The following is a 71,468-nucleotide window of genomic DNA, read 5'->3' on the forward strand; positions in this document are numbered from 1 at the left end:
CACAAATTACTATAGTATTTTTTATGGTGTTTTGGCACGTACTTTAGAAAATTAGGCTACTATAGTGGTACTACAGAGTTGGTTAGTAGATAAATTATGCTATAGTATTTTATATAGTCACTATAGTGTTTCCTGTAGTAAAACAGCACGGAAACAGCTCTCCTCAGAGTTAGCTCTCCCCAGCTCTCCTCAAAGACTCCTCAGAGTCTTTAATGACCATTGTTCTCAGTGTTCATGTCGCCCATGACTGTGTTAAGCTGAATTTCAAATAAAGCCTTCTTCTTCTTCTCTATAGACTAGGCTAAAGTAATCTTATAGAAATTATAGTTATAGGCCTACTATAGTTTTATATAGTAACACTATAGTGTTTGGGTTATAGGCATATCGCCTGTTTATGGTTAATAGATCTATTTGTTAGTCATCCCTATCTCACTCTCTTTCTCTCTCTAAAACTTTACTTCTTCCACAAAATGGTTAACTCAAAAACTTAATCTGTTACAACAGGTTTTACAAGGGCAAAACCAGGTATCTTCTATAAATCAAACATAATATCTTGGGAGTCTTCTAAGACAGCACAACAACACTACTCTCCTGCTTTTTCCTCCCACCTCTCTCTTTGTCCCCCTCCCCTGGGCAGAGGTAGGCCTCCCATCAAATAACTGAAGACCCACAGGTGTGTTACCCTGCCCCCCCCTCTAGGGAGTTGACCGTCCACAGCCACCAGATGGAGACAGAGTGGTCACTAACCCGGTAGTATTGGCGTCAGTCTGCAGCCACCGGAGGGGGATGTACCGTCCCTCCATAACCCAACCTCTTGTGGTGTCACAACACACACACACACACACACACGGACGGACGTACACACACACACACAAACTAATAAGCTATTCAGATTCGGACAGTTGAGGGATATTTTGATATCCTGTTTGTGCACTTTGTTGTGCGTGGCTGTAAGCCAGTGCACCATAGATAGCGTTTGCTGGGTTGTCACTCCCTCCCTCCCTTACTCCATTGGATGTTGACCTGCATTTCTCTATTGGCACCACAAGAGGCAGTAGTCCCAGCACACCAAAATAAAGGAGGACACCAAAATCAACCCACCAATCTCCAGTGCACAAGTACAGTCACAATGGAAGCATTGGAATCGCACCCGGGAGATTGGGGTTCAAGGCCCCGGTGGGAATGCTTTTGGGAAACCATACCCACACCCTCTGCTAGCCTGTGGGTTTATTCACACTTTTACTTTCAGCCTTTCCATCCCTCTCCCTCCCTCCATTCTCCTTTCCCTTTTTTTTGGAAGTACGCAAGAGATTCCATAGGAACAAAAACACTGATATCCTGCACTTTCAAGTTCCTTGGTAGTGTAGTGGATCAAGCATCTGACTCCCATGCAGGAGATGAGGGGTTCAATCCCCTATTGAAGATGAACCTGTTTGATTCCTAACTTTAGCCACAACCTTTCTTCCTCTCCTCTCTGCCCCCTTTTTTCAGACAGACGGGATCGGGATCCCATGGGAACAATTTTTTTATAAATAAAAAAATAAATGTACAGTCTGTTTTGCAGATGAATTAACTGTGTCAAACTGATTGCAGAAACTGGGTGACCAATTAAGTGACCAATTACAAGTCCCACTGATTTAGCCTACTAGACTTGTGCTGTTATGTTTCTGTGTACGCAACTCTGTGTTTTGCTTTCTGCTCCTCCTGTTCTCGGGTCCCACTCCCAGATTCCTGAGTGGATCCAGTTATAATTAATGTAATTCAAAGCATTTTAATAAATATGAGCATTGTGATTTGTCATTTGTGTTTGTCACTGGATGTTATATATTCCGCCAGAGGTCCGCCAACTCGTCCATCGGGGACCCGCTGTAGGTCCGCTAGCCTTGTGTTATCTGGGTTTATCCCTTACCTTTGTCCAGAAACAGTACAGGAATAATCAGTGTATCTGCTTTAGCCACTGACCTCTACCATTAATGTTATGGAAGCTGCTGCTAGTTGTTGTGAGCTCATGAGCTAACTGGCTATCCTGCTCTTATTGTGCTGGCATTGGAAGCATTGAAACTGATGTGTCCAGGCGACAAGACCTATCTTCATTTATCAGACATTATGTCATTTCAATTCACAGCTATTTCAGTGGCATGACCAGCTTCCTTCCTACTAGTCCTAAAGACAAGCCAGCCACGCACATAAGCCAGGCTGGACCTGACCTGTTTTTATTTTTATTTTTTATTTTTTATATATATATTTTTTAACATTTTCTTTTACAAACCCATAGCCTACATTTCATGTTGATATAGCATATCCACAAGCAGGCGAATAGTTCAAACTGCCCGAAAAGGCAGTAGTGGGGAGTCACGAGTTGACACACTGACGTAATTCGAAGAATTGAATGCGTTATTAGTTGTAGGCTATGTGGTCTACCCGCCAATCCAGCAATCCCTGCAGGAGTGAGATCACGTCAAGTGTAGACAGCTGTCAAGACGGACGCGCGGCTCCCAGCTCATCCTCTATCAGTGCCGTGATGAATGCAGGGAAGCGAGCGGACAGCAACCGGAGCGACACAGATATACGGGACGCGGCTGCTATGAGGCAACAGAGAAGGTTAAAGCAAACAATTCAGTTTCTTCATAAGGACTCGGCCGATTTACTACCTTTGGATGGACTTAAAAAACTGGGGACGTCCAATGAGGGGGTAAGATTATGATAGATTAAGTCTTTCATTTGCCAACTCTATAATTTATTGCCGCCTATCTTGATGCAATCAATGATCATAATGCACATCCAATAACATGTTAGGGTTTGGATTTTGGATTTTGGGATATTCATCTTTTTTTCTCTGACACCTGGACTACACATAGCCTACTGTATTAGTATTCGTTATCACATTAATCTGATACAGTTCAGGGTTTATTGTCCTTGCTGTGACCTTAGCTGTAATTGGATGCTTCCTCTTATGCACAGTGACCTATTTACGTGTGTGTAAAAGAAATAGAGAGAGAGAGAGTGAGGGAAGGGGTGTTAAAGGGTTAAGAGTGACTTTTCACGAGAGAGAGACGGAGTGTGTGTGTGTGCGCGTCTGTGTGTGCGTACATGTATGCTGGTGAATACTACTGTATAGTAGCTTCTTACTCAAGCCATCCACATACCACCTTGAAACCCACATACAATATTAATTTAGAATGAATTAATTCAACCTTGGCAGTACAATCCTCATCCAGGGGTATATGGGATCCCCTAACATTCTCCTTGTGTTGTGATCTTTGGCAGCAGCCACACCACATCCTTCAGCGGCGTCTGCTGGAGGCCAACTTGTCCTGCGGCCGCTTGAACAACCGTGAAGTGAAACCTCCCAACAACAACGGTGTGGTGCTGAGTCGGGATCTTCTCCTGGGGTCAGTGGGGGACGAGGAAGAGGAGGACGACGTGGACCTCATATATGTGCCATGCAAGGTGAGAAACCGACCATAATAATCCACATCGTCATGGACCAAATTCATATCAACTCACTAGTGATACCTTTGCTCTCTTGGTCACATTTGACAGTGAGTGTGGCCCATGGCTCGCCAACACTAGCCTGACACTCAGACTGAATTGCATTTCGTTTCGCTTCATTATTCAGTCTGAACAGGCTCCTGTTACAGCTGTTTTCCGAGATAAGAGGGAGTCCTCAGCGAATTCATCCCTTAACCAATCAGAACATTTGAAATTGCATTCAAAGGATGCTGATTGGCCTGGTTGGAATTCCAGCCAGAGATATTGCTCTGTACGAGACCCTTTCCAGACCCCAAATCACATTTCGAAAATTTGAAAATTCAACTTCAGGGGCTGGAACCAGGCTACACCAATAAATAATTTGTGAAATATCTCTACAAGACATATCTACTGTACATCTCACAAGACTGCTGACATCAGTTGCCATTCATCCACAAGTAGGATCTTATGAAACGGTCACCACTATTGCATAGTACATAGTGATTGTATCTGTGAGGTTTTGTATTGATCATTATTGACTTATTGTACTTCTCGCCCTGTCGTCCTCCTCTCCCTGTCTTGTGTGTCTCCAGTGTTCAGGACAGGAGCTGACGGTGTTGATTGACACAGCCTGCAGACTGAACCTCATGTCCTCCTGCAGTGTGGAGAGACTAGGGTGTGGTGACATCAGCATACATATCCACACACATGCATTTACACGCACACACACGCGCACGCACACCTTCATTATCTCTTCTACTAATAATGTATGAGTCAACCGGAGGTGACCAGCTCTGCTCAACTTCACAGCATCATTCTGACCACTCCCCTTCTCTCCACAGCCTGAAGGAAAAGATCAACATAAACAAAATGGAGGTAGACGTCCTTCCATTTCAACGCAAGTGCCAGACTATGGGGCACATTGACAAACTTAACCTCGTGATTGGACGAGAAGTGAAAACAGAGTGCTCGTTCACCATTGTGGGTAAGGAGAAATAAATAAAGAATGCAATAGTGGTGACAGTTTGATAAGATTCTTCTTGAATGGTCTGCTGGATGGCTGACTGAATGGTATTTGAAGTCACCAATCATGTGCCTGACCTGACCTATCATGTTCGTTATGAATGATTATATAACGAGTGGCAATATTTGCTTTGCAGTGAGCGACAAGCCTTTGGTATCTCTTGGCAACAGGACATTAAAGTCACTCAAGGTAATTTGTCCTTTATCTTCCCACTCTAGATACTTGTTAATATTATGTGTAGCTTCATGTAAACTTAAAGGAATGAAAAAAATAATAAAAAAATAAATAATTGGGATGTGTTGTCATCCTGTTGCAGTGTGTCATTGATATTGAGAAGCAGATACTGGTCCTTGGAAAATCATTGAGGGAGCAGGTGCAGTTTGTGGCTGTTCAATGAGAGGTAAGAGGGTGTATGATTATGATACATTGTGGATCCATGATTTCTAACACCAAATATTCTTTCAGTAACAACATGCTATGTGTGTTTGAGATGATCAAGCAGCTGTGACGTCAGAAACTTCGTCAGAATTTTCATTAATGTCTAAACTCTATCAACTTCAAGGTTAGTTCAGAGTTTTGGACATAGAGCCTCATTTACGACTTACGCACTTACCCCATAATGTTGTTTATTGATGGAGAACATTTTCAGCTAATTCTGGTCTGGGCGTTAGTGGCATGCTAATGCTAGCGCAATTGAACCGAAATGACTAGCATTGAAAGAAAACTCATTTATAAACACTCCAAACAAGGATCGACAGATAAACAAAACATCAAATCCTCATCAAAGTCAGACATATGCATTTTGAACATGGCCATTGCAACTTGATGTTATGTTGATAATAAGAGAATAATCCACTCTTCTGTTCCGTGTTGTTGTAAAGACCATAGGGCCCACGAGTTACGTATTTCTCCGCCTCCTTATTTACAGGGAGAGCCTTATAGATCCGAACAAACAAATGGGTTGAATGATAGTTGGACTTCAAAGATTATGGTATAAAAACTCACATGAGCCACCGACAGACTGTCCTCATGTTTGATTTGAGTGCACTGTGGAGTGTTTATAATTAAGTTTTTTTTTAATGCTAGCCGTTTCTACTGTATTGCGCTAGCATTAGAGACAGTCTAATGGATGGAATCAGCTGAAAATGTTCTCCATCAATCAACAACATTATGGGTAAGTCGTAAATGAATTCTGTCCAAAAGTCCAAAATTCTGAACTATCCCTTTAACTTCACCTCTCACCCTCTGTTCCCTTCTCACAGCAGTCCCTCAGAAGTCAGAGACCTATCATCTCCGCACTCTAGAATCTTCCACCGACACCCAGAGCAATAGAACGGTTTCTCCTGTGACCCGATGCCTCAATAGGAAACCACACACCGCCTCACCCTGTAGCTTCTCTCCCTCTGTTGCTCACTGCAGCCAGGAGCCAGATATTCCACAGTGACTTCATTGAATTATACATAAAGGGCAGAGATCTATTCAGTAGCAAAGCACAGTCACACACACACACACACACACACACACACACACACACACACACACACACACACTACCTCACACAGGGAGACGCCGCTGCTTGTAAAGCACAGTTTAAGATCACATTCACAAACTGATGATGAGGAGGAGGAAGAGGATGATGAAGATGATGATTAAGATCTCTATCTGGTGATGGTTTTGTCTTATACACACTGTAGAGCTATGTCATACAGTGGAGACAGAAGTTATAGTACTGTAGACTTACAAGACAAGTATTTGCGATATATATTTCTTGTATTCCTCTCAGACCGTTATAGATTTTGTATTGTTCTGTGGCAATGTTCTCTTTTTAACTGTGGTTAGAATTCAGACTAGCAACGCAGGAAATTAGCATTTGTGTTATTAGAAAGAGCACAGAGTTCTTAGGCTATGTATGCTACTGTACTGTATGGTTTCAATGGGAATAATTTCACTACAGAATGTCCTTTTCACTGAATATACCTTCTATGTTTATAAAGGCAACTGTGTAAGTTGATTTACAGAGCATTATAAACCACAGCCTCTTTCACATTTTATAGCATTGTATTTTCTAGGAATTTACTACAGAATTTATGTATCTTTGTTTTTGGCTTCATAGAAGATGAGAGCTGTTTATTCTGTATCAAGTAATGGTACTGTGTTTTGTCACCTGAATGTAGCAAAATGCAGCTCTTAAAATAAAAATAAAATCTTTATTGACAAACGTTTTCATCTTTTACACAATATCTATTAGAAGGCATTGTGTGAGTCAATTAAATGTCCTAATCAAGTAGGAGGAAACTCCTACTAACACCCAGGAGCTCACAACCTATTAATGCCAGAATAACTGAATAATAATAATAATCGTCATCATAATCATAATCATAATAGAATAATCATTCAACTAAAACAAACATCTATGAACCATATATGAAGTCCTTCATCTGCAAAATTAATGATGAAGTTAACCTATGAGTAAGAAACAAGTATGGAATGGTTGTGTTAGGTAAGCCTTGACCTCCACTGCTAGAATGACGGGTTAACAACCCACAGTGGCCTTGCTAACACTCGCCCGCACCTCTCCATGGCAACCGACATAAACAGTGGAGGAAGGTGGCTCTCCGGCTGCAGAGAGGAGACACAGACACGGATACTCTTGGGGATTCATAAACTAGAGGTAATGTACCATTGTAGTGTTTATGAACAATCAGCTGAATGCTTAATTAATTTATCCATGCATTTAAATTAAAGGAATAGTTCAACATTTTCAACATTTACATTTTTGTTTCAATCATCCAGATTACTAGGCTACTGATCCGTCCACATCATTTTAAAATTCACCTTATGTTGGATAAAAATAAGAGATACAGTATAAAACATCATAGGATGCTGTTGGTATCTCACTTCATGGTCTATTGCTACACCAGCTACTACACCAAGTTCCCTCTATTTCAGTGATAACTGATGGTCTCTGGGGCTCGATGGAGTCTGTCTCCCAGTCTCATCCTGAGCTCATCCCCCTGTTCCTGGGTCAGAGGAGCAGGAACATCTCCTTTGTCCTGGATACCTCAGAGGACATGGGAACTGTTCTAGGATCAGTGAAGCGCCTGCTCATCCAGACCTTGCTGACCAAGGCCTCACTCCGAGACTCCCTCTTTAACATCATAGGCTTCTCTTACAAGGTAACCCAAACCCAAACCCTAACCCTCCCTAGGCATGTTTGGAATGGAAATATTCAATCTTCATGAACCAGTATGCCTCAGAACCCTGTACTCAACTCTCTCAGCCCCAAAGTAATTAAGTACTGAAATGCATTGACAGCTCAGGTGCTACACACTGTGTGGGCGGGGTGTCAAATGTGAAGTTGGCTGTTTCCCTACTTCTAGGTAGCCCGCTGGTCTGACCACATGCTGCCCTGTGCCCCTGACACAGTGTACGAAGCCCTGCCCTGGATCCATTCTCTGGGCTGTAGCCCCGGCAGAGACCTCCAGGCTGCCCTGAGCGTGGCCCTCAGTGACCCCGCCTGCCACGCTGTCCACCTGGTCACCAGGGGCCTCCCGGACCACCCGGAGGCCCTGCTACGGACCCTGCCCACCATGATGGGGGGGAGGCCAATGGCAGTGTTCTATCTGTCGGATCCCGGGAGCCCGTTGGACAGCGGGACTCAGGATTTCCTGCAGTGCCTGGCTCACACCACTGGAGGGAGTTGTTGCGTCCTCCCTGTGGGGGCAGATGGGGTGTTAGAGCAGGTGATCGGTCAGAGAGGTGATATAGCATGGTATTAGGGCCATTGTGGGTTTAACTTAAGACCAATACAATCAAATACGGTTCCATGATGATGAATACCAAGATTAGGAACACAATTCTCCTACAACCTATTTAACAAATATATGATCATTATCATACGTATAACGGATTAGCCTATGTGACAAATAAAACTGAAACTAATAAACTATGCCTCCTTCTCACAGGCGATTCCATTGTACACTACTCAGAGCAAATCGTCAGTTCCGGTCCTGTCTACAGCGAACTGCTGCGGTCATTCTTCCTCTGTCGTCCCGCTGTGGCCTGACCGCCTCCCTGCCCTCCTCAGGTGCGTCTCCTTGGCTGCACATTATGGATGTAAAGTAATTTACATGTTTGCACTATAAACCACTGCATTGACATTGATGTTACACAACACCACCATTTGTTGACATCAATGATATATAGTGACATATAGTGATATAGGCAGCCTAGGTCTATCTACATGTACATGCATTATATTCTAGCTAAATCCCAATAGTGTGGCCTTGTGAAAACATTGGTTGTGGTTAAAGAATCTGTGTACCCGTTTACACATGTTTGTCCAGGTGCTCTCTGGGTAATCCCTTCTGTCCAGTCAGTTCCTGTGTGCTGCTATCTGGGAGGGCCTTGTGTACGGCGGAGTTCCTCCCAGGGTGCCGTGTGTTGGCTAGGAGGGAGCTAGATGGCCTCTACCGCCTGGGTACTGTAACACAACAAGTCCAGGTAAACAGGCAATATTATATACACAGGCAAACAGGCAAAACAGGCAATATTGTTATACCAGTATACAGTTAACAAAATAATCTGATACATTTTCACCAATAATGTCATCTTTATGAAAAGGGCATGGGGCCAACTGCTTGTCATTATCAATAATAGATCTATGTTATGTGTGCAATAGATGAACGTGATATTATACAGCGTGTTTGATGTTGGATACTAGAATAGTTATGAATACATAAAAATATACTCTGTATTCGCTTACTGATGAGCAAGATCGCTGATGCTCATTCTCTAACCCTGGCGTGAGTTTCTTTCACCCCTCAGGGCCGGAGAGGGGTGTATGTGGTGGACTTTGACAGGCCAGGATGTCCAGAAGGGGGAGACGCGTACACCAGGGTGTCCCAGCAGCAGCTGGTGTGTTCTCCAGACTTGGTGAACCACACGCAGGCCCACACACACTGTCTGGTACCTGGGGACACCGTCCTGTCACCCTGGGAGCCGGCCCTGAGGAGATATGGGCCTGGAAGAGTTCTCTCTGGGATGGAGCGCAGAGATCTACTGAAAGGTAACAGTCTACAATTCAATCTGGATTATATTTGAAACGAGTTCATGTTCGTGTGAGTTATGTTCATTTCACGTCCTCTCGTGGCCAAAACACAATGTAACACACCACCTAACAGCTAGCTATATGGCCTGGTCGATAAACCTAGAGCTGAAATAGCTAGAAAGCTCCAAGTATATCAAAGTATGTCCTGTGGTCAAAGCACATTCTTTTGACTATTTGACCCTCCAGTTATCAGTGGGTAATTTGAGTAAAGCTCCATCACTACTAGTAAAAATGTACACAACATGCAAGTAAGCTACATCAGCAGGTCAATGAGAGGAAAGATAAAGAGCAGCGGTACCATTGCAGAGGACTGATGTCATATGATGATGTAGATCTGTTCTCTTTATCCATGTCCTTGTAGGGACTGGGATGGGGCTCCAGGTCCTGATGTGGAACGGGAGAGTGACGCAGGTCCCTGGGGATCTAGCCGTGGCGATCCCCGCCTCTCGCCACGAAAGGATCGTCAGAGAGCTCCAGCGGATTTTGACGCCGTCATCCTGTTGCCATGGCGATTTGCTCTGTGCCCACGGCGTTCCCGGGGCTCCTCAGCTGTGCTGCTGCTCTCAGTGCTGTCCGTCGCTGCGCGTTCCATGCCGCTGTCCAATCATTCAGAGGTGGCCCTTGCCGGTCCCACCCACTCATGTGTGTGGTTTGAGAGAGAGGGAGGGGCTAGGCAGGGTAGAGCTAGAGAAGAAGGTGGATCTCCAGTTGGAGGAACTTAAAGATACCAAAGAGACTGAACCTGAGACTTCATCCTCCCCGTCTGAGGATGAGCAGGCCAGGTCTCCCAGCACGGAGCCGCCTTTCTTGAGTAATCTGGGGCCAGACCAGGGCAGACCACCCTGGAGGTACTGGAGGAGAAGCCCCCCGGAGCCACAGCACAGACAGCCAGGTAGGACACACACCCTGGGGACCGGGCCTAGGGCGAGACCAGAGATTACCCCTCGAGTTTTCATGTGTTTCTACAAACGTCAATAGATCAGATCAAATAAAGTTCATACTGTAGATAGATTTGATAAATGAGAGAGAAATGTGGCGTTTCAGCAATTGAAATTACAGCAATGATAGGAAAAAAAACACTATACTCAATAAAGTATTTATCTGTCTAATACACACATTACAAGTTATAATTTGGCTCTCAATCAGTACTTCAGTTTGCTGTACATAATATCAGTACTGTAAGATTAACAGCTATGAGGACATAGACACAAGAATGTAGAAGTATACTGTTTCATGGACAAAATAATGTAGTCAGTGTGGTATGTATGGTCCTACTAGTAGTATAATAGCATGATCATATGATTGTTGATTTTTCAGATAAAGCACCAAAGAGCGGTTTCCAGCCTCCAAAATTCAGCCACTGGGGTCCACAAATCAGTACCATAGCCAATCAGAGTTCACTCTTTCAACCACTTCCTGGTTCTGCTAGGAGAGTGACCATGAGAGATGTGATTGGCCAGACCAACCCCAGACCTCAACCACCTATAGGACTTCAGTCAGTGTGTATCTCTGGCAACAGGGTTACAGCGATTTATACCTCTTAACTCTTGAATTTGAAACATTTGGCTATCAGCCACAAATCTAGGTATTGTGTATTTGTGATTGTATTGTATTGTGTAAATGTGATTTGAAAGACAGTGCCAGAAATGAGTTACTTATGTATATTTACTGATAAAAAATATTCTTTATTATGATACACTGATATGGTAAAAAATACATGTTGTTTGTGCAATGACTGATGCTTCAGTGCAGACATTTGACATTCATTCTACATAAATTAACACTGCAATAAAATCATGATTAAGATAATCAAATATGGCTTCTCATTCCACAATGAATTACATAACACTGTAAAAACACACAGCTCAGAACTACATGGCACAGAGCAACACCAAGTAATAGAGGAGAGTCCAGACATTTGTTTTGGTCAAACTTGTTATTGGAGAGGAAGGTCTAAGGTGAGGAGGAGGTCAGAGGTGAAAGGTGAGGTTGACGCTCTCCCCTGTGTTGATGGTGACCAGGCGGGTCTGCTGCTGGGAGTCTGGTGTCCCAGCCGTTATGGCGTAAGTCCCTGGCGACACCTCAATGTGGAAATCCTCTGGCGCTGACCGCGCCTAGAGACACACAGGGCTCTCTTGAGTATCCCATTCTCCACTGTACTCAAACCCAAAACATACAAGTAGCTGCTTTGAAGAGACTAACTTTTTGTCTTACATGTTTCCTAGCCCGCGGTGCAGTACCAGGCCTTTGGTGGGACTGTGAGTGGTATCTGCAAACATGGGTCCTCTCGTTGTCACTGGGCTCAGGGGTAGGGTTAGACTCATAAAAGTTCTGGAACATAAAAACACAGTTTTAGCATACAGAGATCCTGGCCTGCATCATCAAACATTCATGGAAAATAAAGACTGGCATGAAATTGCAATGTTAGCTGACCTTGCACTGATGTGTAGTCTGTGACATGAATTCTGCAATGGTTTCAAATGCATTTTCCAGGGTTGCTGTGTGGGTAAAAGTCTCCTGCAGCCAAAGATGATGATTTAAAACTGCACAAAAATATTACGTTTAAAAGGTCCTGTGAGATCTTTTAATAGCCCGCCAGAAATAAGGTCACGTTTGATTTGAAATAAGGAGGCCAAGTTTGTTTTGACCTCCTTATTTCTGGCGGGCTATTCAATTGATATTCAAAGCTCACCTCGTCACTCCCTTGTCCATCTGTTGGGGTCTGAGACGGATTCGAGCCACCCGACCAGTCTACGCTCCGTCTCGAGGCTCGCTCCAGTACTTCCAGCCCGAGTCTGGCGGAGCGGCGCAGGGAGGATTCCAGCCAGGCTTGGCTCCCCATTGCCCGGCCACGGCGAGTCAAAGCTCTGCTACACCCGGCTGCAGCCGAGAAAACTTTCCAGGAAACATCCGGCAACATTGAAACACCACCAACTTGACAACTCTGACATCACAATTGTCCCCGTGCATGCAACGGGTCGAACAAGACTACAGACTAGCCAAAAATGATGATTGAAAATTAAAACGGCAAATTAAAATGATATTCGCCCACAGCAAATGGCTGCGACGGGACACAACGGCACACAGCCACGCACACCTTATATTTCAACTTACCAAAGAAGTTGTTACTTTTGCGCACAATTCAAAGTACCCCATATAACAACCTCTGACATGCCCAGTTCCGCCCAAAAATGTTCATTCTCCTCTGCGTGAAATATATTTCCGGTGCTATGCCATTTTTTGCATCCCCGCCATCAAATGCACCCCCTCGTGCGGATTACCAGACTTTGATTTCATGCTTTCTGCAGGGAAATGATCTGATCTGACGTCTATGATATGAACATTTTCAAAAGCCTTTCATTTAAAAATTGGTGATGCCTATATGAGCCCGTGTCGAGAACAAACATAGAAAGTAGGCTACTCGGTCTAGACTCCCATTCATCCTCAATTCAACTTCAGTCGTTTTCCCTGAGACGTGATACTAGCACAATAAGCAAATCATGTCTGAAAGTAGGCTTTGTGATTCGAGAAATAACTCCCAATCTAGAATGGATTCAAAGTCTAGAATTTCTGCGGCAGAACGAATTGCATTCAAAAACAGTTCACCCTTGGAATTGACAGATCGCCTACATCGTAGGCTATCAAGGAAATTAGTCTACTTCTGAGTTTAATAAAACATATATGTTCATATCATAGACGACAGATCATTTCCTCACATTGATGAGCATCCATCCACAAATAATTTTATATCGTTTTCCAACTGCAGGAAGCATGAAATCAATGTCTGATAGTATCCGCTCGCGCTCCCACTATAGGTGCATTTGGTGGTGGGGGTGCAAAAATGGCATAACACCGGCCTGTTAAACACCGCCCTCTACAGGATTTGAATGTGCCATAATTTACACAGCAGATAAGACATAGGTATGCATATAATCCATACATAAATGCACAGGTCTAGCAAAGTTCAGAATTAAATGTATACTTTCATTTGAAGGGACCAAATTAAAGCCCATATCCAACCAGCTGATTCAGTGCATTGACCTATTCCCTTCAGTCAGATCTAAGCTAATCATTAAAATTACAGACATCTCCAATTGTCAATCTCCAGTACCTTGACTAAAGACCAGTTCAGTGTGCAGTCAGTATGTCATAACACATGAAGCTACATCATAATGTTAGCTGAGGGAAGTCAGCACCCCTCGATGACCATTACCCAACATGCATCTGATGTACAGAATTTAGCGTCTTCAACCAAAAGCAGTAGAGATCAGATTTTCAGAACCTTGCTATGCAATTACCAATTACTCATTTTATACGGTTATTAGAGACTTAATTGTGAACCAGTGTGGTTTTATGCCAGAGACCACACGAAAACAAAGAGGTCAGTCCCATTCATACATTTTTATTTTTGCAAAAAAAAAAAAACAATGACAGGAGCTCATGCCATCAGCACACAGGCCCCTCCCACTGCCTTGATCTTCTCCTCAGCCCTTCGGCTGAAGAACTTTGCCTTGACGATCACAGGCTGCTTGGGCAGCTTGCCCTTGCCCAGGACTTTGAAGTAGCCCTGCGGAAAAAGAGCACATTAGTTCAGACCTACACGACACCACCACACCCGAGTTCTCTCACAAACATGAACATCTTATGCATAAATCCCACATCTCCCCAAAGTTTCCAACTCACACCACTCAATGTTTTTTTTTTTTTTAAAGGCTTGAAGCTAGTGACACCAGTGATAAGTAGCCTTTAGGGGGTCCTGAACTGCCCCCCTAACCATCCAAATATGCAGGCATCATCTGTAAGAACTTGCCAGAAACCATCACATCCAACTGTAAGCAACGTTTCTGCAACAGCTCTGAACTGATTGTGCTTTAATGACACTGAAGAAAACTACCAAGAGCCTGTAAAACAATATTCAGCAATGCATTCAAAACCAATCTTGAGGTAGCCTGACCCTAAATCCCAAAACAATGGCTATTTAGTGGCTAATAGCTAGGTTACTACTCAATTCAAAGGGCAGTCACTAGCAATCTACAACCCCAATAACCTGTTCCGCCTGTGTCATGTTCAGAGCACCCTGAAAACGCTTCCAACCAACTGTTGCTAAACAAGGTCGACCACTAATTTCCAACTTCTAAAGCCTCGTTTATACTCCTAAACAGGTTCTGTTTAAAGTAATTCTATTGTCAGCTTGGCAGTTGGGGCTCATTGCGTTGAGGGCGAGCGGACAAGAATGCACGGTCAAAACACGGGACGCACACGGTTGTCTGCGCGGAACTAGTGCATACACCCTCTGATTAGCATTGCACGGTATACGGATACTAGAAAGGTACCGCGATACCCTGGCGGCAAACGGTACAACACTACTACTACAACACTACTACTAATACTTTAAACAGTTCACATTCCTGCTCTGCCTCAGCAGACAGCAAACAGATCAGTAGGCTACGCCTGACATTTAATTATTCCATTAGCCTACTTTTTCTGGGGTTTTAGGTTTTTGCCGTAGTATCGCTTCAGCATCGGGATATTTTTTTAGCAGGCATTGAAGTTATCATTTTGGTATTGTGACAACATTAACTCTGATGACGAAATGTGTCACACGGACCCTCGCATACTCTTAAAGTATAACCAGGCCTTTAGACTTGCTTGTCTTTGCCTACTAACTAATATCCACTGGCCCTTACAGGATATCATTTATCTTGCACAACAACGCCCAGCTACCCGTCAAGTTCAAAAAACCTTCCTTCTTAAGATTTGCCAAATACTACAGAACGTCTACAGCTATATCGCTTGACATTTCAAAAGTTGTAAATCCATCTCTTCAATACTTGGTAGATGCCTGATCGGACTGCACTTCCATTCTCATCTCCCAATGCATTCTCACAGACCCATCAATGAACACAGTCAGGTATTCAGAGACGCCCATCTAGATCCAATACTTACGGCGCGCACAGCATCAATGATGGGAGCGGGTCCCTCTGGCTTCTTGCCGTAGTTGAGCCTGGTCTGCTCGCTCACCAGAGTCCACAGCTTGTCCAGGTTGATGGTGGGGCAGTGGACTGTGTTCTTCTTCAGATGATAGTGTCTCATGCCCACCTTACCAAAGTACCCCGGGTGGCTGTAGAGACACAGAAATGTAGTGTTGGGTTGTTAGATCACCAGTAAAGCTAAATATCACTCAAGGAACACCAGAGTTGGAGATGGCAAGTTTGCTGGAAAACAAGACCAACTGTAGTTAACATGGTTTCATGTGTTGGGATAGCAAATCAAAACATTACAAAACAAGTACTGAGGATTCAATATAGGGGTTTGTGATCAGGGTCAGGAAATACACATATAGCTATATAACACACAAATACAGACGATTTAGCCTACACTTAATGCTTAACATTTTCCGAGAGGAACTAGAAACGGTTTACTCAAGACCAGACTTGTGCATAAGTCAGAGATTACTGAGAAGATGCATAACAATGAACCTCAAATATTTGTAACTGCCCATGTGGGTGACTGGCCTATAAGAAGGCCAGTCGGTGAATAGGACCAGTCTTCAATCTGAGAGGACTCTAGCACACCAAGACAAGTTGTGTCAAGATGAGACTCTGAGCCTCTGGGAAACAACTAACAAACGTAAGTCTGGTACCTTTATAGCTATAGTTATATGCAGTGCTATAAAATGGCAGAGCATCGCAAGTTAGAAATTAGTTGAGGAAAAATGGTGTTGCTACTCACTATTTGTCAAAGTTGATTCTGTGGTGATGCATACCACCAGCATTACCACGACCTCCTGGATGCTTACGGTGCTTCCCTGGATGACGAGAGAATAAAGTTCAATGCAAGACAGACACAGTGAGCACAACCTTATCACTGCATTGCTCTATCAAGCTCTGTACTCACCAATACGACCATGTCCGTGGCTAACGTGCCCTCGGAGTTTCCTTGTCTTGGTCGCCTTGGTGGGCTGCAGAGAGGCAGAGACATGGAGTTAGCCGTGATGTAGTGGAGGGTATACAGGGTATACCCACCTTTTATCAATGGGCCCACCAGTATAGCCACTTTTTTAACACCACTGATGTAAAAACTAACATTTCTGCTACAGTACACCCACTTCTTCAAAGTATACCCACTTCTTTAGTCACCACTACACCCCTTGGAATTAGCAACATTTGCCTAGATGGCTATCATGAGAACAGAATCATGAGCAATCCCATAACACCAATATTTTCAGCGATAGCCCAGAAACGGTCAGATGTACACAGACCGTGCCAACTTTGAAATACGAGTGCTCGCCATTAATACATCCATGGTGCTCGAACAGTAATGATACACTCTCGGCAGCTAGCACTGATTAGCTAGCTTGCTAAGCTAATGGATCCACAAAACGTGGTCTAACGTCATGCACAATACATTTGTCGTTCTACCACAAACCATGTTTACATGAACACTGTCAAACGAATGTACTCAATTTAGGCCAACATCCATACAACGTGAGCACGGGGGTTTGACTGAGCGAGCGAATGGCCTTGCTGAAGCTAGAAAGCACTGTGAGAAGTATTCACCGGTTTCAACTATTTTTGGAGGACTTTTGTCACCAATATGACAAACGAATGGCACACAGTTGTATGTATACTAGAAATAGTGTTCAATTTGGTATTGTTCTGCTCGTACAACACAGGATGGGCATAGATTTAGACCTTTACCGACAACATAGCAATACGTGACAGCACCTACCATCTTGGAGGCTAGTTGAAAGAGGAAAGGGAATTTGAAATCTCACGATTTTGTGCGAGAACACAACATTACAAGAAACCTGCAGCGACTCCACGAGGAGATGAGAGGTAATAAGAAAAGTTGCATAGGGGATATGTCTTTATTAAATGCCCTTGTTTATTTTACCCAACAATTTGTTATGGCTTAATGAGGGCTATTCTACAAGCCACATACTTAAACACTACATTTTCCACAGAGAAAAAATAAATACATGAATAAATAATAGCCTACAATGTGTGCAGACAGTAGAAGTAACGCATTGAAATCTGTGTTGTATCTCCACAAATACAATTGTCTCCTGGTAGGCTGTATGGTAAGCTCATTTTCATAAAATGACGCTATATAATTTTCATTGGGTAGTAATGTTGAGGATGGGAGAGAACAAACTAGGCTATAGGCTACTAGAATTAGCATGTTCGTCTATCTGAGTCTGTGGAAAAGCCCAAGCACCAACAGATTAATTTCGCTCGAACGCGTAGGTTCATTTGTGTTCGATTTAAAAACTTGTCAATATTATTACATCTAGGCTACCACACACTTGTTTGGTGAAGCTTCACGTTATTGCACTTGAAAACATTAGCGCATTATATTACATTTGTTTTTTGTGAATTATCCAGTTATTTGTCATATCAGAACAGCTTGGGCAATACCAATACATGCAGCGTGCATGCCTTATTGGCCATATGACGTAGCCAGGTAGCCTCGTACAGTAGAGTAGTCTATAATGAGATGCAAGGGACTGATGAGCTGGCAGTTGCGTGTCCCTCCTCAAAAAACAAACAGTCAGTCCCTCCTCAAAAACAACCACACCTCCTCGAGCACCGGGGTGCATTGGAAATCTCCTTCTCATTATTCACATCCATTTTCTTCTTCACATCTTTATCTGCAAAGTAGACATTTTGTTATTGTCTTATTGGGACCAGGTAGTCTACAGGTAAGTGGCAAAAGTCAGCTGAACCTGACTTTGACTTCTATCTGTGGATATCAGAATAACGTTAGGCTGTATAATTAATTATCTACTGTAACAGAATTGTTGGTTGCATGCCTAGGCTACATTGTGTAGCTTTCTTACTTGCTGCAATTCTTAGTGATGGTCTTTGATTCGCTCAATAATAATAATAATAATAAGAAGAAGAAGAAGAAGAATAATGACTTTTATTTATATAGCACACTTTAAAATGCAGGACAAATCTCAAGGTGCTTCACAGAGTACAGTAAAAAAAAAAAAATATATACATCAAGGGCAATTGGTAGTGACATATAGGCTCAGTGATGCAATGTTGGGTATTGTTGCTCAATGCTCGCCCACCTGATTCTGCTCGAGTCATATAGATCTCTACTGTTAATTGCTTTAAAGTAACTTCAAAACAGAATAAAAATGTTCCATCCAAAAATATTCGCACAGGCTGGATTTTGGTGGCTATGAAATGGTATTGTTTTGTTGCTGTTAGTTGTCCCGTGGCACCTGGACTCACGGGGCTCTGAGTAAGTCGAGGCTTTGGTCTCCCCCAGAGGTCCACTTCACTGGTGATGGCAGCGTCGGCCCGCAGACGCCATGGTAACTACCCCCAAAGGCGGGCGACTCTGCAACCGCAGGGGTACAGGCGCTCTATGGCCAGGTGGAGAGCAACGGTGGCACTGGAGAATCGTCCCACCGAGACTGGCTCAAACCTGGCAACCGCAACTAGGAAACTGAGCTTCACAACAGAGGAGGTGAAATTGAAAGAGAGCATTAAGGGACAGTATTATAGAAAAAGACAGATGGCACATAAGGAAAATTAGAAAGTGAAATATAATGTACAAGAGAGTCATAGAAATTGGGAGAGAAAACAAAGTAGACTATTGGTCCTCTTTGGGTTTTGCAAGGTGTGGGGGAGACCGGGGCAATTGTAACAAGAGGCAATTGTAACATCTCAAATTACACCAATCGGAAATGAGCTAGAACCATGAAACTCATGCACGTGCTCTGTGATGACCCCTCTCTGCCTGCCAAAGGAGAAATTGATATTAGCAAAGTTTTTCTGCCAATTTTCAGTTTTGAGGTATGAAAGTAAATATTTTCAAAGACATTATTTTCCTCATAGTGTGTTAACCTTTAATAGCTATGAATTTAAATCTGTCTAGTTTTGATGACTATTCTGCTGTCTGTTGAGATTTTATATTTTTGTTAGCTCTATTGTTTCTACTGTAGCTACCAGGGTAGCTTGTGTCATGGGTGGTACAGTTGGGGGCAATTGTAACGCTGTTAGCTAGCTTATGTCATGTGTGGCAACAAAATAGATTGTTTTTTTTTCTAAATAGTCAGAAAAGTGTTGTGTTCAGTTTAAATGTTTATATACAAATTCTGGTAACACTTCACATTAAGTGTGCATTAACTACTATGTAACTACATAGTAGTAAATGCATTTATTACATAGTAGTTACTAGTAATTATGTAAATACTATATATACCATGCAAATACTATAGTGTAACTACACTATACGTCAGCAAGTAAGACTTGTAGTGTAATTACACTATAGTATTTACATGGTATACATAGTATTTACATAGTAATACTAGTAACTGCTATGTAATAAATGCATTTACTACTATGTAGTTACATAGTAGTTAGCCTACATAGTAGTTCATGCACACTTAATGTAAAGTGTTACCCAGATTCTTTTTGACACATTTTACAGTGTAGGCAGTGTAGGAATTAGTTTATTGTGGACCTTGGTATTTATATAAATGTATTGCGTGTGTTGTTACAATTGCCCCCATATGCTGTTACAATCGCCGCTGGACGTGGAGGCAAATGTAACATTTGACTTCTAGTGTTTCAATCAATATTGTGACTCTAGCATTGCTTGTTAAAACATTTGTTGACTGTTAACAAGTAGAACACAGATTTAACTTACCTACATAAAAATTGTATCCAAATAGTTCAAAAGGTTTTTGAGTAATGACATCAAAACCAAAAATTGTTACAATTGCCCCCGGTCTCCCCTGCTGATCAGATCGAGCAAAGCTGAATGGAATGATTCTAATTGACATGTTTAGAGAATCCTTGATACTGATCTGTCTCTTTTTCAATATAGCCTAGCAGTTTCAAGGCCTCTGGGATTGAATTTAAACCACCCTGGACATGTCTGGGAAGAGCCAAGATGGCCGTCTCTCCCCCTAAGCAAAGGCATCTCACTGTCCCGCATACTGAGTTTTCCATCAGCAGGAAAGTGTATAATATGCGTCGCTCCTATGGTATACCGATCCCATACATTAATAAAGAAACCCCAATGCTGGATAATTGAATGATGAACATGTTTAACTGGTATTGTCTACAGCATGTTGCGACTGATGTATCTTCAACTTTTGAAAACAGACTTTCATTAAACTATTATCACTCCATAGAGATAGAACATGATATATCCCTATTAATCACCCACTGATGGAGAATTTAGATTAGACATTTACGGTAGATGTCTAATCTACATTCTTTACGTATGGAACATGATTACAACCTCCATGAATTATTATGCTGAACTTATGCCATGTCCTTTTCCATAGGATTCACCCAGAGGCCCAGAGAATTCTGGGGAGTTCCTGCGTAGCAGTGGTGTGTCTGGAACGATTGAGGTTCCCAATAGACCCCGAAGAGTCAGTTTCCCTGACGATTATGCAGCCGTTGTCGTCTTCTGTAACACCAGCACAATGTCAGCCCCACACAGAGCTGCAGGAGGAGGAGTCTCTGCTAGGGGTCATGACCCAAGAGGTGCATCCTCAACAGGTATGACCCCCCTCCCCTTCCCTCCTCATTGTAAAAAAATAAATAAATCTCCAGGGCCATATTACTGGAACTGGAGCCATGCTATACTACAACAAGGCCATTAGGGCCATATTAGAGTTATTGTTTTTTGAGCCATAAGTAGCATCTGCTCAAACATAATGCCTCATTGGCACCCCCCCCCCCTGTCTGCAGAGCGGGTCTGATCAGGATGTGGAGCTGAGTGCAGAGACTATAGATGAGTCATATGGATCTAACCCAAGGTCCGCAGGGCTGAGTCAGAAAGAATCAATGGAAGTTCTCTGGACAGAACCACACACTGTGGAACGATCTCTACCACCGTTGCCCCCTGCAGGACAAGAGCCAGTGCCAGAGCAGGCATTAAACTATGAATCTGAATTTGATTCTGAGTTCCAGTATGAATGGGACCCGGGCATGAAATTTGATTCATTTGAACCAGTACTAGACCTGGACCCAGAACCAGAAGAGAAATTGGATCCTGGGGAGTCAGAATCGGCGTTAAAACTAATATCTGAATCCGATTTGGAGCCAGAGCAGAATATGGTCCTAGAACTGGATTTTGAGTCAGAACCTGAATCAGAATGTAAACTAGAGTCAGATTCGTGTCCAGTGTGGGAGGGGAACAGTGACGGGGATGAGGATGGTGGGGGAGTGGGGGACAGCGAGGAGGAGGAGGTGGGGGGGAGTGAGGGCGAGGGTGAGTGGCGAGGGGGGGACTGCTCCCCCTCTCAGGGGTCCGGTGATCAGCCGGAAAGAGGAGAAGGAACGGAGGACAGAGAAGAGGTGACAGAGGAGAGGGAAGAGGGGACAGGAGAGGGGATCGAAGAGAGGGAGGAGGTGACGACAGAGGAGAGAGAAGAGGGGACTGTGGAGACAGAAGGAGGGACGGAAGGGAGAGAAGAGGGGAGGGCGGAGATGGAGAGCGAGGATTTCTGTGCCGTGTGCCTGAACGGTGGCGAACTGCTCTGCTGCGATCACTGCCCGAAGGTCTACCACCTGTCCTGTCACATACCCCCTCTCATGTGCTTCCCGCGGTAAGTTCAGCTCTATGCATTATCCCTTACTCATAAGTGTAACGCTTTTTGGCCTAATGCCTTGTAGATCATAACATGCTGCTCTTGCCACTACAAACGAACAGTAGATTTAGCCCATGTGCTCTTCCGCTCCACAGGGGGGACTGGGTGTGTACACTGTGTAGGAGTGGCCAGGAGCCCTCGGGGGGGTACGACTGCGAGAACACACACTCCTCCATGGGATTAGGAACCCCTTACACACTGTCCAGACAGGACCAAACGGTGGGTTCACAGAAGTTGAGAGTTTAGACTCGCATGGCACTTTACAGGACATGCAAAGACACTCTTTATGCAAAGAGTATGCAAAGTAGAGGAGAGAAGTGTGTTTTAGCCCTGTGTGTTTTCCCCTTTGCTCAGAGGTGTGAGAAGCTAACTCTGCTGCTCTCCACTCACGTCTCAAGTGCCCCGTTCCATGAGCCGGTCAGCCCACTGGTGAGTGCCTGTCCAATCATCATCCTCAATGGATCAGCCGAAGAATGGTATTAAACACATCATACAAGTGTGTAGGGTTTCCCATAGACACAGAAACTGAACAAACATATTGAACCAATGTGATATCATACAATTTGAAATGTAGCCAGGTCAGACAGTTGCCATACTACGCCACACTGTGATATACTTTCTGTGTGGAGTTTGCATGTTCTCCCCGTGCCTGCATGGGTTCCCTCCGGGTACTCCGGCTTTCCCCACCATCATAAAGACATGCAACGTATGAATGTTGGTGTTGGTCGGAGGGGCCGTAGGCGCTGATTGGCAGCCACGCTTCTGTCAGTCTGCCCCAGGGCAGCTTACCATGACCGGTATGACTGTGTCTGAATGAATACTGGACTCTGTAAAGCGCTCTGGGTATCATGAAGGGCACTATATAAATCCAACTTGATTGATTGATTGATATGATCTGATATGTTATAATTAAGCAATAAGACACGAGAGGAAGTGCTTTACTGTGGTTTATTAGCTGTGGTGCGGCCGCAGGCACGAAGCGGATTGCTGCTTTTATACAACAGCACTGCACTGTCATTAAATATATTTTTTTAGAGTACGCTACGAGCAATAGGGAGTAAGAATACATTTGGTGATTAACCCAGTGCCTTAACTAGGGTTTTAAGGCACTGCTTGGAATGCGTCTTAGCCAATCACAATGCGCGGTCGGTACTAGCTGTTGTATAATTAAGCAATTGACCACTCGAGGCAGTGGGTTACAGGGGATTTTACCACAGCTACGGGGCGTTGTTAGGCCCGACGCGATAGCGGAGGTTACTACATATATATATTCACCAAAAATTCTCCAAAAATATTCACAAAAAAGACTCAGTAGTAACATTCAATAATTTATTTACCGCTCATTCTTATCATTTTAGTATTTACAAAATCTTCCGCGATAGGCTATAGTTCTGAATTAAATGGTTGCCAGGCAACATAGGCTATCTCGCCTATTTGGGTTGGCCTTGTTCACATAAGCCATAAGGCATAATTCGGGTGGTTCACGTTTATTTGAATATTTCCAGCTATGGTGCAGTTATTAAAAGTTCTCCAGAGCACTCTTGCTCGTAGGAGTGTGGAAGTGTTGGCGTCGGACTGATGAGTGCGTTTTTGTAATAGGATACGTAAAAGGCGAGGTTGCTGCGAGTGGTTGCTACGCCTACCGCTTGATTTTATCAATGGCCTCGTCAATGAGATTGACAGCGCATTAATACTAATTGTTATGCGGTCGCAGCTGTGGGTTACAGAGTATTTTACCACGGCTGCTAGCCAATCAGAATCAAGTATCCCAACTCTCCGTTGTAGAATGTAATATCATGCATCATAATAATGGATTATGATGCTGCCGATGATGATGATGCTGATGGTGATGATGCTGATGGTGATGATGATGGTGATGATGATGACTGCTCTGTGTGATTTGGATCCAGGCCCGTCACTACTACCAGATCATCAAGAAACCCATCGACCTATCAGTGATCAGGAGGAAGCTGAACAAGGGCAACACTCTTCACTACTTCAACGCTGAGAATTTGGTGGACGATGTCATGCTCATGTTTAGGAACTGTGCAACATTCAACTATGTAAGTCATTTGAAATCTAAATTAATTTACATTCATGTTCTCCACCTGTGAATTTGACTTCCTTTTCGAAACAGTCCTGTCCTTTCCTTTCTCCAGCCAGACTCTGAGGTGGCCCAAGCAGGTTGTAACCTTGAGGCCTTCTTCCTGATCAAACTTCAGGAAGTGTTCCCTGACCGTAGCTTCCCCGTGGCCAATCAGGACAGAGTGGACAGAGCCCGCCTCTCCTGGCACAACAGGAAGAGGAAGAAACATGCTTTAAGTGGGAAGAAATATTTCCTTTAATGAGTTGGAAAAGCATCTCATCCATTATACGTATCTCTTTTAAAAATGTTATTATCTGCAAATTATGGATATCTGCTTTATTACCCATGCATTTGAGAAAACCTGGAATAATTGAACATTTAAACCTTTTTCATAGCCAGAATTACACTTGGGACCTTCCTACATCTTATAGCTGTTATACCATGGCCTAAAGCAGGCATTCCCAAACTGTGAGGCGGGCCTCCCCTGGGGGGCCCCAAATAAATTCAGGGGAGGCGCGGAGGGATGGTTAGAAAAAAAAAAAGAATTTTGTATTTTATTTTAGAATTTTCTATGGATTTTATGAATGAAACGAGATTTTTAAAGGTCAGTCAATCAAAATAAATAATGGGAGAGATACTAAATTTGTGGATAGTGCAGAGAGAGCCTCCCCCCACAGGCATGAATGTATTGTGCGAAAACATCATAACGTGAACTAGCAACAGGTGCCACGGAGCTAATTTAGCTGTGTAACATTATGAGCTAGCTAATGCTGCCTTGCAAAATTGACAAATTTGGGGGATTGGGGGGGCGCTGGTGTGTCACTGTTTTCAGAGGGGAGGCCCACATGGATGGAGTTTGGGAACCCATGGCCTAAAGGAATGTCAAAAGAGAAAAAAAATTAACTTCTGTGAATCTCTTACAAGTGAACCTGTTCATTAATGTACAGTATTTATATTATGAAAGACAGCATTTATTTGTCTGGCAGGTGCCTTAACATGTTTAAGTATGAGTGGCACATGGAATATCCAATGAATAATAATGATGTGATTGTTTCAATTATTAGCTGCGTAGCAGAACAAGGATAAAGTGATTATACTCGTAATTAATGTGTGGCCTTATTGTCTGGTATAGAACCTTGGAACAGTACACTAAAGGGTTGCAGCTGAACTGTACATTCTTGAACCAAATCCTTGAGGTACTGTATGAGCCTCAAGATTCAACAGTCTAAAGATGTGTGCTCATTTTTCTAAGCTTGTGTCTATCTGTGAAAACTACTGTTATGATGTGTCAACACCAGCACCACAAGACAGATAAAATGGTTGAACTACTCATTGAAGTTTTTCTAAATCATATTTCTAAATCATATTGTAAATAAAGATACTGTATGATGATTTATTTTGACCGCCTGTATGCAGGTGTAAATAATACCTGAAGAATGAGTGAAGAAAGGGTGATTGTTGCCATATCCAAAGAGATTAGTTGGTCAGCTAAAGAAGATGCAGAAATTGAAGATAAAAGTTGAGATTAAACAAAAAGAAGTAGCATACTCGTCTTTCATTCTTTCAGTTTGTCTGCCATCAGCGTTTACATTTCAAAGCACTGATTTTGACATTAAAGCACAAGTTCACTACTTTGGACTTTAGGGTCTATTCCCGGTCTGTCTTCCATGAACCTGACACTTAGAGACTAATTTCCCTGATCAACTCATACTACAGTTGTTCTGCAGGATCCCACTCAGCTGGAGGCGAGCAGGGACATTTTGAAATACTCGCTGCCCACGCGCCTCCATCCAAACGTGCACATAAACCTGTTTTACCTGCTGTATAGAACCGTGTTATATGACACATGAATTGTGATGCTATGTTGCTAGATAGCTAGCTACTAACTAGCTTGTAAGCCCTAACACAGTATACTTATTATATTTTATAACAGCAATGGTTAGTACTTTTTCCAACATCTCATTGGTCCCATTGACTTCCATTGTAGCCAAGTGTGTGCCTGCAGAACAACTAGCTACTGAGGTGATCATGGAAATTACATACTGCATACTACTACTCAACAGAACTCACAAGTGCATATCCTTTCTAAACAAGTGACTAAGAGCATAATCTAGTGTTAAAGTCAAAGTGCAAGAGCAGCAAAATACTTAGTCTCTAAGTGAAAAAATAAAATAAAAATATTATAATTACACACACACACCTGTATGTAGTCTCTAAGTGTTCCTGTAAAACTGACTGAGATTAGGCTTTAAAATCCAAAATAGTGAACTCATCCTTTAAAACATGATCTTAAAGCCCCACTCAGCAGAGGAGGTCAGACTCTGCTTTTTATTCAAGGTGATTATCAAGGTATTTCCTATCATGTTGAGATAATTGTCACTCTTTCTATATTGACTGTATTTGGTCAAGTCTCCCTTTCAAACACCCACTAGAGGGTGTGCTTGCATGTAATCCCTCTTGCTTTTACAGGGCCACAGGTTTTGAAATGTGTGTAGTTCAAAATGTCTACTCACTAGATTAGTTGACTTGCTCGAACCCTTAGCATTACTGTGAATGTCCTCTTGACCCATCTAGTCCTATATGAAAACACAGGAGTCAGCACCTCACATTCATGAAGCCGTAACACTACCAAACAGGTATTGCTGGGATACACTAGCATGCCTTCATTTAAGGAATGTACACTAATGAATTCCTTGATGTACAGTGGCAGGTTTTGTGAGGCAGTTTTAATTACAACACTTTATCTTTTAGTTCTTTTCAACCACAGCATAGGGCTGAGCTACCATGGTGATGTTACATTAGGACACACAGTAGGACAGTCGGGGTAAGTTGTGAAGGCATAACATTGTGGACATGAATCACTTCTGAAATGACATGTGCCTGACTAAGAGTTGGTGTAATCACCTATGATGCAAAATGTACAATTTGGAGTAAACTACAAGTGTTTCACCATTAGCTTTAATCACTAGCCTACAGTAAATAATGGAGTGATGCTAACCGAAGTTTACAGAAAAATACTGTCTTTCTTTCTAGTCTCTGGATTGTGCTTTAGTTCTTGATGGTCTGTCTCTGTTTATATTCACGTTTTTGCTGGATACCTTTTCACATTTTCATTGGGAAGCACACAATTCATCAACTTAGAGCTCTTTGAGCAGTTCCAAGTCCTCCAGACTGTGTGGGATGCTAAAAATGTAGCATGTTTGATAAAAAAAGAAAAGAAAAAAGATGATTATAATCAGAAGATGATTAGAATCAGGAGAGTCTGTTAATTCTAAATATCTAAGTCACTACATTGATGCTTTTCATTCCAAACTCCTCTTCCCCCATAGAGACTGTACAGTGCTTACACTAATAGACACTAATACGACTTCCTTTGAAAACATTCCATTAGTGTCTTTGATGTGTTTGTATATTCTAAGGTGTCCAGATATGACAGTCAGTGAATTATGGCATATGGAAGAAGATAAGTGCTCTCTTTTAAGCCTGTGGCCTTGTGGGTGATGTTAAGTAAAATTTCCAAATTGACCATGAGATCTTATCAAAGGGAGTACACTCATGCACATTCTCCTTTCAATCTCATAATAAACTCCACATGTTCTCTTTGACTGCAGTCAGGATGAATCACTATACACTTGCCATTTAAGGATAAGGATGGTAAATGGACTGCACTTATAGTGCTTTTATCCAGAGCGCTTTACAATGGCCTCTCATTTATCCATTCACACACCAATGGCGGCAGGAACCATGTTGGAAACAAGTGTTCACACTTTTACATGTTTATCCCTTGTATACTGTTTGTTTCTTGTCTTTTTGATATCCAATTGAGTGAATCAACCAATCAACCAATCAACCAATCAACCAATCGATCAATCAATCAACCAATCAACCAATCAATAAATCAATAAATCAATAAATCAATAAATCAATAAATCAACCAACCAATCAATCAACCAATCAACCAATCAACCAATCAATCAATCAACCAACCAACCAACCAATCAATCAATCAATCAATCAATCAATCAATAGATCAATCAATCAATCGATCAATCATGTACGTGTGTAATAAACAACAACATGGGAAGGACTGACTGCTGCCTCCTGTCTTCCTTACATTTGCTGCACTATTTAATTCCTTTGCTATTTCAACCCTCACCCTAAGCTTTCGGAATAGGACTACTGTATGTTGAAATGTCTCATTGAAGCCCAAATTTGGGAATTTTTTAGGAGTCTGGGAGAGCAGTGAACACAAATCATTGCCCCATGAAAAAAGAGGCAAGGATGTCATCACAATGTAATTTTGGCTTGGAAGTAGACTGTCTCACATGCAGAAACCACACACAGAGGTTTTGTTTGCATTCAAAGAGGAAAGACTGAGATTAAACAAAATATTTAAATATAAGGGAATGACATGACTATATGAGAAAGAATGTACTGCCCAGGCTTGGTGGATTCCACAACACTTTCACTTGTTGGGGCACCATTCGTTATATGATCATGAAAAACAACTTGGCATGGCTATGTGTTGTAACCTACTGCTCACCTGAGTAATATATGTTAACCATCTTGTCTAAAAGGGCCAATCAACAAGTATCAAATGTACTAAACTTAAAGATACAACAACAGTGGTACATTCAAATCAAATCAAACTTTATTTGTATAGCGCATCTCATACACAGGCAGGGGGGGGGCATAGGTTCCACATTCCTGCTACATTGATTGAAGTCCTAAATCCTGGAGTATTTCATTACTGCATTGTTAAGTCATCGCGTCTCAGCCCTAGAGACATGCCTAGCAGACGTGATGTCATGATGTGGTGCCCTAAGTCTTTCTGACTGAGATCTCTCCAAGGCCGTGCTGAGAGGAAGAGAACAGGATGCTCTTTGAAGTAATGTTGAGTTTAGGTTTATACTACCAGTCAAGGGGAAGAGGTTGAGTAATCACATGTTGCTTCCTTGAGTCTCCAGTTTCACCGGCGTTGTGTGTGAAATGTGTTAGCTGTTCGACTAAACTAACTTTCCTCGAGGGGTGTCAGGGTTCAGTGTTTCTTTATATGAACTGTTCCATCCTAGAAGAGTATTCTGGTGGGGATCAGTGTGTTGTGTTGATAGTCTAACACTAGCAACTGAGATGTCACTTTAAAATGTTTAGCCTTTGTGGGATTTTTTATTACTGACACAAGGAGAAAGAAAGACAGAGAGTTTGTGTGTGTGTTTGTGTGCGCGTGTGTGTGTGGCATGTGAAGTGTGATAATGCTGCAGCCATGTGTAGTTCAATCTGCCATTTCGCCTGATTAGGTTGTGATGGATGGCTGGGTGTTGAACACACCACTGTGGGATTTGATCTCTGAGTTGGAATGTTAACTTTCATTGAGATAATATTTGATGATAAGAGACAGTGAAAGAGTGCACTTTCTAATTCAGTATTTAGAAATGTTGATTCAGATCTTTCACTTATACCACCATCAATCCCATTGATTTCTATAGGTGAACAATATTGTCTTACTGTATATAAGACTCCAAAGATTTTCAGATTCAGGGCAGATCTACATGATTATAGAAGTATATATGGTGGTAGCAAAGTGATGAATGAAACCTTTTTTTCCCTTAGCAGGCATGGAATATCAACAGTTTTGCATGACTAAATGTGGCATGTAGTTCAGATGCATATCTGACCACATAAATAAAAGTAAGTCAAAAAGCCATACTGTAGGTCAGTCCTATAAGGCCTTGTGTTTCTATAAGTGAGGCAGCTTGGTATACTAACAGGACTGTGCCCGTTTCTGTAGCATAATGTAGCATATAGTTTCTGTATCACTTACTCCCTAATGTTGAGTGGTTGGATTTACTGTGTATAGCAGCCCTAACACTATGCCGGCCTGCTGTACTGAGCGCTACAAAAATCTAAACACAGTCACAATTTTGGAGAGAAAGCACATACTTGGTATGTTAAACATGTCAAATGCCTGTTCTTTGGAACCTCCTGCATTATGAATGCCTATAGATTGTGCTCTCATTTCATGCCTGTTAAACATTGGCGTTTTGTTTTTCCCAATCAGTGTAAACGCCTGAGTGAGTGCAGCCAAGTTATAACAGTCTTTTTTCCCAGGCGAGGGTACGTGAGGCTTTCTTCTGGAAGAGGGTCAGTGGCTTTGCAGACAACAGAAACAGGATCAAATGAAACGTGTTTGGAACAGTTTCTGTTGTGTGCAAAGTCAGTGATCCTCTTCCAGAAGAAAGCTGGGACCAATTGGAACCAAGCCCAAATGCTTAGCGCAGACAAGAGCAGGTCAAGAAAGAAATGTGGTTGAAATCTAAAGTATATTTCTTTTTTGGCTGGTGGTACCATCTAAATTTAGATTGTAATAGATGATTGGACAGTTACGTGGGCCACGTTTTGTGAGGTGGGGAGGCGCTGTATTACAGAATGACTTGAACCAGGCCAGGTCCAGCCTGGCTTATGTGCGTGGCTGGCTTGTTTCTGTTCAGGACTGGTAGGACGGAAGCTAGTCATGCCACTGAAATAGCTGTGAATAGAAATGACATGGACACATCAGTTCCAGCACAATGAGAGCGGGATAACCAGTTAGCTCATGAGCTCACAACAACTAGCAGCAGCTTCCATAACATTAATGGTAGCGGTCAGTGGCTAAAGCAGTTACACTGATGATAACATAAAGTCATCCCCACCGGATGGGAGTCCAATGCTCTGACCGCTACTCTACTTGTGCAGTGGAGATCAACGGGTTGGTTTTGGTGTCCTTCTTCCAGACCCTAGTGTGGGTTGGGGTTAGAATAAGGGTTGGGGTTAGAATAAGGGTTTGGGTTGGGACAGGATCTAACCTATTAGGCAAGGGGTAAAGGTTGGAGTGAAAGGATGAACATGTGGAGGTTTGGGGTATAGTCCCATAAAGTCATCTCCAGCGGGTCTTGAACCCCAGTCTCCTGGGTGGGAGTCTAATACTCTCACCATTACTCTACTTGTGCAGTGGAGATCAGCGGGTTGATTTTGGTGTCCTTTTTCATTTTGGTGTGCTGGGACTACTGCCTCTTGTGGTGCCAAAAGAGAAATGCAGGCCAACATTGTCCGGAGTGACGAAGGGAGGAAGGGAGGGAGTGATAACCGGACAAACGCTATACTAGGTGCGCTGGTTTACAACCACGCACAAAAACATTGTTATTACAGTAATGCCCTTGGTTGGTGAGTTAGTAGTGAGTATATTCTTTCAGGGCAGGATAAATTGCATTATCAATAGATTTTTGGAAAGCTTTATTGAATTTCTCTCTGTAAAATATTGGTTGAAGCCTTTCATGAAAGATCACAGATGTTCACCAATAATAAGATCAGTCATGGTGTAACTGCTGTACTTATTAGATAAGAACCAGATAAGAACTTACTGTACAGAAAGACAGAAAAACATCACATGGCACATGACCCTCAATACTGTAGCTTGAATATGTTTGAGGAACGGTTGAAATATTTATTGACTCAATTACCTTTTACCTTTGTGTCACCTTTTCTGAGGTAGGAGGGGGGGAAAGAGATATATAGACACTGAGAGAGACATACTGCAGAGTGAGACGGAGAGACAGAGAGAAAAAGAGAGAAAGAGAGAGGGGTGGTGTCTTGTAAGAGGGATCATTTGTTTTCCCCCTCTCTGACTTTAAAAGAGAAGCAGCAGCTCTTTAAAGGGGGCAGTCTGAATCAAGGACCGGTGCTACTCACACCAAAGGCATCGCATTAGTTGGCGTGAGCCTGACGCTAACTGGCAGCCAGACACAACACAGACGCAGTCCAGGACAGGACCTGAGAGAGACCAAGAGGAGTCTACACATACACTGCACAGAACAAGACCTGAGAGAGACCAAGGGGAGTCTCCACTTCACAGAGCAGACATGAGCGACATCAAACTGGCCCTGCTGGGCAGCAAAGGGGCTGGCAAATCAGGTGAGAGGATCCCGGTGTATAATCTATAAAGAGATGTATCAAGTGTGGGTGACAGGAGGACAGGAGGATGCTGAACCGTAAACTACTGTAATACCACCAACCCAGCAATAAAGAATCTTGAACCTTGGGTGTACAGGAGATTACAGTATTCAGAGAGGAGAAGGTGTGCAAACTCATAACACGTTAGGTACTGAGCCAGTTACTGTAGCACAAATCCTCTTATTAATTTGATATTAATTTGACAAAGGGACATACGTTGTCAAGAAGTGCACAGTCAATAAGTTGTCTCCCATCCGTGATGCATGGAAACGTGATATTTTCTTCATGATTATGAATATATGAAATGTTTTAATTATTTCATTTTATGTGCATATATTTAACTCCCAGGGCTCTAAACTCTGTGTGGAAAGTAGAAGGCCCCCTGAGCACTTTCTTGAGAGCACAAATTACTTTTTTCACCTCTATTATCTGGCAAAGATGCGACGTGCACAAGACAGTTTTTTTGCATGCGTCGTGGCAACGCAAAGCAGATGCAGTGTTATACTGTTCGAGCATTTGTGAAACTATACCTGTTGGAGCACACAATCACTGATTGGCCATTTAGTCAAACCAAATTACTTAATTAAAAAATCCGATTCTCGGCATTCCAGCATTTACTGCACCTTAGGACTGCTGAAACTGGCTTTTGTCTGTGGCGGGATGTTCATAAACTGGTTAAATGTTTCAACCTGATGACCTCTAGTGTGGGCGTGGCATGCCGTCTATGTGTGCGTAATAGCTGTTAGCTACTGTATAGCCCGTGTGTGTGTGTGTGTGCCCGTGTGTGTACGTGCGCACATTGCGTGCCACTTGCTGACTGCTGTGGGTAGTGTGTAGCGTTATCACTAATTGGCTCTTTAGTCGTCCCAGATTAATTAATGTCAAAGTCAGGTCCTGTCACTGTCTGGTACCCGCGCCTCATATGAACGCTGTCAGGCCGACGACGTCCGAAGAAAATGGAAACAGACAGAGATACAGAGGTTTGCGTGTCTGGTGTGCGTTCTTCTAAACTTATTCTCTGCCAGCGAACATGGAAGTCCAAAGCACCGCTCAGTGGTGCAGAGCTGGGCTTCATACATCGTGCTCTGAAGACCCTTAGACTCCCCACCTAATGGTGTGAATAATTCCTGGATTACACTAAGGCATATTTGCCAAAGAAATCATACATTTTCCTCCGTTTGCACCTAGCAATTACACTACCCCGGTGAAAACGACCCTTGAATTCAGAGGCCTTGGGATATGCCTCAAAGCGTATTCGGGCTAGAAAACTGGAGCTGCGTTGCCTTCAATCTTCCAAAAACGCCAGAGCAATTGCGGATCGTTTTCACGGTCCGAATACGTACAGTAGCCATGCAAATACGCGTTAGTGTAATCCAGATGTAACTTCGTCACGGTTGGACACATATACTGTATGACTTAGCCATACTCTATCTCTGATCAACATGATCAGAACATGAAACATGATCAAACCACCTAAATAAGAGTCCTCTGATGTCATAAGAGCCATAGTGTACATGAGTGACGAAAAAACAAACAAACAAACAAATGTACAGGGGTCGATGTAGAGTCCCTTCCAACCAGACTTTTTAACTACTGACAACAACATCTAGTGGCTGGCTGCTTTTCTACATTCTTGCGTCTAACAGTTGCTTCACAGGAGAATGTGTTCACCTTTCACTCAGTGACCCAGGATAAAAATGTGAAGAGTGTCTGTACTGTAATTCTCTTCTTCTCTGTGTCTGGGCTGAAGTCCCAGGCATACGAAGTCCTGTTGAACATCAGTGTTCAGTGACAGCGGCGGTTGGGAGGGAGTGCTAGTCCATGTGTTTAATGAAACCTCGGGGGCGTCCCTGTCCGGCCTGCCAGACAGGGCAGAGTGCAGAGTGGTTTCTGTGGCGATACGCTGGGCTATGGGGGCAGGAAGCTCGCTGACCATGGGGGGGGGGGGGGGGGGGGCGGGGAATGTATGTGTGCGCCCCTGCTTTTCTTATTAGAGGTGTATGTGGGTGCGTGAGTTTGTGTGTCTTAAGGTGTGTGTGTGCGTGCATGTACAGTATGTTTGCTTGTGTGTGTGTGTGTGTGTGTGGGGGGGGGGGGGTTCGCGCATGTGCATGCAGTTGTATGTGTGTGTGACAGATGGAGAGTGTGTGTCAGGTGTGCATGTGTATTGTCTATTAATGTGTGTTTATCTATAGGAGTATCTTATATATGTGTATGGCTGTTTGGAAGAGCATAAGTGTGTGTCCCTGATTTCCTGCACGTACTGTTCTGTGTATCGCCTATAGTATGTCTCAAAGAGCATGTACATTCAACTTGACATACTTTGACTCCAGGAATCCGTTCCAAGTTAGGAAGAGTTCTCCAGAGTTTCAGCATTGTGTGCTGCGAACGTAAACCTGGTATTTTATTGAGACCGATGTCTGTGCCCCCACAGAACAGCCCAATAAAAGCTTCACACAGAGGGGGTTCTGTGTGCTCCAAGTCTGGAAGCTAAATCTACCGTTTAGATTGCCAAATGTGCACACATCCTTCGAGTTAAAGTTTCATCCCCCCTACGATGCACCAGCGAGATCATATGAGACCGTTTTTTCCGCCACCATCTCAGACGGACGCGTGTGTAATCAAGTTCATTTTTTGTCTTTGGTTTTCCTCCAGCTGTCCTGGTGAGGTTCCTGACCAAGCGCTTCATTGGAGAGTACGCCTCCAACACCAGTGAGTGCTCCGGTGTTAAGGCGAATGTTGTAATGTCTTTCTAAAATGATGTTGATAAAACAATGCTTATGTGCTTTATGTGTAGGCCCTACATCCTGTCTGTGTTATTTTTCTCTGTTACAGATTCCCTTTACAGAAAAAGGCTCTCTATTGATGGCCGTCAGCTGAACCTGGAAGTGTTTGACCCATGCTCCCAGGTCTGACATAACCATAACTTATATTCAATGTTAAGGCAACGTAGCAGTTGTGATAAACGCCCATGACCTAAATCATCCCCGGCTAAAATGTTTTCCAGGCATATATCCAATCATAAATATTAAGGATGCACACCCATATCATTGTCCTAATTTAGATTGATTTCTCCCCATTTGACGCTCCAAAATGTAAACAAGTTCGGAGTAGAAGCGTCAAGGCAGCTTGACTCGCCTCAAAACGCTTTTGGTGCGTGATCGGCCATTTAAAACAATTGGTGTACTTCAAAACGCTAGCGTCAGACTCTTCCAGTGCGTCTGGGGCTTTAGAATAGCCACCAAAAGTGTTGAGGTTAGGTGCATTGTGGGTACAATTGTCATTAGTTATAGTCATTATATTCCACATTTGATCATGTTGGATGGATCAGAGATAGATAATGGCTAGGTCATGTGTCCAACTGTGATGAAGTAATACAGTTAGGTGAAAGGCTGTGAGGTTCGGCCATACTTTAGAATGGACTGCAACGCTTTCTACATCCATGATTGATAGGGTACGTGCATAGAGGTTCACGTTTCAGATGTAACTAGCCCATACACCTGTTGATGTGCACGTCACAACTCCACAGACCTGGCAAAAATGCTGAAGCGATATGATTTTTCAATCTATTTTGTTTTGCTGACATTATGTCAGGATCCAGATTAAATAAATCCCCCTAAAGAGTTGACGTTTATGTGTGAGACTGCATTGCAAGCATGTTTCCTTATTGTTATCAAACAATTTAAACTGTGCATGAGGTAATGGTCAAAGTAGTTGTTTAATTCTGGGGATGTGCTTGACATTTCAAAATGACACAAAAATATGTGAGGATATGCTGAAGCAATAAGATTATTCAATGTTGTTTGTTTTTCTAAAATTATGTCAGGATCCAGATGAAATGAATCCCTGTCAAGTGTTGTTGATGTGTGAGACTGTTACGAGTATAAATTGTTTTTTGTTATCAGATGATCTAAACTACAGTATGTGTGAGGCAATGGCCATTAGTTGTAGGCTTAATTTATTATCACATCAAAAGGACGATCATGTGCTAAACTTGCACTTGAGAGAGAACTTGTTAGTTGTCCATTCATGTTAGCTGCCACATGAAATAAATCAGCCAAATTTCTTGAACACGTGAGAAAGGGTATGTGTGCGGTGCGAGAACGGGCTTGCACACAACGGGGCGCGTGCGGCGCGGACCTCCGGGAATGCGAGCACAACTCTGCTTTGCAAATGTTCATAATTATGCAACAGCAAATTTAAAAATGAAATTGAAAAATCAGATAATGTATGACATATGTGCCCATGTGCATTTTCAGATATATTGGCCAACCCAGCGAGTAGAAAAGTTGAGTCAGACAGAGTTTCCTCCATTTTATTGTAGGATGTAAGATGAGGATTTCTGTATAGCGCAGGAGTTTGAAGCCCAGCTCTTCAAAGCTCCACTCTCTGAGAATGCACTTCCATCATTAGCACAAAGACCATTCATCATAGGTGGGCGGACAACATGTTTACCGTGCACTTGTTTTTCAGCTGTCAATACCAATTCTGAGTAATGAGCTTGAGGTATCTGCCAATACCAACTACCGATACAGACTATTTGTGTTCAGATCACTAGACAGGTGTATACAAGCCCTGACAGCTGTGGAGGGGCTCTAAAGCTAAAAGCTCTAAGTGGAAAAAAGCCCACATGTTATGGTATCTGATTGAAAAATACAGTAGCATCCCAGATACTGGATAGAGTACTTTAGAGCCAGTATTGGCCGATATCAAAACTTGGTGATAGTATCGGTGCATTCATAATCAATATCCCATCAAACAAATCACATGGCAGCTTTGGGGTTATGTTAGGGTAACATGAAGATATACAGGCCTGTTATGTTGGGGTTAGAATACACGTGTCTGTTATGTTGGGGTAATGTTAGGACACACGTGTCTGTTATGTTGGGGTAATGTTAGGATACACATGTCTGTTATGTTGGGGTTAGAATACACGTGTCTGTTATGTTGGGGTAATGTTCGGATACACGTGTCTGTTATGTTGGGGTAATGTTAGGATACACGTGTCTGTTATGTTGGGGTAATGTTCAGATACACGTGTCTGTTATGGTGGGGTAATGTTAGGATACACGTGCCTGTTATGTTGGGGTAATATTAGGATACACGTGTCTGTTATGTTGGGGTAATGTTCGGATACACGTGTCTGTTATGTTGGGGTAATGTTAGGATACACGTGCCTGTTATGTTGGGGTTAGAATACACGTGTCTGTTATGTTGGGGTAACGTTAGGATACACGTGTCTGTTATGGTGGGGTAACGTTAGAATACACGTGTCTGTTATGTTGGGGTAATGTTAGGACACACGTGTCTGTTATGGTGGGGTAATGTTCGGATACACGTGTCTGTTATGGTGGGGTAACGTTAGGATACACGTGTCTGTTATGGTGGGGAAATATTAGGATATACGTACATGCCTGTGACCTGGATCGTCCCCCTCACCCGTGTTTATCTGATCCATAGCTCACTTAAAGCCGGGGATCGGATGAGATTTACGACGGTATCCGGAGGCATGCGAGCCAATGGGGCTGCCTTTGAAGGAGAGAGCCATATAACCCGGTTGGTGCTTAGCCAACTAGACCAGAGACCTGAGAGGATGTTTATGACAAAGTTTTGCTTTATTGGAATCGTCTAACCTGCGGCCAGGGGAGAATGGCCTATAAGCAACAGACTTTCTCCTCTGGGCCTCACTGTAAGCCAAGACCTTAAAGGAATGCTACAGCAAGTATGCATTCTCCTCTCTGTATGTGTCTTTACACTGGCCCCTTCATAAAGATGTCTTTAGGAGAAACAGAAGGGGAGGTGTGGAGTGGTTTTTATTTACGGCGCTGAGGCACCTGTGCCTGAGGGGGTCAAACACATGCTGGTCTTTGCTATTGCTGTTTTTTTGTTTTCAGGGTCTTTGTTATTGTCAGGCACTAAATGTCTCCAAATGAACAAGGCTAGCAGAGATGCCTTCTGGGACTCATGCTGGCTCAGTTGCAGGAACTGTTGGGATTTGATCATTTGACAACTTCACACATGTACATACGACTAATAAGACTGTCCATATCATGAATAGACTGAGCAACTTGAGGCAGATAAATTATTGGCAATAAAGCAGATGACCAACCAACGTAGCTCTATGGTCAGTGAAACAAATACGAACTGCGAGATCCTGAATTGACCTGAGTGTCGTCAGGTGCTGCGATTCCTAATGAGGGCTGCCTGTGATGTGATTGGCAGATCTCGGAGGCGAGGTGTATCCTGGAGGAGCCGGTGGACTGGGCCGACGGCTTCTTGGTGGTCTACGACATCAGCGACCGGTTGTCCTTCATCAACGCCAAGCACCTCCTGCGGGAGATCAGAGAGGCACGGATGGAGAACTGTAAAGGGTGAGCACTCGTCTGTCGAGGGAAACATGAAAGGTGCATTACAGAAATTACATTAGAGGTCCATTCCACTTCAGACAAGGCGTGATTTATAAAATGGAGTGCATGTACTGTATGTACGGTAATTGAATGGTTTATTTTCCATACATCATCGCATAGTATAGCACTCTAATAGCTCAACATGTCACAATATACAGGTGCATCTCAGAAAATTAGAGTATTGTGGAAAGTTCATTATTTTCCGAAATGTAATTCAAAAAGTGAAACTTTCATATATTATAGATTCATTATACATTTCAAGGCTGATTGCCTCCTTGCCACGCTCCACGTTGATGCAGTAATTTGTGCAAAAGGAGCCCCCACCAAGTATTGAGTGTATAAATGAACATACTGAACATACTGTACAATCATAAAGATTAAAACAAAAAGACTTGAAATATTTCACTTTGTGTAATGGATCAAGAATACATGAAAGTTTCACTGTTTAAAATAAATTACGGAAAATAATGGACTTTTTACCAATATTCCAAGTTTCTGAGATGCACCTGTAAGGCTTGTGAGACTGAAAAGTAATTCAATCAAAGCCAACATCCAGGTTCTAGGTTAAAGAGCTTCCTCGACATTATGTTCTATTTTGGTGCATGGTGCTGACAAAGAGACTGCATTAGAGATGGAGCCTGGAGTTATTTGGGGAGAGAAGATAGGGCAGATAAATACCTTGTTAGGGATTCACCTTAGACCCGTAGCAAAACAGGACACAGACAAGAATGTGAGCCAGTCATATCCATCATACGGTCATAGACCAAAACATCTCAGACAGCACTGGGAAAGGCCTTATTTAGGTAATGAATATATATATGGAGGTCAGAGTCAGTGGTTTGGAGAGTCTGAAAAAAGAACTGACTAGGGTTCCAGCCCTAGGCTTAGTTGGATTAATTACCTAGTTACAGTAAATGAACTCAAGCTCAATGGTCCCATTATACGGCTTAGTAGAGGCAATGCCTTGGTAATAAAAACAATTACGTTGTTATTGTTAAAGGAGTAGTAAAGGGAAAATGCATGTTTACCCCTATTTTAAGGTTACTTATGATCATATACAATGGTTCAGATCAAAACGTTGACAAAGCTAGCATTTTCGAGAAAGTTGATATAATTGCTCTACCACCGTTTTGGTCATACAATGGATGTGGGTGGGCATCTTGAAAAATCATTCAAAAACATGTTAAACTCTCGATTTCAAAGACAATAAGCTCACCGAAGGTATAATTGGTGTCCGTTGGTGTTCTGACATCAAATTTGTCGCAAAGTATAAATCCTGTAGGGTTTTATTGATCATTTTATGAAATCCATTGACTTGTATTGAAGCGACCGTTGTTGTACTTGTATTGAAGCGACCGTAGATGTGTAGATCAATCCGCAGAGGTGATTCAGGAAGCGGAACTACTTACAGTAGCTATTGTTATTGTTTATGTTGCTAGACTACCTAGTTTGCAGAAATTTACCTAGTATGTGCTGCGACTAAATATGCTAAATATTTTAAAAAGCCTTTCCATATGAACTAGAATCTTACTTTATGGCGAATTATATATCAGAACGCCAACTAACACTTCGGTGAGTTTTTTGTCTTTGAAATCGAGAGTTTAACATGTTTTTGAATGATTTTTCAAGATGCCCATCCACATCCATTGTATGACCAAAACGGTGGTAGAGCAATTATCAACTTTCTCAAAAATGCTAGCTTTGTCAACGTTTTTATCTGAACCATTGTATATGATCATAAGTAACCTTAAAACAGGACTAAACATGCATTTTCCCTTTACTACTCCTTTAATGATGTTACCAGACGATGTTCTTATGCTGTGGAGTATTGTTTGTGATGAATTCTATCAACAACTACAGTACTGTATCAACAGCAACTGATTGGTTAGAATAGAAGTAGCGTTAGAGTGAACGCTATACTAGTCAGTTTATTGCTTGTTGCTGTTCATGTTTGTAATAAATTGAGCACCAACCAGATCCCTTGGCCACTGTGTCTATCTGTACCAGGGAGATGGAGGTGCCAGTGTTCCTGTTGGGAAACAAGCAGGACCTGTGTCACGCCAGGCAGGTGGGTGAGGACGAGGGCCAGCGCCTGGCGCAGGACAACCGCTGCCACTTCCAGGAGGTGTCGGCGGCCGAGAGCTACCAGGACATCGGCAACCTCTTCACCCGGCTCATCCGCAGCGTGATGGAGCACCTCAAGTGTCGCGCTGTGAGCCGTCGCCGCAACAGCGGCCCCAAGTCCATGGCCAAGCTCATCAACAACGTCTTTGGCAAGAGGAGGATGTCTGTCTGAAGTCAATAAGATGGACTGTGATTGGCTGACAGATATATGTGGCCTCTATGGACAACAGATGGACTCTGGGGGATATGAGCATTGAGTGAGGGTAATAGGGTCACTATTTGCCACAGGGCCCCCTTCCTATAGATGCTAATTATTTTCTTTTCCAAGGGGACAATTCACAAAGGAATTTGTGCGTTTCTGATGTCAAGCTGATTTGTAGTTCTTCTCCTCTTTAAAGTTAGCCCACTGGCGACAGGGGCAGGTGTATTGTGATCTATGTTGTCTGAATTGGAAACATTTTCTACACACTGTAGGCTACGGATTGGGTGTTACTTTGCAAACTTGAATTTGAAGAGCCAGAGCAATGTACATATTTCCCCACAAGGGTATATGAAACGGATATAAAATCACACATTTGCTCTCCCTAATAGCTTAGTGTTAAGTATATACAGTAAGCATATTAGTCAGGCTCAGTATACTCTGATTTTAACTTTCGTTGGATTTTTGGAGGGATTTGCAAAACGATACATTTTTGGAAAGGTTATTTTAGGCTATAAGGAATCAGAAAATCAATGTTTCCATTTGGAATTTACAAAATGGCTACTGTAAAAGTTACATTTTAAGGTAGAACTGATTAAAATACATTGTGTGAATGTTTCTGTAGCCATCTTCAGCATCATGACGTGCACGTTTAGACCACAGTATGGTCATGCTTAAGCAACCTTTTTCATTAGACAGTCTCTATACATCATTATAATAATAATCATCATCACTTTTGTGTATCACAGGATGGGAATCATCATCGTTCTGGCGCTGGCTGCTCCATTGACACGTCGGTACAGGCTAACCCGGCTAACTTGGCTTAACTGCATCCGTCAGCATCAACTGTCAGCGTCCATCAAAAATCAAGAAATGAGCCTCTGCGTTTTTCTAACGTCAGACACAGGCAGCGAACGCAACACAACGGCTGCAGCGGAGCCGCTGTCATTCATTACAATGGATTCATTTCCTTAGCGTCCCGATAGTTGATGGTTGACGTTGACGGACCCAGTGTAGCCAAACCATAAGTCCTTAGCTCTGCAGGAACATCTACCAGAAGAACAGCCAGATTCACACTGGCATTGGACCATCTCAATGATGGCCTTTGGGGCTGAGAGGACCGGGTCTTTGGTTTCAGCATGCCATCCGAGTGTTTTAAAGGGGTCCACGTTTGCAAAAATAACTTTTTCATTGTTTTTGCACGTACATTTGAGTCTCTGATGGGCCTACTATCACACAAAGTATGAAGTGAAACAACCCAGTCACTTTGTTGTGGTCAGCTGAAATTGCAGCATTGTTTACATAAATACAGACACACTGAGACATCATCTTCAAGTGACATCATCAGCTACTGTTTTTTTCTCAGTGCCCAGGCTGCCTAATGCCCTTGAAATTCAGCTTAAATTTAATCAGTTCATCCCAGCATAGATGGCAATTAAGATAAACCAAGTGACTCTCCCCTCCCCTGCGCACCCACGCACACATGCACACACTCACACACACACACACACATACACACACACACATACACACACACACACACACACACACACACACACACACACACACGCACTTCTATTTGATCATATCTCTGCACTGGTGACTTTGATATGTTCGGGTCTCGTTCTAATAGCTTCAGCTCGCACGTTTCAACGCTTCCTCCACTCTGCTCCCTCTCTTCTCTTCTTCCTCATTCCCTCCCTCTATATCTCCCTCTCCTCTCTTCTTCCTCATTCCCTCCCTCTATATCTCCCTCTCTTCTCTTCTTCCTCATTCCCTCCCTCTATATCTCCCTCTCTTCTCTTCTTCCTCATTCCCTCCCTCTATATCTCCCTCTCTTCTCTCCTTCCTTTCCTCAGCCCTCCCTCCTCTATCTCTCAGTATTTTTCTCCTGCTGAGCAGTGGAGATGAATGGTGACAGAGTTTGTCCCACACGGCTGCAGGTCACTGATCTTATTTGGCTCCTGCCTGGAAGAGGAATTGGCTTTGGGAGAGAAGAGGGCCAACTAACCTGGGAAGGGGAGCCGCCACAAGGCCACGAGAGCCAATCAGAAAGGCCATCGATTAGTCCCGTCCACCCCCCCCCCCTTAATCTTACAGTCAGTGAGCACATCTCAGCTGCAATCTCCAGCCGGGCTCAGACTGTGGAACAGGCAGGAGATTGAATCTCTCCCCAGCATTTAAGATTCCATCCAACTGCAAAGGAGCAGATCATAATTTTTTCCTATACAGTAAGAGTCGTAGCATGTTTGTCATTCCTTTCAAGGAATAGAATACAGGCATGTCTAATAACACCCATACAATAAGACCTAGGAAGAGGCTTGTGGCCAAAAAAAGTAATGTAGGCAACAAAGAAAGTATCATTTTAACAACACTAAAGTATAAGAGCCAAACGGCAAAAGAACCCATGATACATAATGAAACTGAAATAACCAAATGTTGGACTGCACTTATACAGCGCCTTTCTACCTTAACGGACAAAGCGCTTTACAATGTCATTCACCCTTTCACACACACCTTCACACAACAATGGTGGCAAGCTGCCATGCAAGGCACTATCCATGCTCATTGGGAGCAATTTGGGGTTCAGTGACTTCCTCAAGGACACTTTGACACGTGGACAGGATGCAAGGAATCGAACCGCCAACCCTGCGGTCATCGGACAACCCGCTCTACCTCCTGAGCCACAGCTGCCCATGTTACTGGAACATTCTTTCAACGGAGAACACATGGAGTAGCAGATGGCGAAAAAATCAGACTGTTGGGAACACTTACCACTGCTAGCCTCGCCCCCCACACCACACACACACACACACACACACACACCATCATGACATCCTATTGAGGTCTGTCAAAGCGTACCCTTCCCCCATTCATCTCCTTTAGCAATCTGGGAACGCAGAGTAACGATGATTAGCAAACGAGTGCATTTCATTAGCTGAATCAATGATTAAACTAATGGACTCCCACGCGTCTCACAAATGTACAACAATTCAAAACTCTAGAGATCGTCAGCCGAGTAATTAGTCTCTTAATCATGCCTGTCTTGACAGGTGTAATTATCAGATGAGACGCAGAGTGATGATATAGCTCAACCATGTGGGTAATTGGGATGGGTGAATTCGCGTCAGGGCGGTACGAGCAGAGCAGCGATGATGAGGAGGGATATGGGGCATGCTGGGTCTAGTTTGGGGAAGATGACTTTTAGGCGCAGTGCAGGTCCAGTTACAGTCCAGTGATGACACTGGTGAACTCTACCTGCGTGGTAAACGAGACTTTTAGGGGTCAAAGCTCACATTGTCCACAACAATATTGCAGTGCACATTAGGGTGCTAATATGCCATTTTGAGTGTGAAATGTGCCTTGATGACAATTGATGTAGATTGTTGACACACACACACACACACACACACACACACACAGCTCACAATTGATGTAAAGATCGAGCATGCACGCGCACACACACACACACACACACACACACACACACACACACACACACACACACACACACACACACACACACACACACACTTCAATCTCAAACTAATGATAGGAGTGCCCTGAGGATAATTGCTGTCCTTGTACTTGAATAAGCTAATTCAACAACACCTCCGGCGCCGGCAGCCCGTCCTGAGTGTGTGACTGCGTATTGAATAATTGATTCAAAGAGGGGAGGGGCCACTCATCAGATCGGAGCATAATGACTTTATATAACTAATTAGCAGGGGGCTGGAGTGCTGTTGACACTTTTGCGGAGCATTTTCACCAGACTGTCGAGAACATGCATTAGAGGCGGGACCACGATTTACTGGCATGCAAGGCAAGAGAAATATAGGCTTCGGACAGTTGTGTGATTATATTAGAGCTTTTCAAGCGAAGTAACCTGGAAAACGGCATCGCAAACCGGTCAGTTCGCATCCCATGTCTATTCGGATATTACATTTTTACGCACACGAAGCTTCGACAATTTTGGCTTGAAAACGCCGTGAGACGAGGGGTAGGGCGAGAAAGAGATAGAATAATCATGCACATCGTGTGGGTGACACCTCTGTCAATTAAAAAATTAACGACATTGACTGAATAACCTTGAAAACCATCGGGTTTGGGTCCCTGCGTCGAGGAGAGCAGTGTTGGAGCCGCGCGAAGATCTTCTCGAATAGGATCGCGTTCTTTCCTGAAGGATGGTGTTTGACAAGGAGGAGAGTGAGTGCTCTAACTGGTTTGCTTTGAGTTCTGTCCACTATATATTATGCATGGAGATGCTGTAGAACATAGGTTATTATTAGACTCATAGTGAGATGATGGTTGTAGAATGGTGTGGAGTTAAAACTTTATCCTTTCATCCTTCAACCAAACAAGTATGGCTAATTGGATAATTGGTATGCTACATTACATTACATTAGTCTAACACCTCCTGGCCATTTGTAGGCATTAGACAAAGCCCCAAAGCATGGGTATCTGTGTGCCTATGCCTCTCTCTATATCTGCCCCTGCAGATGTATCCCTGGTGTCTCTCCACTCTAAGGGGAAGCCCACAGGCTGTGCTGGCTGCAACCGGAGGATCAAGGACCGCTTTATGCTCCAGGCTCTGGACAGGTACTGGCATGAGGACTGTCTCAAGTGTGCCTGCTGCGACTGCCGCCTGGGTGAGGTGGGCTCCACCCTCTACACCAGAGCCAACCTCATCCTCTGCAGACGAGACTACCTCAGGTACAGTATGAATATTGGCGATCATCAGACTCATCCCAAATGTCCAATATTCTCTCTGGCGCCTTTAGCAAAGGTTGGAGACATTTTATGGGCGGCTGTATCTAAGTTGGTAGAGTGGGTCGTTCAATGATCGAAGGGTCAGTGGTTCGAATCCCAGCTCCTACTGTCCACATGTCGAAGTGTCCTTGAGCAAGACACCTAACCCCAAATTGCTTCCAATGAGCAGGTTAGCACCTTGCATGGCAGCTACCGCCATTAGTGTGTGAGTGTGTGTGTGAATGGGTGAATGAGAGGCCATTGTAAAGCGCTTTGAGTACCGCTAAGGTGGAAAAGCGCTATATAAGTGCAGTCCATTTACCATTTACCATTTAAGTTACCGAAAGGAGTTTCTGATTCACTAATTTTACTCATTGCCCATTTGGTCCACAGAGATAGTGTGGTTATGGGACTGATTCTGTCATACCCTTGTACTAACTCAGTAACCTATGTACTATAGGACTGCGTCATCACTACCCTATGTAGAGACAAAGAAGAATGGCTGCCTATGAACCCCTGTATGTCTTCCCCATACTACGAAACTCATGTGCGAGTCTCATGTGTGTAAAATCCAGCTGGATTTGGTTGAGGCTAAGTCTCTCATTAGCCACATTGGTTTTAGCAGGGTAGAACCCCTTTGACAGTTTAATTGGTCAAATTGCCTCCTGTTTTTCTCGTCATCACAACGATCAGGACCAAAGCCTTTGAAGAGTGGGATTAGAACCATGTGATTGGTTTTAATTGGACCATTAGTAGAGAATTAGCATCAAGGCTGGTACCCTCGTTAAGGAGAAACACCAGACACATACCATGGCTCGTTAGAATGTTCTGGTCATCAGGGTTCGCTTGCTTTTATACACTCGTTTGTCACCCATTAATGTCATTTGTCATCAGGAATCCTGGCCCACTCATGTACCAGCCTGCTCATACCTTATCTATAGATAGGGTTCTTGTTAATACTTTAAACTAGAACATTCATCACAAGGGTTATGAAAATAAATAATTGTTCTCAACTAAGCCAATATTCAATAATGGTAAAAACCCATCAGGTTTTCAAATTAGTTTTAGCTAAAGTGACCTTTTCTTCCATACTGAATGCAACCAATGACATCACCTGACCCACTCTTCTCTCTCTCTCTCTGTCTCTTTCTATCTATCTCTCTCTCTCTCTCTCTCTATCTATCTATCTCTCTCTCTCTCTCTCTCTCTATCTCTATCTCTCTCCCTCTCTCCAGGCTCTTTGGTATGACAGGGAACTGTTCAGCATGCAGTAAGCTGATCCCTGCCTTTGAGATGGTGATGAGAGCCAAGGAGAATGTCTACCATTTAGACTGCTTTGCCTGCCAGCTCTGCCGCCAGAGGTAAGATTACGCTGAGCAATTAGCTGATTGAAATCGATCGGATTCACTTCTGACTTAGCAATGAGCTAACTCCCATTTTGCTCCCAAATGCACATTTCTTGCAAACCAAGACTTGCCTGACAATGTTAGCCTTTATGGTCTTTAATTAGCTTAACATATGTTGAGGTATGCTTAAAAAATATTTTTAGGCACAGTCAACCGTTAATTATTTACCTCTAAATAAAGGCTTATACAGTACTATTGCACAGCTTTCATGCTGTTGTGTATCTTATGAATCAATTTCTTCCTTTCTTTTGCCTCACCAAACTGTGAAATCTTACGTTTATGGAGTATGACATTTTCCAAATGATCCACATTCCAAAGCTTTAGTTTGTGGGTATGGAGAATGTGAGATCCAATCCTGTGAAAAATGTCTTATCACTAGTAGCCAGTTATGCCAAAGAGACTGTACCAAATATGACTGACAAAACACGTCTTTCCAGGTTTTGCTGAATAGGACAAACTTTTTGAAGGATTTGAAGGCCTTTCACCTCCATGAATACAGTATCTGTGTGGCCTACTGATGTGATTTAGAAAAGCAAGGCTTTTGAAATGCCAGGACTGAGTATGTCTCTTAAATAACAAAAAGGGACAACTTAAAAGCTGTAACAAAAAATAAAGCCTGTATAAGCACATCCATTTGAGAAGGTCTTTGCACTGTAACTGTGTATAAGGTGGTGAGCCGCGGACACACTGAAACAAACCACCTTAACTGTTTTGGATGGCCTGAGTTGAGGTAAAGCACAGTCAATGTCCAAGATTCTATATACAGTATACAAAGGTTGACCCTGACCCAATTCTTAACATTGTTGATGTATAATAATAACAATAATAACTTTTTGTGTAGCACCTTTCACACAAATAAATGTGATCAAAGTGCTAGACAACAGCGAATTTACATGCACCAAGTGCTTCTCATAAAAATGGATAAAATGAACAAAAAGCAAGGAAAATAAGATGGAAGATAAAACAACATTTTAAAAAGCATACCAATACAATATCACAAAGCAGTCCCACAAAGTAGTAGTAAAGTAGTTCATAAAATCCAATTATCAATTTCTGAGATGCGTAATTAGTCCGTTCTATGCCCTTGTGAACCATACTGTGCATGTTTGTATTAGCTACACAGTGACTCTTAGTAGACCAAGGCCTACTTCACACATTTGTATAATTCATACAGCGAGTACCTTCAAGATGACACCGTTGGCGTACCTCAAGGTTTCTGCTAAACCTAAAAATTGTGATTGAGGATCCAATCCTCATACCACTAGACCAGAATTTCCTACGAGTAATACACAAATAGCAATTGAGATGTGTAATTGTGTTTCACTCAAACACCCTATCAATTTAGTATTGTATGTGACAGTCCTGCTACCGTACATGCCCCTAGTGGGATGATGGAATGCAACACATACCTTTACCATGTTGTTTTTTTAGAGATCACACGTGCAGTCTGTCAACGGTATTGATACAGTAGACTACACAGAAACGGTCTTTGAACGTTAACTGTGTGTGTGTGTGTGTGTGTGTGTTTGTTTTCTCCTTGCAGATTTTGTGTGGGGGACAAGTTTTTTCTCAAGAACAACATGATCCTTTGCCAGCTGGACTACGAGGGAGGGAATAGTAACGGCACCACTGAGAGACAGGTTCAGTGAGTGATTTTGCTCTGCTGGTCAGGAGCCGGTGAATAATCGAGTGGACTAGTCCTCATCAATGGACAACGAGAGCGTAGACGGACACAAAGGAGATGCATACACAAGTTACCGATGCACAGACTTGCGCAGAACTGTGTTTGGACTAAACAACTGGTAGCTTTCAGTGCCAAGCTGCAGTTATTGATGACATTCTCATGGGTTTACAGGGATGATGTGGAAGCAAAGCACCAAATGCCGCAGGGACAGACTGCTTAAAGAACACTGTGTCTGACCAGGAGCCCTAATGCAAATGCTTTTCTGGTTGGTGTGGGTGAGGAAAAGAGCCTGAGTCACTTATTTTCTGGCCGGATAGTGAAAGTACAATTTTTAACAGAAATTCTGTACAGATTTGGAGATGTTTAGTAACATCCGAGCTAAACCAGGTATCATTTCTGTACAATCATTTGTTTGTTTGTTTACTTCGAAGTTAAAATGGGCAGGATGGGAGTAGACTTGAAACTGGATGATTATACTGAATGATACATTTGCTTGTGCTGATTTCGTTGAAACATTTTCATGTAAAATCTATAAATACAATAATGAATGCAAAATAAAATAATCTGTTTATATTGAGTAAAACAAATATATTATTGGGCAACATTGCACTGCACTGTAACAGATTATTTATATTCTTGCCTACATGGATTGTGTGTGTGAAGTATCCCTTGGAACAATTTCTTCTACCTCTCACCAATTAACCTCTAGAAAGGCATGGATCCACACAGCACAAAATAACAGCTCTTTGACAGGGTTTGTAATGAGCACCACCCTGTATTCATCACTCTCATTAATACCTCTCCACTCTACTTAAGTAACCAAGCCAGGAGCCCATCTGGGTTACGCTGAAGTAAGCCCTCACCTTGATCCTTGCTTTGCAACTACATCTGATACCCTAGACTACACACGCCAGCGTTTCAAAAGCCTTCTCGTTTTGGGTAGGCTAGACTACTGAGCACACAGGAAGTGTGGCTACTGTGCCTCATATTACATTTGAGGCTATATTCCTGCAAACAGAGAGGTATAAAAGCTGGAATGGCTGATCTTATCTTCAGATGTGGTTATATGTTATTATTTTATTATAATTTTTTTTTTTTTTTCAAAAAGGCTAAATAAAAATGAAAATCATAGAACTTTTAAGTAGCCTAATAATAGATCCCTCATGCGTGGGTGCAGTTCTAGTGCCATCTACCGGAGAGGTGTGTAACAGAGAAACTACACTTCCGTTTTTCAGCTGCGGTGAACAGGGATGTGTAATGTGTAGGCTACACAGATGGGAGAAGCGCACAGCATCAACCTGACATTGTTCAATGTGAGATTTCGTTATCTGTTAACAAAACTGTGAATGTCAAAATGCCGATGTCAACATTTCAGAAGGTGACGCTCGTCACTTGCCTCGTGCTCTGCGTCGCTTTGCTGCTTCCTAAAATGCTGTTGTCCCGGGGGAAGAAGGATGCTGCACAGACCGAAGGTATCCATCCTTTGTGCTTCTAACTAACGAACTACCTAATCATAAGTAGCAACGGAAGCTACTTGTTTTTTGTGTGTACGTACGTGCCTTTGCCGTGTTTAGCAATAATTTCGTACATCATAGGCTACTCGTTATTAATGGACTGATCCTTAACGATAATTTGACATCCCTGGTGAGGGCGCTCTCATCACAACATCGCATTGGTATCAAATTAGCCTACAGGGTAGCAAAGGCTATCATTAGGCCTATACTGTAAATTTCATGCATATCAACTTGCAAATTAAAGTGAAACTTTCACATGACTAATTCACCATCTGCATTTGCATTGACTATTGCTTTTTAGACCAAATTTGTGGGTTGATATCATTAGTTATGGTCACCATCTCAGTTTTCAAGGCTGACCTGTCAACATCTCATTTCAGCTGGCCCAGGGCGATTCCCTCCGCTGGTGCACCGGCAGATGGCCCCAGACAGCCAGGGTCAGAGGGCTGCAGCGGCGCCGTCCTCCAGGGCCCACAACAGCGAGGCCATGGCTAGGGCTAAGGGTGGCGGCACCGGGGCCGGGACTGGGGGGAAGTCTAACTTGGCAGGGCAGATCATCCCCATTTATGGCTTTGGGATTCTGGTGTACATTCTCTACATACTGTTCAAGGTGAGATATTGGATAGTCCACTCCCGTTCAAATGTTAATATTTTACATAGACAGTCAGACCATTAGATGAATGCATCACATCTCTATGGTATGCACAGACAGGCACAAGAGACTCACGGCCGCAGACAGAGAGACTGATATGTTCATGTGCTTGTTCCCTCTCTAAGATAACATCAAAAGGGAACACCAAACCTACAGAGCCCCGATTTCCCTCTGTAAGATCCGAAAACATGAAGAGAAAGATCAGTGAGTATTATTGTATCACATGAGCATTGGGAAAGCCTGATTCTATCTGCCCGGATCTTATACCCCATGCCGCGCCTGCCCTGAAGTCCTGGTTAAGAGCGTTCCTCTCTTCCTGCTTGCGCCAACTCAAGATCGCCAAAATCTGGAGAAGAGCCCTAGTTGTCTCGATCCCTAAGCCCGAACAAGCCTGAAGGGGATCCCATCTCTCTTATGTATCCCCTTCAAGATCCTTGTTATGCTAATCAAGCTATCCCATTTCTATATATCTCAAGATACGTTTCACTCTGTCCCTCCAGCTGACTTTGAGTTGTCGCAGCTGCAGGAGAAACTGAGGGAGACCGAGATGGTGATGGAGAAGATTGTTTCCAAAGCGAGCCACAGTCCAGAGAGGTTTGTGTTCCCCTCCGCTCTACTCTCCCTCCCCAATCCTCTGGTCTTCTGTGTCTTTTCGCCCAACTATTACATGTTGTGACTGACACGGTTGTGTGCAGGGTGCAGGGTGTGAGCGCTGACCAGGAGGAGGCGCTGTTGCTCCAGCTGAGGGAGATCACTCGGGTCATGCAGGAGGGGCATCTGGTGGAGGGGGTCGCCCCAGAGAAGAAGGCCCGAGACTGGGAAGGTAGACTTGGATGGGGATAGTTTGGGTGAGGGGGGGGGGTCCTGTCTTTTTTTAGGTTTAAAGTTATTAAATAATAATAATGAAAATGCTTATGTGAAAGAAACTTGTAAAGTAAGTAAATAGTAAATACATTTTATTTCTATAGCACCTTTCACAGGCCAGGGTCACAAAGTGCTTTACAACATAATAAAAGCAATAAAATAAAAATACAACAACAACAACAAAACAAACAGATGACATATAAACATAGAGCTAGGTAAACGCCTGTCTGAACAGATTAGTCTTTAGCTGCCTTTTGAAGGTGTTTAACAGAGACCACAGTTCTTAAGTCCAGTGGAAGAGCATTCCACAGCTTGGGGGCCACTGCTCCAAAGGCCCGATCACCTTTAGTTTTAAGCCTTGAGCGTGGAATAGTCAATAAGCCCTGGTCAGACGACCTGAGTGACCTCCTCGTGACTTGGAATTTGTGTCGGTTGTCCAATCCAGGTTTTCCCGAGGAGCCTCATCAATGCTGGGAGGATCCCTTCTGTGGATACCACCACTCTGAGCAGCAGGGTGACCCTGAAGAGCTGGCGACAGAGAGACCCGACCTGGGTGGGGCTGACCAGGAAGAGGGTGTGGCCTACCAAGGGAAGGGTGGGGCTGACCAGGAAGAGGGTGTGGCCTACCAAGGGGAGGGTGGGGCTGACCAGGAAGAGGGTGTGGCCTACCAAGGGGAGGGTGGGGCTGACCAGGAAGAGGGTGTGGCCTACCAAGGGGAGGGTGGGGCTGACCAGGAAGAGGGTGTGGCCTACCAAGGGGAGGGTGGGGCTGACCAGGAAGAGGGTGTGGCCTACCAAGGGGAGGGTGGGGTTGACCTGGAGCAGGATGGCGCTGTAGATCACATGGGAGAGGCTGGGGAAGCAGGCGTTTTGAATAACAAAGAAGGAGAAACTCATACTATCATTGGGGATGAGGAGGTCGAGACCAAGAGGGATGTGGGTGTGTCTGATGCAGGGGAAGTTGTCAACCGTAGGAAAGTGGGAGGGGCTGAGAGCCAGGTGGGCGTGGCAGCAGATGAAATGGGTGGAGCAGAGCTGGAGCTGACGTTAAAGATGTCCACTATGCAGGAGTCAGAGGAAAAAGACACCTTTGACTGTCCGAAGGAGACTTCCGCGAGCAGAACTCGGGTCAGACGAAGGCATAAGAAGAAAAGAACAGAGTAGTGCGACTTTCTCATAAGAGAGCCTCAAATGCTCTCTCACATAGACTGTCCTTGAGTTCCATGTTTTGGAGATTTTTGACGTTTGACCTTGCGGCTTTAGTCCCTGATGCTCGCAGCTACATTGACTGCCGCATGAAGGCCGATGTATTTATCCAATTTGTTACCCACCATAGGAATGCAAGTTTCAACAACGCAAGATATACCCTCTCTTCTTAGAACTAAGCGATTATGAGATTCTGCTCTCTCCAGTTGAGGCACCTTTATCTCTGTGTGGTGGGAGATGTAGTCCAACCCTTCACAGTCTGAGCGAGATGCTTCTATCTGTGAGCAAAAGGGATGGAATTGTTGAATGACCTTTGGGGTGAGATGTTCCTGTCATTCCCATCCGATTCCCTCGGTATGACTCAGGATGATCCTACTTAGGAACTTCATATTTAATTAGCATAAACTTGAATAGTAGTTCCTTAAAAGTAGGACTATCTAGCTTAGGGTTGCAAAGGGGCGGAAACTTTCCAGAAAATTACCATGGGAAGTTAAATTTGGGAATTTAGGAAATGTTGACAATTTTTTGGAGCCTAAAACACCTTTTTTCCCCCAACAACTTTTTACATACATTTATAAAATAATGTTAGGATTTTATCCTGTTTTCACCCAATTTGTTGGCCAAATGGCCTTGACCTATTGTCCAATTACCCCCTACTAACTTGAGGATTCATCACACAACCCGGCCGGTCGGCAATGCAAAGGGGAGAAACTCCTGGACTATCTCAGCCCGTAACCGTAATTCCGACACCAGACAGGGTTGCTGTGGTGCGACGAACCCCCTCCAGTTGAGATTAAACTAACCACCCTCGGGGAGCAGCGGCCCAATAGGCCACTCCCTCTGGGATCCGGCCATACTCAGAGCGAGGTCGCCAGTCTCCAGAGGGCAGCTGCACCGGAACACGATGCATTAGACCGCTACACCACCACAGACCCTTATAACAGGGAACTTAAATGTAGCCTAGTTTGGATAAAAACAAACATAAAATGCAATTCTAGATCTTGCAGCATGATCTTGGTTAAAACAACCTGATTTAATGCAAATTCAGTTGAATTTCAACTGCAGTGTGCAGTGCATTTTTCCATCACATGCACAGCTAATTCCTAGCATCCTGCACACTAAGACGGCTGTAGAATCCATTAAAGTTGTACTCACAAATAGATTGTCAAAAATATCATTTATAAAATTTGTATTAGAAATGTTTGCCTGCATGTCTGTTTATTACAAAATATTTTTTTTATATAACAAGGTAAATACAGTTGGTATAAAACCACACATTCCCAGTTTATTACCATTAATTCCCATAAAATCCTGTTAATTCCTCTTGAAAGTTTGAATAGTACTGGAATTTTGCAACCCTAATCTAGCTACTTACTATTTTCATGATTACTTGTTAGCAATACACTACAAAGCAATGTGTTAAAAGATATTCTCACTTTTATACACTATTTATTGTCACTTTTATACACCCTTACAAATCACTGTTACACAAAGTCACTGCTATGTTTCTGAATTAAATAAAGTCTTGAGTTGATCTTTCAATGTACCTGCTGATTTCAAATAAAAAGGTAGCAACACTTTTCAGAAAAGTTGTTTGTTTATTAAAGAATTGAACATTCTACGGATAGAAAAGCAACATACAATGCTGTTGGCTGAAAGCATCCAGATAACTTTTTAGGGAGTGGCACATCGTAACCTTGTCGTATAGCAGGTACAGTTCAATGACTTGAGTCGGATTTGGTTTCTGACTACTATAATGTGACAGGAAGTGAGTCACAGGTTGACCTCTCTGGCGACGATGGCTCACATGTCCATGGGTTCGTCAGGCTTGTCTGCGGCCGGCTCATCTGCAGGCGGGACAACCTAGGGTACACCAAGTCAGCACAATATTGAACCAATCCTTTTAGCTTCACTTTTATTTTTAATTATAAAAAAATATTTTCATTCAGTTATCATTCAAGGTCAATTCAAGCCCGGAGGTGTAAATAAATAAAAACTAAATAAATAAAAACATACCTTTCTCTGTGGCCTCTCTTCCAGCCCCTCCAGGAAGGTAGCGACCTCATCATCATCATAGATGGTGAACTCCATGTCTTGACCCACAATTCCAACAGAGACATTCTGAAAGACAGTACTTCCCTCATTAAAGGCACAGGTTATGATAGGAAATTCATAGGACTGGATACTGTGTAGTGGGAACAAAAAAATTGTCATGAGCATGAAGGTCCTCAGGTCATGTCTTACCTTGGTGGTGAGATCCTGCTCTGCTGGAAGGGTTTCCCTGAGCGCACGGAGACCATGCTGGACAAGGTCGTTCAGATTACCTGGACAAATGCAATGTAATTAACAAGAAATTAATATGAATGTATCACATGAAGTATGCACTGAGGCACCTAAGCCCAGTATAAGTGAGGGTTAACTGGTGTGAACGTGTGTATGTGTGCATACATGAGTGTGTGTGAGCGTCGTCCAGTGACCACAGGTTGACAGCGCGTGTGTGTGTTTGAGTACATGCATATGTGAGGGTGTGTTCTCACAGTCCAGGAAGGCCTCCATGTGTCTCTCCAGGTAAGTGCGGGCGGACTGCGAACGAGCGCCGATGGACATGGCTTTGCAGTCGAAGTAGTTGGCCGAGGGGCAGGTCTGATATATGTGAGGGCCCATGTCCTGTAACGGTAAGAGGTACAGCGTTAACCGAGGTGGCCGTCATCAACCTTAAGCTCTGTCCCATTCAAACTCTCTAGGTCAGCGGTCCCCAACTTTTTTTGCACCATAGGTACATGGTTTCATATTGATACTTTTTTCGTGGACCGGCCACCTGTGGTGGGGGGTGGGGGCAGGGCTTAATTTTTGCCGAGAATTGGACGGGATCTATTTGATTGGATCTGGTACCTCGTTTGTAATTATCAAAATCTCAAAATAAATTGTGTAATATTTAATGGTATCTGCTCTGCCAAATTTATTTCATTTCTTCTAGCCAGATGAAGGAATGTCATTTGGGCAGACAGCACAGGTAGCAAAAGCATTGCCAGCATGGATGTATTAAAAGAAAAAGGTTGCTACTGTAGGAACGAGAAGGGGAATATGACACGGACAACTTGGAGTCGGGGAGAGAGGGAGATGAGGACGAGTAGACTACGGAGATGGTGAGGAGACTTAGATGGGGGAATTTAGATGTATGCTGGCCAGTGGTTTAATTATTTTTGGTGTCATTTTGGCATAATGATTATGTTACTAAGCAAGTGCGTGTTTGTGCTGTGAAATGAAATGATGAGTGGCTATTCTGAAAACATAGGCTCAGTCCCATCGTTGTGGGCATGATTTGCACTTCATGGAGTTAGCAAGCAGGCAATTGATCCTTTCCGTGCGGGCCGGTAGCCAATGGGTCGTGGCCGGATGGTTGGGGACCGCTTCTCTAGGTGAGGGCTCCTACTGTAACTTCTGAGGTATTACAACACTTAAGTTACTTGATATCCATCTATAGTAGCATCTATTTAATATGTGAACTTAAACCTACATCGAAACCGGCAATGAGCAGTCCCACACCATAGGGCCTTCGGCCATATCTCTGCGTTGGGATTTGGGTTTCTGAGTGACTGGTCAAGGAAGATATTTGGCCAAGAGAACACAATTAGGATTTCAAAAACACTACACTGCCTCAGTAAAACATCAGACATTTTTTAAAAGACCCAAGAAAAGATACTGCTTCCGATGAGAGTGACGAGGCGTGACGCAGGAAGGGGCCTGTCGAACACGAACCGGGAGTCCAGGCACTCCTGACGCATGAAGTTACTAAGGAAGAACACAGACAGGAGAAAGAGACATCAATGATGTGGTTTTGTATACATACTGTGTGTGTTAGCCACTGTGTGTGTGTGTGTATGTGTATTTCTTACCAGAGCAGTCTGGCGTCAGCTGTCAGTCCAGCGATGGAGATGCCAATATGGCTATCTACATGGAGAATCTTCTTCTGGTGGGCAGCCAGCTCCGACTGAGCTCTCTGTGGACAAGCAAGACAACAGTATGTTACTCTGTTGAAAACAACATGCTATCAAAAAGACAGGTATGAAGTAAAATGCAAGTACAGTCTCATTTCACAGTCATCCGGCTGAAACCCTGTAATTATTATTATATATTTTTTTAAGAGCGCAATACGGAGCCGGCAGTACCATTCCATTGTACATTTACACTGGACTATATATGTGACAAATACAATCTGAATCCCTAGAAAAGAAAAACTAAAAACATACGCAGGTGGTGTTCATTAAAATAGTTCCAGATATCTTACCTTTAGAGCAACCAGTACTGCATTGCTCTTTGACTTGAGTCCAACTGTGGCTGAACCTTGTTTCACCGCTTCCATCGCATATTCGATCTGGTGAATGCGACCCTGGAACAAATGCACAATTCATTGTTTGCGGTGATACTGCAGGGAGAGTAAAGGCTGATGGAGACACTGCAAAAACAAACAAGGCACAAAGTCCTTTACCTGTGGGCTCCATACTGTGACATCATTGTCATACTGATTACGGAACTAGAGAGAGAAGAAAAAGGCATGCGTTAGCTACCATCTCATCAAAATACACCTTTGTCAATGGCATTTGTTGAGCTTACATAATTGTCTTGCATCGTGACCAGTATTCCACCAACTAACAGCCTACCCTAGACTCTTCTGGAACCAGAGTTGCATTACTACTGAATAAATGATAAAGTAAAAGGATGCAACATTGTGGGGCTTTGTTTGTAGCCACCTGTCAAGGTACTCGTGACACCAGGTAGCAGCTTTCTGGACTGCGTTACTATCTAGCTGTCACTTATGCTATGGCAGCGAAGTCGTCAGACTAATTTCAGTCCGTCTGGTCAAACATGCTCAACTCCTCGATAAAGTGTAACAGAGAAATGTCGGCTGGCTTTCAAAACCCAGCAAGAAGAAGAACGAGTGTAATCACAACCCTCGTGCGGTCGGGGATCAGCTTCTTTAGGATAAATAATTGTATTTCATTCATGTCAAGACAGCTGGTCAAGACAGCTAAAACAGAAACAGAAAGCAACACTTATGGTGCGTTCGTTTGTGGTCGGAGGTGGCAAGTCGCAAGTGGCAAAATACCTACCTCCGACCTGTGTGCATTCCAGCTATATACCATTATATCACAGTTACCTAGTTATATCATTCGAGCAACTGGGGGCTGAGAAACATATCCGAATTTGCGACGAGGAAGTGCGAGTTCATGAGTTGTTTTATTTAATCATTCCTAGTAGCAAGTCGCAATTTGCCACCTCCCAGTTATAAACGAACGCACCATTATCATAGCTAGCATGCTATCTGACATGCTATGTCTGGCTCGACATTGCTAGCTACAGTAGCTAATAGTGCTAGCTAATTCAAAGAACAAGCTAGCTAGCTAGTAAATCTAGCCACTGAAAGAAGGTATTGCTAGTTACAGTACAGTAATTTAAGGATAGATAACAAATACCCCTTTGCTAGTTCTATCATACTGTGGAATGTATCTCGTAGGTAACTAGCTAGCTAGACATCACTGGATTTTTGCTTACTCACACAGCAACCCCGTGTTAGCTTATGTTAGCCAGCTAGCTACCGGTGTAGCTATTAACTATCTCGTTAACCAGTGATCCCTGTTCGTTGGTTAAGTAATGTTTGTCACCATTGTTGCCATACAATGCAATCAATATCTTTTTATGTTTTCATGAACTTAAAAGCTTCGTGAGGGTAAAAAACATGCTTATTCTTACCATCTTCACAACAGTCGCGTTTCCTGACCTGTGATTTCGATTTGATTAATTTTCCTGGTTCCCTGGTCATAGGCAAAAGCAGTAGAGCTCAGATGCCAGTGAGTGTGGGCTACTTGATTGAAACCTGAACACAAGCAGTAGAACGTCAAGAGTCAATATAGATTTATCAAACCGGTAACCTTCGTGGACTTTTAGAGGAAACTACTCCTTACTGACGTTTTAATTTTGACAATATATTCAAAAGACTAGTCAAACTGGTGATACCTCTTACTTTCTATTATGGTGACAGCTTTTGCAGTGTGTCTTGATGAGCACTGGGTGGCAGCAGTAGAGTGGAGTGCTTAGTTTGCCAAATGTTGCTTTTATATTAGTCTGAAATAGGTCTCACTGGGGTTTATAAAAGCCCAGTTTATCTTTTTTGTGTCTGAAGACTGGACATAATATGTCTGAAACGTCTCTGTAGGTTTTATGAAACCCCAATTTAGAATACCAGTAAACCTTTCCAAAAGGCAACCATCCTACACCTGATAAACAATAGGTATACACCAGCTAATTCGAAATTAATCATCTGATTGGGTATACAGTAGGCCTACATCGGACCACAAGAACATAAATGCTACATAGATTATCTATGACATCCGTGCATGACCTAATGAATCAGCATTGTCCTTCTACTCTTCTCCCTGTATACAAACAGCTGAACCTCCAGTCATCAGTCAGTCAAGCTCCTGAAGTTTGCAGACGACTCCAGACGCCACCATTGGGCTCATCTCTGGTGGGGATGAGTCCATTGGGCTCATCTCTGGTGGGGATGAGTCCGCCTACAGGTGGGATTGACCATCTGGTGTCCTGGCGTGGCCCAAACAACGTGGAGCTCAACACTCTAAAGACAGTGGAGATGCTGGTGGACTTCAGAAAGAACCACCCCCATCGCTCTGTGTGACTCCCCTGTCGACACTGTGGAGTCCTTCCGCTTCCTGGGCACCATCATCACCCCGGACCTCAAGTGGGAGCTGAACATCATCCACTCCACTCATCCCTCCAGGACCTGCACACCTTCAGGGCCCTGAGGCGAGCAGAAAAGATTTTGGCCAACTCTTCCCACCCTGGACACAAACTCTTTGAATCACTCCCCTCCAGCAGGAGGCTGCGGTCCATCAGGACCAAAACCTCACGACACAAGAATAGGTTCCTCCCGACTGCAGCTGGTCTCATCATTAAGGCCCGGGACCCCCAATGACACTGACTGGTATCCTGACCCATAAATAACATCTTATTTATTCTTATAACACATATCCTTTATTGTTAGTTTGTCATACTGTATGTTATTGTAGTTTGTATTTTTATTGTATTATTTTGCACAGTCTTGTATTGTATATTGCATTTTGCCCTGTCCTGTCTTGTCCTTGCACTAAGTTCCACCAAGGGTGACACAAAACTCTCGGCCAATTAGGTAGGTCGTGAACCAGTCAAGGACAACGCACAGCTACAGGAAATAATGAACAAAGAACAAGAGGGGAGCTACATATAGGCTATATATACACAGACTAACAAGACGGGAGGAAACCAATCAAACAATCAGTGGCAAAGGTGTCCTCTCAATCAGAGTCAATTTAGCCAGTTGTAGTCCGAGGGTCCGCTACCTGGGGCAGGGTTGCCAACAACAACGTCTCTGATTGGTGGAGACATTGCTGTTGCACTATAGGATTGTGGGTAGTGTATTTTTTCCTGTATGAACAACAGTAGTTTGAGGGGTCATGAAAATGTTGTCATTTTTCTCATGAACATTGGAGATTTATTGAGCGAGTATTTGCAGTAGCTGCATACAGTACTGTTTACAGTAAAACATTTTGATGCGCTGTGGGCTCAATTTTTGATTGTTCAAAAATCTGAAGATCATTTGTGGAGGACAGTCTGAAGATGTAGTGTAGCAATTGGGGTGTCAATTGACCAACAAATGTGGGAGGAGTAGGGTTTAATAGGTTTTACAGTTATTGTGAAAAACAGAGTGATGGACTTCATAATTCCTGCCAGTTCAAAGCATATGGAAGTTTCTGCTCACTTGGGCCTACAGGTTTGTGGTGCTTGGAAAGTGATAGCATATATGGCTGATTTGTTATGATTTTTTTTTGTTTTAGTTTTTAGACGGTTGCTGTAGTGCCACCATCAGGACTATTGCCCCCCTATGCCAGTTGAGGACCTCTGGCATAGGACTGGACCTATGTGCACATTTGGGTGATTTTTCAAGCATGGGAAGTCAGACTTCCTAGGAAGAAGAAGATTCAGATTCAGAATATTGGCAAATACAAGAGGGTTCCGGCAACTGGGGCTGGCCAGCCCCTAAAAATTGGCAAATATAAGAGGGGCCGACATCTGAGGCTGCCTGGCCCCTAAAATAGCTTTGGAGAATAGTGTCACTTCCTAGAGAGAGAGAGAGAGAGAGAGAGACATTAGGTTACATGCAGTCATTAAGCAGTCGCATCATCAACACTCTCTCTCCCCACACTCACTTCATCTCTGAAGGGACGGCCGGCCAACACGAGCCTGGGCCCTCGTTAATGATATCTGATGTACCCTTGATCCGGGGGAGATGAATTAAAGGCGCTGTGCTGACGAGCCCTCCTCCTCTGCCAAGGCAGCGGCGGACGGCGGCCATTACATCAGTGCGCCTCCTTTGTGATTGAGATTGTAGCGGGGCTGTGCTGAGCTCAGCATGTTCGCTCCTGGGGCTTCATTTTACCCTGCCAAACGGCCCCCAGTTTAATTTTTCAAATGGAGAGCGGCCTGAGTCACTGTGTGACGGGTCCAGGCCACGGCGCCGGCCCTCACACGTAGGGAAGGAGCAGGGCGGAGGGGGTTTGAAGGTGTAGCGGTGGTCGGTTTTAAGTCCTTACCCAACCATTCATTCTACTACTTCAAATTTGTTTGGGCATCAGAGACTTCTCTCCCTGGCTGGTGAGTGATGATGCGTGAGCTGCATTAACCTGGACCTGTCCCCTGTTCTGAGACCTCGGGACAGACCTGGTGGTGCGGCGGCAGATCGTCTGATTCTCGCGTGCCCGTCACATCGCGGTCAAAGGCGCTCCAAAAAGAAAGTAAGAGTGGCGTGGTGGCACGGTGCTTTGCGCTGCCGCCTCACATCAAGAGGGTCCCGGGTTCGATTCCTGCTTAGGACGATGTTCTCCCCAGGGCTGTTGGTACTCAGGTGGGGTATCACCTGGGCCTTTCTGTGTGGAGTCTGCATGTTCTTCCCGTGTCCACAAGGGTTTCCTCCACAAAGAACCCTAATATAAAAACCTCTGTGGCTTAAAATTGTTCGACACAGGAACAGTTTTTTCCCCACAGCCATCAGCCTTATCAGCATGGCTCCCCTCTGACTCTCTCCCCTCTGACTCTCTCCCCTCTGACTCTCTCCCCTCTGACTCTCTCCCTTCTGACTCTCTCCCCTCTGACTCTCTCCCCTCTGACTCTCTCCCCTCTGACTCTCTCCCCTCTGACTCTCTCCCCTCTGACTCTCTCCCCTCTGACTCTCTCCCCTCTGACTCTCTCCCCTCTGACTCTCTCCCTTCTGACTCTCTCCCTTCTGACTCTCTCCCCTCTGACTCTCTCCCCTCTGACTCTCTCCCCTCTGACTCTCCCCCTTCTGACTCTCTCCCGTGCAATTTTTGCACTAAACTGACTACTGCACTGACTCTTTGTAGTCCAATTGCACGACTACTTTTTGCAATATTTGTATCACTGCACTTTACAAGTCCTGTCATGCACTGTCGTGTCCTTGCACTTGTCCATTGTTGTATTGTTTTAAGCACGACGATGTCGAAAAAGAAAATCCTATGTATGTAAAGTACAATGGCAATAAACCAATTCTGATTCTGATTAAAATAGGTCAGCGGTGTGGTTGGCCTGGGAATCAACTGGTCTAATGGGGGAGACAGCCGGACGGTCGGTGTCTCGCCCATTAGACCAGTGTGCATTACGCTGGCAGGTACCTCAGACGGGGGTTAGAGTTCAGCAGCTGCACGAAATGGACCCCCCCCTCCCAACTCCAACCTCAATAGGTTTTATGAGTCGGTATACGTCATCGACTTTTACATTTCACACCAAATGCCAGGGAGAGGGGTAAGGGGAGAGGGGGGGCGGTGTTTCTGACATGCCCTGTTTCCTCTCATTATTCTCTATTCGAAGTGCTGACGTGGCATTCTGGAGAGGGTGAATGGCGGATATGCCTTTTTCTGTCTTAAACCGGAGAGGCTTCAGCTCATTGTGGAGCACTTAATAATATCACTCAGGGGCCAGATAGATTGCCTCCTCACTCAGCCTCTGCACCTAAAATTAACCAGCCAATAAGTGTTGAACCTCAAATGTCTTGTAGCTCGTTCATACTCATTGATTTCTTGCCAAACCAATGTAGTTCCACAGGGGAGGGCGATGCACCTACTATCCTCACACAAAGTGGTGTTCCAGTTCAAAACCACCTGAAATCATCGGAACTATTAACCTCTCACATTTCTATCTATCTGTCTCCTCACCTTTCCAGTTTTGTTCTCACTCTTGTAGACAGAGAAATAAAAGTTTAAGCTGCTTATTCTTTCCCACTTGCTCACCTCAAGAACTCATTATTAGATCACACATCCTGTTATTAATTTGTAAGTCACAACAACAATGTAAGGCACTATAGATAAAGATGCTTACTGGATGTGTCAATGCAGTCAAGGCAACTGCTGTGTGCCTATATTTAACCCTTGATTCAGAGTGTAATTGATTATAACACGGTTACCATGCCCACTCTCTTGACTCGTCAGGCCTTTGAAGATGGAATGGTCTGTGTGTCACCCTGTCGACCGGTTGCATGCTGGGATTTGTATGTTTGACAGGTGCCCTACTGTCCCCCTTTGCTCTGACAGGTCTAGTTTGTTTGACAGGGAAGCTGGTCTGACAGGTTGTGGTCCCTAGAGTCTTCAGTGTCCAGCCCGCTCACCAGAAGAACAGAAGAAGAGAAGAGGAGGAGAGAAAATGCATTATGCTGCCACGCCTCTCTGCTCGTCCTCCCTCCTGACTGTCAGAAAGTCACGAGTGTGCTGTCTTGTTGAAAATCGACAGGTGGTCTCATGGGGGGCCACCGTGGAGCAGGATGACATGCCAGGACTCAATTACATCAAGGGCAGAAAGATGTATGGAGAAATCCTTTCATTTGTCAAAGAGAATCACTCAAAACAAGGGTTTCAAACCTTCAGGAGTTTTTTCTTTTGAGATATATAAGATGCGTGTCTCTGCTGTTGGCCCCTGGTGAAGCTACATCTGTGGTAACATGCAGGAAGACATGCAGGCGTGCAGGACCTGGACTCCTTTCACACTGACCTCACCACCACATCACTATTCCCACTTTCTCTCCGATACCCTGTCTTGCTTTAACAGTTGGTTGAGAATGTGCTGTACTGTTTTTGTGTATGAAAACCTCATCCCTTACCATTGCCTGGGTTCGTATCCACTGGGCCATCCCCTCACCCAACCCCACCTCATCCCTTACCCTAACCCGGGTTTGTATCCACTGGACTAACCCTCCCCCCCCCCCCCCAACCCATAACATCATGTCAATTTTTTTTTAATAAACATCTCTTCCTTGTTCTAGCATTGTGACTACTGGTGTCACTTGTTCTTATAGAAGTCTTGATATTACTCATGATGACTGGGATCTACGGTTGGTTCACTTACTTTTGACAAATGTACTTATAAGTAGGCTAAGTAAGTCACTTTCTATAAAAGCATCTGCTAAATGAAGTTAATGTAAAAAATATATTATTACTGGTTAATAGAGGATTACACTCATTTATAATTTTAAATGTATTCTCACGATGCAGATACAGTACTTTTATTCCCAAAATATTTGAATTGCATACAGTATTAAAAAACCCACTTTTGGGCACTCTTTCCATGCATGGAGCATTAATTTGTGTTCTAAATGACAATGCATCCATCAGAGTTAATTCAAAAAGTGCACCGATATCATTAATTTCCACAACATTCTCTGTCAATGGAATGAAATGTCCAATGCCAAGTCTAGGAACATCAAATCATTACTGCAGCTCAAAGTATTTCCTTGGCTCCCCCGGCAAATGCTCAAACATTAATTTGCTCATCCAATACTGTGATTGTGGATCAGTGAATATGTGAGGTCACTTTTGGAGATGAGAGTAATTCTTGGCTACATTTCAACCACTTTACGAGCAACCCCTTCCATTTTGTCACTAATTTTTCCTTTGTGGTAAGACACTAACAAATCTACTGTACCTTAAAGTGACAATATGTAACGTTTGCTGTGAGGGTAAATTCAGTTTACAGTAGACTCCTTTTTATTCACACCCTTGATAAAGATGAAGAAAGAGATCATTTAAAATAAACCGTATAAGTAATGAGCTTTATTTTACGCTCCAAAAGCAGAACATCATATTGCATTGGCACGATCCACAACCATTCCGCCATGCAGACCTGTTATTGTTCCTTCAGATGATTGGGTCTGTGGACTGCATTTTTGAGATCAAAACACAAATGTTCAATTGGATTCAGGTCTGGAGACTGAAATCCCAGATAGCAAGCGGATCTGGGCCATATATGGGCCAGAACTAAGCCACAAGTGCCAGATCTGGCCTGTATATGGGCCTGATCGGATTGCTGTCTGGGATGGCCACTTCAACCATTTCTTAGCTCCTTTGGATGTATATTTGGGATTGTTGTCTTGATAGTCTTGAATTGAGACCGGAAAAAAGTTGTGAGAGTTCCCAGATAGCAAGCGGATCTGGGCCATATACAGGCCAGATCTGGCCCTTGTGGCTTAGCTTGCTATCTGGGTTGTTTCCTAATGAATCTATTTGAAGTACATCACCCGATGAACATATTTAAATACATCGCATAAGATGACAAACTTCTACAATGAATGTAAAAATGCATACTAATACTACTGCTGTGTTATATGTCTAAATAAAGATATGCTGCTGGAACTCAGACACTATTGTCCCAGTTTACAGTTGATTGAGCATGAGTACAAAGCAAAACAAAACAAATAATCCAATCAATCAATAGTCACTGACATGGGAAACCAAGCCAAGAGTTTAACCTCAAGTCTAAAGTCAAGTCCATGATAACATCTGCAGTGACTCCAAATGTGGAGTCTCCTTTGGGTGCACTCAGAGGACTTCTGGTTTATGGACGCAACTCACTGAAGTACTTTTGAAATCAGATAGAGACAGCTGAAGGCTTACGTGCTCCAATTAAGGCCATCTATTGACAGACTATATGAGATGGTACATGTTTATAATGGTAAGTTTGGGATTTGGAACAGTAGCATCATGCATCACCCAGATCAATAATCACCAGCCTATGTCCTCCTCCTTGTGACCACGGTTGTTAAGACGGTCAATGTTGTGATAGTATTAGTCAATGTTGTGACAGTGTTTGTAAGTGTCTTAACAGTTCAGTGGTTGAGCGGTCAAATGTTCCTGAGGCACCTGCCTGACTGCTCCACACTCATCTATTCATTAAACCCGTTAACGGTCTCTTGTGCTTCAGGATCTATCCTGTCACAATAATGGCTTTTACATTTGAGGGCACTTTTACTGCGTTTGACTGATTGGGAAAAATGTCCCATTTCTAGCATGGGGAAAATGTGATACTGGCATCTGAACATGGTATATTAATTTCAGCGCTACACCGCCATAGCCATTAGCCCCAAGACTCAATTAACATCAATGAGAGAGTGACAAAACCAAAGATAGGAGAGGGTCTAGGGTCGAGGGTTTTGACAGCCTACTGCTTCAATTGCGTGTCTTCTCTAAGGTACTCTATGTTCTTCAGAAGTTGGTGGGTTTTCAAAATAGGTGCACGTACTGTACATGGCCAACATATTATCTTAGCTGCCAAACTTAGAGTCTAAGACTGGACTCACAACATACTATGATTTTAATTGACATACTCAATCTTCACATATCTTCGTCCAGCAATTTTAGGGTTAATCTTGCTCCAAGAAACAATCCTGTTGAATTTCTGGTCCACTCTGTAAAAAGCTGACTGTCTTGCAGCTAATGGCCACACAAAGAACAAGATCATTATGATCCCTCTGGCCTTGATGAAGCACAACTGTAATTTGACTTGTCTAATTCCAATCAATAGAAATCATCATGCCCCTTGTCTTGTCCATTAGTATCAAGGACCATGTTATATACAGGGATAGCCATCCACAAGTAGTCATTGTGTGTAGCATTTCCAGAAAAGAATTAGGCCAATTGTCTAGATTCATTGAAGAATCTTTATTGGCATATCTGTTAGCGTAGGACTAGATTTCATCTGCTTTGGGGAAACTGGGCCTACAAGTCAGATCTACTCTGGCTGACAACCTGCGGCTCATTTCTGAATCTCATCTTTGCTGTGGTAGCAAAAATGACGGCAGATTTAGGCCCTTGGCCACATTTCATAACCGCATAACGTTTAACTTTCTATAAATACTGCAGGACAGGATCCAAGTTGATCAAGTGTGATTGAATCTGAAATGGATCCAAAGTGTGGAGCCAAGTTCCCTCACGATACTTTGCTTTGAATTGCTTGCTTCTCCCAGACTTTTAAGAGGGCACTCTGAGTCACTGTGAGAATTAAGCTAAATTGAGCTGATTTTACTGTGGTAAAAAAACACACAAAAAGCATGCAAGATTGATGTCTTGAATATGTATTACTGTAGCTACTGCGATACATGGTGTTGTAAGTGGTATTGAGTTATTTCCTAGCATAGCTATTTTTTGTGTGTTTGTTCAGGCATAGCCATGGGAGCCATAATCTGAACAAGAAGTGTTGAAAAAACAAGGGGGATCTCGACTTAACTGGGCAGAATTGGGCCTGGCAGGAATGACATTATGAGTGCACATATAGATGCTTACATACCTGAATAGAGACTCCACCAATGATGCATGTCATCAGCATGTCCAGTGGTTGAGGTGGAGTGGGCTTTTCTAGTTTAGAGAAGGACATACCTCGATCTCGATGTTAACAAAAGTGAAAAATAATTAGTGGATCCACCAAATTGCCACCAAATCTCATACTATCAATAAATATAACAAAGTCAAATGCCCTATTCTCCCTGTGATTCGGATCCATTCCAAAATGGAATGGATTCTTCCTTCGCCCATGCTACAACCCTCCACCAAGTTTCAAGAAAATCGGTTTGGTAGTTTTTACGTAATCCTGCTGACAGCAGACAAACAAACATGGCACCGAAAACATAACCTCCTGCCTGACTTGGTCCTGGTGGAGATAAATACTCGCACAGCTTGACTGCTTGCACGCTGTCCGTGGTGCTGACTGAACACCATGGCAACAGTAAACAATGTGTCACAGGGGCCGTATCTTTTGGTATTAGTTTTTCCTTTCTAGGTTGGCATTGAGCAAATAAAACTCAAATTGTTTTTGTTTTTGTATAAACCGGTATAAAACTTTTGTATAAAAGTTGCACGTTTGATCTTTTCGGCTCCTCTTTGGGGAGAGTGCGTTGTTTGTTTCAGAGGTGTTTGGACTGACCTTTAGCAAGTTACTGAATCTTTTTTGTTTTGTTGAGTCTTCCCCAAAAAATCTAAAATGTCTTTTTGCGCCATTTTGACAGGTGATCAGCTAGGTACATCAGTGACGACAAGGTCAATAAGTCAGTAAATTAATGTGACTAGCTTGACAAATTGTTGTTTTCATTACTGTTACAGTCGTTAGTGTTTCCTGTGCATCTCAATGAATTTCATTAATTTTCATTCATTTATTTATTTTGGGGTAAATACATTTTTGGATGCTGCAGTCAGCACCCCTAGCTACCACAGTTACAGTATGTGTTTAAGTTGAAACAGATTCTAACCCTGTTACCAAGCAAATCTAATCCCAGTTCACATCTCATTTGAGTCTGCATTTCTGCAAGCTCAGTCATTTCACTCTTGTATAACCATGACAGATTCTCTGAAAGCACTTTTCGGAAACACACAAAGTCTCTGGCGCGTTGCTCTATAAAACCGCACCATTTATAAGTGTCCAGACATTGATTGCTGAAAGGTCTCTTTTTTCCCTCTCTCCTCTCTCATTTTCTTGAATGAAAGTGGAGTACTACTGAAACTGGGCTCCTCAGACAGCGGAGGATGATGTCAGAGCGATGTCAGAGCCAACCAAATCGTCCCCCAGCTCTCCACGGCCACCTGATTGATGCCCCAACGTTTCACTGGTTAAATGTAATTTCCCTAATGTCCAGGGACGAACAACAGGGAAGCCAGCGAGCGTTCGCCTGCTCTTACAAGTGAAGTGGCACTTCACATGAGCCTCTAAGTAATGACGTGTCCACAGATGTTTGCATGGCATTTGTCCGAGTCCCCTCATCCCACTTGGTTAATGGACACAATGTGTGTTGTCAAGTGTATAGTGTGGGTGTGTGTGTGTGTGTGTGTGTGTGTGTGTGTGTGTGTGTGTGTGTGTGTGTGTGTGTGCGTGTGCGTCCGTGTGTGTGTGAGTAAAAGAGAGTATTTGTGCATCCGGTGTGGTTTGTGTGTGTTTTTGGGAGAGAGATAGAGAGAGTGTTTGCGCATGATGTAAATGTGTGCAGCTGTATGTGCGCATACATGACAGTAGAGGCAGGTGTGCTCGGGTCGCTAATCCCATGTGATCCTCTCCTCTCCAGGTGTTCAAATATTCCCTCCACTCCGTCTGGAGGAAAACCACACAACCGCAAGAGCTCGGTCCCGCACTTGAACTGTATTTCATCGGGCACAGCCTCCTTGCTGGTAGTGAGCACTGATTAGATTTGGAGATTGAGAGCCATTACTGGAGGTTGGACTCTGCTAATGACTTAAGTGCTGTTGCTCTTTCCCTTCTCTTTAGGAAGCCGTTCATCTAGATCAGGCACTGCTTCCCCAGACCTGGAGCACCTTGAGGTGAATGGAGGACCATAGATCATATCACCCCACTTTGGTCCCATCATCTGTATATATCCTCTCTCCATCATCCATACAGTAAGTGTGTTGTGCAATGTACAGAGGTGTCCCCCATTGACTGTATAGCATGATCTACAGTACAAATGCCAAGGACCATGGCCCATTATAGCTGTGGTCCATGTTAGACATATCTTTAGCTGGTTACACTTGATAATATTCCATTGAATTGAATCAGGTGCTAAAGCCTTATTTCATGCCATTGCAATGTATAAAGTCCACCAACAGTAGTATAGACAAGTAGTATAGTAAATAAGAAAAGTAATATGTTTTAAAATGTGTAGCTCTGTAGTTACTGTTTGTAAATTGGACCTAAATTTGCCAGCAATGGACCAAACTGAAAGATGTCACAAACTGTTAGAGATAAATAGCCCAACACGCATACCGCCAACACAGTTATCCAACAAGAAATCTGTTGTTTTCACCTCTAGGGGAGCTGAAGAGACCAGTCAGGATTCAGGGGACGTTTTGAGGACACGTGACACCTATGCCCCATGACGGTCCCTTAGGTGGGTGATAGGAGCTCAAGGCAGGGATTCACACGTGTGCACCTTCACATTCTCACATGTATTCTCAAATGTAATCCCGCCCACCCCTCCTTAACACACGCATGCACGTGCCCACACACACACGCACACACACACACACAGGCACACACACACGCACACACACACACACGAACGCATGCATGCACACACAAACACACACACACACATAGGCACACACCATGTTCCTCTGTCCTATATGCACAGGGAGGGCTTGGACCAGGCCGGCCCATTTCGCAGTGATTTAGCGTCTGTGACATCGGCGCGGCTCACTGCTCAATAGCACTAAAAGGCTCATCCTGTCTAATGGGGTTCCTCTATGACGCATACAAGAAAAGGTCTCCCCCTGCTTTCTGATGAGACACACACACACATGCACACAGACACACACGCACACACAGGCACGCACATACACACACACACACACACACACACACACACACACACACACACACACACACACACACACATACTGGCATGCTGCCCACCAATGAAGAGGAAGGAGAGGCCAATAATGTCACCTGACAAACAATTTTATAATTACTTTTTCAGTTTTATAAAACAACTCTTTGTCCTCATTGGCTCTGTTATTGATTCCCCCACTGAAGATCATTTAATTTATCTGTGTGTGTGTGTGTGTGTGTGTGTGTGTGTGTGTGTGTGTGTGTGTGTGTGTGTGTGTGTGTGTGTGAATGCGTGTGTATGTGGGGTGGGGGGTGGTGGGGGGGGAATTTAACTGTGAGGAATTTATGAAATCATATACAACTGTAGTACAGTAAATATTATCAATCCCATTGTTACATATAACATTTTGTATCAATATCTGAAATGGGTAACACTTTAATAACTATCCTTTATAGGCAATTTATAAAGTAATCATAAATGACTGAATAATGTTTGTAAGCAATTATATATGATCATTAAATGATTAGTGACGATATACACAGAACCAGTTGATATCAAAACCAGACCTCTACTGTATATAGTGATGCTCTGATGCAGAATATGTTCCTATAGTACAGTAGATGAGGTTCTGATGTCAGGCTCCACTGAGTTGTGAGTTTG

At 43.4% G+C, this 71,468-nt stretch overlaps 8 protein-coding genes across 9 annotated transcripts in view; 5 read left to right on the top strand and 3 right to left on the bottom strand.

Annotated features, from left to right (window-relative positions):
- Positions 1–2,521: 2,521 nt before the first annotated feature.
- LOC311319764 (nuclear receptor-interacting protein 3-like) lies at positions 2,522–4,892 on the top strand (the record flags this gene model as incomplete). Its single annotated transcript, XM_084451368.1, has 6 exons — positions 2,522–2,692; positions 3,268–3,450; positions 4,065–4,147; positions 4,314–4,456; positions 4,632–4,684; positions 4,812–4,892. The coding sequence occupies 6 exons, from the start codon at positions 2,522–2,524 to the stop codon at positions 4,890–4,892; spliced, it is 714 nt and encodes a 237-aa protein (XP_084307494.1).
- Positions 4,893–11,396: 6,504 nt separating this feature from the next.
- On the bottom strand, positions 11,397–12,447 carry akip1 (A kinase (PRKA) interacting protein 1; the record flags this gene model as incomplete). Its single annotated transcript, XM_084450776.1, has 4 exons — positions 11,397–11,719; positions 11,820–11,936; positions 12,039–12,122; positions 12,298–12,447. 4 exons carry the CDS (start codon positions 12,445–12,447, stop codon positions 11,576–11,578), a joined length of 495 nt encoding a protein of 164 aa, XP_084306902.1. The 3' UTR covers positions 11,397–11,575.
- A 1,540-nt stretch (positions 12,448–13,987) lies between these two features.
- On the bottom strand, positions 13,988–17,355 carry rpl27a (ribosomal protein L27a). Its single transcript, XM_084451130.1, has 5 exons — positions 17,337–17,355; positions 16,503–16,566; positions 16,338–16,413; positions 15,552–15,726; positions 13,988–14,172 (listed from the first exon to the last, which is right to left on the bottom strand). The coding sequence occupies exons 1-5, from the start codon at positions 17,337–17,339 to the stop codon at positions 14,044–14,046; spliced, it is 447 nt and encodes a 148-aa protein (XP_084307256.1). The 5' UTR covers positions 17,340–17,355; the 3' UTR covers positions 13,988–14,043.
- Positions 17,356–22,072: 4,717 nt separating this feature from the next.
- LOC311319765 (tripartite motif-containing protein 66-like) lies at positions 22,073–24,578 on the top strand (the record flags this gene model as incomplete). The annotated part of the gene is made up of 5 exons (XM_084451369.1): positions 22,073–22,191; positions 22,329–22,452; positions 22,588–22,662; positions 24,144–24,296; positions 24,393–24,578. The coding sequence occupies 5 exons, from the start codon at positions 22,073–22,075 to the stop codon at positions 24,576–24,578; spliced, it is 657 nt and encodes a 218-aa protein (XP_084307495.1).
- A 7,636-nt stretch (positions 24,579–32,214) lies between these two features.
- Positions 32,215–41,008, top strand: LOC311319334 (ras-related and estrogen-regulated growth inhibitor-like protein; the record flags this gene model as incomplete). Its single annotated transcript, XM_084450860.1, has 5 exons — positions 32,215–32,266; positions 34,961–35,017; positions 35,141–35,214; positions 38,528–38,676; positions 40,720–41,008. 5 exons carry the CDS (start codon positions 32,215–32,217, stop codon positions 41,006–41,008), a joined length of 621 nt encoding a protein of 206 aa, XP_084306986.1.
- A 4,211-nt stretch (positions 41,009–45,219) lies between these two features.
- On the top strand, positions 45,220–48,839 carry LOC311319228 (rhombotin-1-like; the record flags this gene model as incomplete). Its single annotated transcript, XM_084450720.1, has 4 exons — positions 45,220–45,241; positions 45,535–45,748; positions 47,020–47,145; positions 48,734–48,839. 4 exons carry the CDS (start codon positions 45,220–45,222, stop codon positions 48,837–48,839), a joined length of 468 nt encoding a protein of 155 aa, XP_084306846.1.
- A 5,869-nt stretch (positions 48,840–54,708) lies between these two features.
- psma1 (proteasome 20S subunit alpha 1) lies at positions 54,709–58,916 on the bottom strand. The gene is made up of 10 exons (XM_084450763.1): positions 58,862–58,916; positions 57,600–57,644; positions 57,399–57,500; positions 57,007–57,110; positions 56,814–56,902; positions 56,628–56,698; positions 55,648–55,777; positions 55,355–55,434; positions 55,127–55,231; positions 54,709–54,973 (listed from the first exon to the last, which is right to left on the bottom strand). Exons 1-10 carry the CDS (start codon positions 58,862–58,864, stop codon positions 54,914–54,916), a joined length of 789 nt encoding a protein of 262 aa, XP_084306889.1. The 5' UTR covers positions 58,865–58,916; the 3' UTR covers positions 54,709–54,913.
- Positions 58,917–68,897: 9,981 nt separating this feature from the next.
- Positions 68,898–71,468, top strand: part of LOC311319594 (calcitonin-1-like) — an 8,551-nt gene continuing 5,980 nt past the window's right edge. Inside the window, exons 1-4 of one of the 2 annotated variants that reach the window (XM_084451168.1) lie at positions 68,898–69,199; positions 69,549–69,654; positions 69,749–69,879; positions 70,290–70,367. The gene's annotated coding sequence lies outside the window, so the exon portion shown is untranslated. Of the gene's footprint in view, positions 69,200–69,548; positions 69,880–70,289; positions 70,368–71,468 lie in introns of both variants that reach the window. The other variant, XM_084451167.1, reaches the window with a different exon arrangement.

Source organism: Borostomias antarcticus, assembly GCF_949987555.1.
Source record: "Borostomias antarcticus genome assembly, chromosome: 16".
Taxonomy (NCBI): Eukaryota; Metazoa; Chordata; class Actinopteri; order Stomiiformes; family Stomiidae; genus Borostomias; species Borostomias antarcticus.

Bases quoted from the DNA above. Each gene is read 5' to 3' on its own strand.
- rpl27a (XM_084451130.1), bottom strand. The intron at 16,414-16,502 runs GTGAGTACAGAG...CTCGTCATCCAG, and splicing joins CCACGGACATGGTCGTATTG to GGAAGCACCGTAAGCATCCA. The intron at 15,727-16,337 runs GTGAGTAGCAAC...GTGTCTCTACAG, and splicing joins AGAATCAACTTTGACAAATA to CCACCCGGGGTACTTTGGTA.
- psma1 (XM_084450763.1), bottom strand. The intron at 55,778-56,627 runs GTAGGTTTAAGT...TTACCGTTACAG, and splicing joins TGCTCATTGCCGGTTTCGAT to GACATGGGCCCTCACATATA. The intron at 55,232-55,354 runs GTAAGACATGAC...ACTGTCTTTCAG, and splicing joins AGCAGGATCTCACCACCAAG to AATGTCTCTGTTGGAATTGT.